The sequence below is a fragment of the Tetrao urogallus genome (genome assembly GCF_951394365.1).
Source record: "Tetrao urogallus genome assembly, chromosome: 6".
NCBI classification, from domain to species: Eukaryota; Metazoa; Chordata; class Aves; order Galliformes; family Phasianidae; genus Tetrao; species Tetrao urogallus.
In genome coordinates, this window is record NC_136819.1 from 2,292,823 (window position 1) to 2,353,770 (window position 60,948).

Genomic DNA, 60,948 nt, shown 5'->3' on the forward strand with positions numbered 1-60,948 from the left:
TCAGCAGGGACTAGACTTCCTCATCTCTGGCCAGAGAAACCCAGCCTTCTGTTTCAGCACCATATCACATATTGTCCTAATGAATTCTTGTAACACACTGCAGCCCAGATAAATATGCTTATATTAATGGTTCTTGGCAGTCTGGGGCTTGGTACAGAATCGACACAAGTGTTTGGATTCTGCCTGAAGCAGACACTAGGAATTTACACAGCTCAGAAATATTAGTCTGTTGTTAGGTTGTTTGTCCTGTGTGCTGACCTTCAGCATTGCACGCTGCAGTTCACTCTCTCTGGACTGCCTTCATAAAGGGGAAGCGTGCAGCACGCCATGCTGACGCCCTGCAGCCCAGGGCAGAGGGAGAAAGCAGCTCTGTCACTAGGAAGTTTCACTCATCCCACAGCAGTACGAGCACTAATCTGAGATCCTATGTCTAGCAGCCCAGTGGACAATACTCACTGCAGGCAATTCGAATCCTGCTGCCACGTGGCCTTTCCTTTCTTTGACTCTGTTAATTCTTCCTGCCAGTAATAGAAAGAAAGCGAGGCAAGGAGCAGTGAGTGATTCACGGTGAACTTCTCTTCAGAGCATGAAGCACATTCTAGGCAACAAGCTCAGGGACAGTAGGATCTTGGCCATTAAAGAAGGCCCCGGGCGATACCAGAGACAAATAGCAACCAGATTTCAAAAGCTGTAATTCTCAGTAGCTACCCAGATCCACTCGGAGAAAGGCTGTGAAAGCAGTAACAGCACAGTGCTTGGGGTACTGACACACATTTTGAGTTGTGTTACATGATATTCTCCAGCTCGGCTTGCTGCTTTGCAAGCGCTGTAACTTTGTGTTGCAAGTTAGGAAATTCCATCAGCGGCAGTGGGTGGCTCAGCTGTGCGGTGCTCCCAGAAATGTAGCTGTCCTGTAAACAGGGAAACCTTCCATGCTGAGCCACCTAGTGTCTGAAAACGAAAAAGCTTCCAAGTGCTTTGTCGGGCTGGATTTCTTAGCACGCAGCAGATAAAAACCTCTTTATTGGCATTTACGGTGTACCTTTGCTGTGGCATGAGGCCCATAGCTTAACCTAAAAAGCTCAGTGATGTAGCTAAAAATATCAGAGATCCTTCCAGGAGGGAACATTAAGCAGATGTGGCTACTTGTACATTAGTACTAGTAGAGCACATTCACAAGGACACACAGTTTCCCAAGAAACTCTGGGGCAGGATTTCTTCGCAGGCAGTGAAGTTATTCCTTCATTTATTTATTTATGAAGTTGTGTTTTTCAACATTTCACTGAAATGAATGGAGTTCTGGGATATGACTCAGAGACGAATGAGGCATAAAAAGAAACAGCCTGAAAATAAATACAGTTGTATTTCCCTCTTGCACCGCCACACGAAGGTGATTCAGTGCCCTGTGTGTTTTTTTTTAATCCTCTTGCACCAAAAGAGTTTTTTTGTAATGCTGGGGGAGGACGCCTCATTTTGTACAAGATCCATCTAGCCAGTCAAGCCAGGATGATCAGACAGATCTTCCCATTTCTGTTCCGCTTATTTTTGCAGATTAAGATCTTGGCTCTGCAAGAGTTACCCAGAATATAAACAGCCTGTTTCACTTAAAAATAAAAACAAAGCAAAACAAGAAAACCCTGTGATGCTATTAAATAATATTTGCACCTCTGTGACACGCATTTTATTCATCAGGATTAAAGAAGCCTTGCCTGGGACTGTGCTTTTATCATTCAAGATGTTCAGTGCCTTTAAACCCATGCATTTGAACACCTTACGGATGGCCTGCAAACTGTTTGTGGCAGCATTTTCCTGAGCTCCTACAGTCCTTAGCCCAAGACCTGTCTGTGATATGTGCAACTTCCACAAGAATACCACCTTTCAGACCACCACTCAACACTCAGGGCCCTCTGAGGATTCAAAGCTGGCATTTCTGATTGGATTTCACACTCTATGGAAACCTGTACTAAAATTAACTGATGCTCTGGCTTATTTCCAGTGGCCAAGCTTGTCTTGGTTCCTTCACCACTGTATTTCAGAACCTCTTTGTGTTGGTGGAGCCACATCAGCTTGTCAGTGCAGAGATGGTTTGAGTTGGAAGGGACCTTAAAGATTATCTAGCTGATGGCCAAACCAAGCACTTAAAACCCGGCTTCATCACGCTGCTATCTGAAGCCACGGAAGTTCTGCCAGGATATTTTATGGGAATTGACACAGGCTGTGCTGGCAATGTCAACGTGAAAGTATGCAGCTTCGTACAAGCAGAGAAGAACATAATCTCTGTATATTTTGTCTTTGACTCATTTGAATCATATCCTAGCCAACCCTGTTGTTTCCTATATTACAAGTAGTCTCTCATGAAAACTAAAAAAAAAAGTTGTGCTTTTTTTCTTCCTTTTGGTGTCTCTGTATGAGCTCTGCACTGATAACTTACTACAAAACAAGCTGCTCAGGTAGGACCTCCTCAAAAATAAGCACTTTTAGCAAGTCTGCCAGGGCATCTCAGTAGGGAACCCAGAGGCAGCAGTCACAGCCGTTGCACCTGAGAGTGCACCCGTTGCTACCTGCCAGGCTCAACTCCCTCCCAGACCGCCTCCCATCATCCCTCATAGGGCACTGCAGACAGCCCTGGTGCATCTATCTCCCCACAACACCCATAGCCACCCCACTCCTCACTGGAGCTGGGCTTTGGAGCCCTCTCCAAGCTACTGGCCCACCGTGCCTGTCCTCTGAGTTATCTCAGCTCTACCCCCGGTTTTGTCACTGTATCCTTCAATCCTCTCTCTCCCCATAAAAGTGTCTAGCTGTCTCTTAAACTCACTTTACCATTTGCTTCTTTGACCTCACTTGGCAACTTATCCTTGTGTTTATTATTTGAGGTGGAATAGTTCTGGCTACATTCCTGGTTTTACTCTTAATTGTCTAATTTTTAGAATGGTGTCAGTGGGGTTGGGTTTGGGGTTTGTTTTGTTGTTTTTTTTTAACTCACCACTTTTGTGACCACATCTTCATTTTCAGTAGATTCCTTTGTGTCATCTGGACTTCCAGTAACTAAAAGGATCCTAATGAATCTTTTATTGGATCTTCCCAAATATTGCAGCTGGATCTTCTTGTCCATTAGTGCCATTCTGAACTGCATACATTGCCTTTAACGACATCTTTGTTAACTCAAGGAGGGAAGAGTTTCCTAAAGCGTGGAAGAGTTCCCCAGCTCAAACACTGAGTGATTCTCCCTGCCCATTCTTGCCCCACAGGGAGGTGGGGGCTCTAGCAGGACTGGGCAGCACAGCTCTGACCATCTTCTGGCAACCCATCTCTGCCAGCTGGCTGCCTTTGTGTACCCACCTCACTAGGTGCAGGCAGCTCCGAGATGCAGAGCTGCAGGTATCTTCTTGGAGGCCCTCACTCCACCCCAAAGCCTTGGACTGGTTTTACTGTCAGGTCACACTGATGACTGGAAAACACTGCATGTGATACAGTTTTCTCAGTGCCTGCCTGCAGGAGAGGGAGGAAGAAACACTGGTTTTAAGCACCCACCTGTGTCTTCAGGACTCGTTCTCAGTAGCCGTAAGGTTGGTTGGTGGAGCAGTTTAATAATCCTACTAACATCCTGAAACAGATAGGCCAAGTTGGATTGGTTTCTAAAATGAACAACTTGCCTAAATCACCACGGAAAGAGAAACAAAGAGCTCTTCTCTGCGAGTCCCTCGCTTCCCTCGATGGAATGCCTGAACAATAGGACTGCCTCTATGTTGTTTGCTTTACTGTAGCAAAGTAATGTCTTGGGACCTACTTTTTGGTCAGTACTCATAAAGAATACAACGTGCACCAAGAATATGATCAGGTGATATGATATGTGATATGATATGTTCATATCAAGATATGAAAAGGCCTATATCTAGGCATGTTAGGTCTTAAGTTTTCAGCAAGCAGAGAGTTGGACTTAGTTGGATGCATCTACCTTAAACGATCGGTGCAAGGGAATCCTTAATCTTGGCTGACAACATCAGAGAGAACTGACATTATGTTCCCTTTCCTATCCAACATGTGTTGTACCTCATAAAGTGACAAGAAAAAGCACAACACTGTGTCACTAACATTCTGTATTCTGGGGGGCGATGAAAGCTACAGAACAGAAAAAGTATGTCAGTCACAGTAGACATTTAACCATCAGCCAAAATAACACTGCTGACTAGTTCCAGTTCATGAACACAGATCAGAGGCTGTTAACTGTGAGATTGTAAATTTTCCAGAGAGCTAAAGATACTTGTAAGATAGAATAGCGTGCAGTCCCTCATCTTTCACATGGAGATCAAGCCCACAGAAACTCAGGCTGCTGAGCAATTTCTGCTTGCCACAAAATGAGGAATTGCATGCTGCAAGAAACAGCATCTGGGGGCTGCTTCTGAGAAATTCATGTAGTAAAGCACTTCAATAAAGGTGGCTTACCTTGCTGATAGAATCTTGGAAACAGGAAAAAGAGAGGGAGAGACACAAGAGGCCTCACGACAAAGACTCTGAGATGACTAGGAATAAAAATAACAAAGATCTTCCAAACGTCACCGCTGTCTTCACCGTGGTCGGAGTGTCGGAGGGCGTAATGAGCATCAGACAGCAGAGCTGCAGCAAGTGCTTTCATTGAAAAAGGGGCAACAGCAAAAGCGAAGGGACATACTCTGTCACTCATCACCCCACGCTTCATTTTTGGTTGCTGTCTACCATTATTATTATTTGGCGTGCAATGGACCAAGCAGAAAAGGTATGGATGCAGATATTTACAGGTCACTGGAAGCCTGGTCTGTGCTGCAGCGGAGTTTCGGTTATATTTCATAAAAGATAGTTTTATTTATGTTTGACTAATGCAGGCACAACTGGAGGCTGATTTTTCTTTCTTTGGCTTTCAGTATAAACACTTCTGGCAGCTCTCTATTTTGGGTGCAGGCTGAAGAACATTGTTTTGTAGTTGCAGAACACTGCTGGGTAAATCAGAGGACATTGTTATTACGACTGAACTTTTCTCTCGAGAAAGAAGGAGGAGTTGCTTTATTTTTTAATTCTGTGCAGTTTTATATACACCATTTACTCCAACTATTTGATGTTTGCCACACTTGTTATGAGTTTCTCCAGAGAGATGCTGTCTTTTGGCAGCAAAAGATAAAGTTGACTGATACAAATGAGTCACAGTACCCCAACAGTAATTAACAGTGATGCAATACCCCAGCGAAAAAGAGGACTTGAAGAATTAACTGTTGAGTTTTCTTGACGATGCAGCTGCACTTTAAGAGAGAAAGCTCAACCCATCATAGAACTCCATTGTGTACATTAGAGAAAAAAGCTTGGCAAGATACATTAAAGATTTTTGCTGAAGAGATACAAATATTTTGCAAGGTCAAAGGGCTCTCAGGCAGGCTGTACTTACTTCCAAAGAAAAGCAGGCAGTATGACAAAGAAACAATAATTTTTTTTTATCTCCATTTTCACACTTCATCATGTAAGAAGGACTGTCTTTTTCAACCTGCTGAACTGATTTAAGCCACCCCAACTCTAAGTTAACTTTCAAGTAAAAGTCACTGCACGGCATCCTAATCTTAGAAGTTATCTGTGCTCGTGGTTTCAGCACAGTTCTACAGAAGGCCAATACTGCTATTTATAAAGTGGATTTTACTGCTCTGTGAAGTTCCTATACAAATCTTACAGGTTTCAAGAAAAGGAATAGTTTTGTAAGAAGACGAACGATTGAAGCAACTGTTTTATAGCGCAATATGAAACTTGACACTGTTTTCTGCTGCCAGTATGATTCCCAAGTGAGATGGATAAATTGTGGTCAAGACCTGGACAGGTTAACTAGTGGTCATCAGTGCTGGTGGTACCTTTATATACAAAAAAAAAAAAAAAAAAAAAAAAAAAAAAGGATTCTATTGGACAGGGCATTTGAAATTTAATACCAGACATGAAACAAGACATCTGTTGGACTCTCATTTGTTTCTCTTTGAATGGGCTTTAATTGAAAGCTCAGTGAAAAATGCAGGTTACATTCTTAGTGTTATCAATAGTTTGTAACAGCAACAACATCAGAACAGTGATGCATCTAATATTTATACAGTTTCTAATTTCAGATGTCTAAGAGCAATACATTATCAGATATATATATATACACACAATTTCAAGCAATTAAAAGTAAATAATAAACCCCTCCTCCCAAAACCCTGAAACAATATATTTCCTTACACTAATAATGTCTTTTTCACATATACTTGACAAAGAGTCTTTTTAAGTTACTTATCTTAAGAGTAATCTGTTAATGGAGATCCTGGACCAGCCCCATTAAATGTTCAGTTTTAAGTTTATACAGCTTGCTAGCCACATAACCAGTGTGGCTTTACATTGTAAACAAATCCCAAATGTCTACAATGATTGGAATCACTTTTGTGTAAAGGAGATCTGCGCATCTCACGATGGAATAAATTTAAACAAATACATTAAAACAGAAAGAGAGAGAGAGAAATAGAGCTATTTGATGAGTAAAACAGTTTGGGGGGGATCGATTATGTGATTATTTAAAAAACAAGTTAACTTAATGGTAAGATTCTTATTTTCTATACAGAAGTTCTCGTTCATCTAGCACTAGCTGCTCCAGAAATAAGTTCTTATAAAAAAGGGTTGATTTGTGAAATTCAGAAGCATTGCCTCCAAGTTTAAAAGTTTGCCCTTTGGCAGCACAACTACAAAGTTTACAAAAAGTATCTCAGCTGATTGTTCTGCCTCATCTTGTGAGGATAGAGGTTCTAGCATTTGGAAACTTCAGCATGTGCTCAAAAGCAGTAAGCGTGAAGCTTACCTTCAACAGGCACTACTCGCCCTACCCACAGCGGGACTAAAAAGAGTACAGTAAAATGCACCTAGAACAGCTCAAGCAAAAATAAGAACAGGAAACTGGAAACACCTACAGAATGTAAGCATAGTTTAGAGTAATCTTGAAACTGCGGTAATCTTGCTCGTTTTTTAATGAAATTGCAAATAAAGTTTGAAGTTATTGAACAGGGAATTCTGAATGTCGAAATGGAAGCTGAGCAGAATCCTACTGTTTAGTTAACTTGTGTCAAATGGGATGCGAAGACAGCTGCAGCTCTCTGACAGAGGTGATCGAAGATGGCTGATAAAGTTTGCAGTAGCTCATAATGTCCCATCTGGTTTATTCACTTGTTTGAAATGCCTAAAGGGCCAACTGCAGTTTAGTCATGTTCCTCTGGTGCATGTTGTGATGACGGACTAATTCATCAGACCTGGCAAATTTTTTTTGACAGCTGGGCCATCGGCAACTGAAAGGCTTTTCACCTGTTAACAAAACACCCTGTTATTAACTGGGTAGAAGAGCTCGCCTGGGACATCACTGCTCCTTCTCTTTCTGTAGCGTTGTGAGAAGCTAGGCAGATCTCCACCAGGAAAGGTGTGCTGGGCCATCCTCAGAGGTTGTGGCCGTGCCCTCAATAACTGCTCACCTCAGCACCCAGTGCTTTCTTACAGATCACTCTGCTGATGTTTAGCCACAGCCTTTGCAGGCGAGGCACTGCATTCTGCAATGGATCATTCCTGAAGACAGGCCCTTACTGAACATCCTAGCATCACGTATACGTTACTCTCAATTCTTGGATGAACTGGTTTAAAAGTAACTCTGGCACCTACAGAAGTTTCGGTCACACCTTTGACTATCAGTCACTAGGAGAATTGTCAGTGATTATTTAGAGCTTGACCTCTAGTCAAGGAGAATTTTTCCTGCGAGCTCAGTAAGTTTTGCCCAAAGTTATTCTGTGATGGTGAGGGTGGTGAGGGTGAGTGGTCAGTCAATATGAAGTTGCTGAACCAGACTGAAAGTTTCCCACTACTGTCTAGATTCCTTCCTGCAGGAGATTTTAAAGGACCAGAATACCTAGTATTTTTATAACATTCCCACGAGTATAAATAATAGCCACTAAAAATGACCCCAAGCAAAGTGGTTGCAATTTTGACAAGAAATGCCATCACCTTTTTACAGTTTAATCTGCTGTCTCGATTTTCTACAACATTATGTGGAATTTCAGGCCTTGTGTCTGATGCTGCAGGAATGCTGCTGGAATGCTTTCATTAGCTCAGAGCAGTGCCCGGTGACTCCTGTTTCTTTTAGGCTTGCCTTTTCTTCCCCCCAGCTCAAGATAGATGCAGCATTTTATAGTAGGTTCAGCTCTGGGACAGGACTCTTCCATGCCATCTTACACACCTCGTACTCTCCATCTCAGGACACCTGGGCTAGGTAGTTCAAGCTCATCCAACCATCTTCTTCTCTTCTTTGCCTCACACTTTGTACATTTCACATACATCCAAATTCAGGCAAAAATCTGGGAATCTGGGAGTGGCACCAAAGTTGTGTATTTCTGTTTGCAAAATCCCATGCGATAGACAGATCACATAAAGCAGGGGAATCTACGTAAAATCTATTTTATCCACGTCACATATATGCTGGCAAAAGCATCAACCATCTCACGAGTGCATAAAACAGTATAGGACAAAGCTGCCAGAGCTACTGATAAAAATCACAGATTGTATCAGGTGGTCTTCTTTCATCTCAGCTGCATTTGCAATATCATCCTGCGACCTGATGTGAGCTGTGGAGATTTTCACCAAAGCACCACCACTAAAGCAGCATGCAGTTTTGCTGTTTCACAAGCAGTGTGACTGTCCACTCATGACAGGGACAACACCTATTAGTTCTGGGCTGGGCACAAACTACCTTACAGCTTCCCTGTACAGGTTCCAGAAGTCACTTTTTGATTGCTAAAAATGTATATGGATGTGTGGAGCTTTTGTTTTGGATTCTTCTGCTGCTTTTTTACAGCTAAGATTGCTTTTACAGTAAACTTGCTTGCGGAGACAAGAGAGCAAATAGTTTAAGAACTGACATACATTTAATCCCACAACAGATAAAAGTCACTTGCACTATGCTTCATCAAAATTTAACATGGAACAAGTTAACAAGTTAATTATTTTGCTGTAAGAGTTAGAGAACATGAAAAGAAAGGAATGAAGCTACAGGGCAAGATGGACATGAAGAATCGCCAGCCATCACTCATGCTTGTTCCTCTCAGGCTATGTGTGTTTTACAGTCAGAAGAGCACAACATCCAGCTGCCGATGGGAGCGTCATCACAGCAGGAGCAACTGGGCTGCAGAGCTCACGCAGAACCTCAGTGAGAGGGGCTATGAGGCCATCAGCACCCAAGGGCTGCTTTCAGCAACAAGGGAAGTGTGGGCTTGGATTGCATGGAGCAAGGAAGAACTAAAATGGGGAGATCAGTTTCACTAGAGAAAGTGATTCTTCACTGATTTAGCTGGCTTAGGCTAAAAAAATTACTGAAGTCAGGAAAGTATGGAGTCTTTCCCTGAATTAGCAGATCAGCTAGTGGTAAAATGTGAAGGGGAATGTAGTTTCTCCTAACTTGCTAACATGTGGCAACCACTTGCCATCTTGTCTCCATGAGAACGTTACCTCTTGATGATTAAGAAAGTATCTTTCTTCGTGCACATGCACCAAATCCAGGTCCTACAGTTCACCATGAGCTACAAAGCTTCTGCAAGTTGCAAATGCTGATATTGCCACTGCTTGATGCACTTATCCAGTTGGTGCCACAGAAAATGCCACTATTCTTAGATGAATTGCTTCCTTTATGAAAATTTCTCATGTATTTTTGAAAGTCTTTAATACGTGTTTTTATGATCATGAAGAGAAGAAAGAATCCTTAGCAGAGGAAAAAGGATTTTCAAGCTCCTTGTCATTCAGTAGAGAAACTGAATCTAAAAGGTTAAACTCAGTATGGCAAATACTGTGATGTCTAATGACATGACAAAATGCTTAGTAAACAACTACTTCATAAAAATACTGCCTATGTAATGGAAGGGAACAGAAAGTGTCAGTTCACAAGAATAATTCTAAAGCTTACAATACAGATGACATTGCAGTTGCTTCTTAATGGCGTTTATATTTACTTGAGGGCAAAGTAGACTAAAATGCCTGTTTTTGTTTTTTTCCATGTACTGCTATGAAATATAGTTTCTGCACAAAGGTCCTTGAATATCTGAGTAAGCTTTTACTTCAGTGTCTGTCCATATGAATTTGCAAGAGGCACTCCTTTCATCTTCTGGAGAGATTACAAAGCAGCAGCAGCAAGATCTTTGCCGTGCTACACTGCATTAGGCTCAAGTGACACTTAGGAGAAGCACAGGTAGGCATGAATGCTTTAGATTACAGACCTTCAGCTGGAGCTGGAATTAAAATTTCTTTCTTGTAGTTTTTTTCAGGGAACACAATAGATGGAGTTGACATTTGTGGGCTGAGGCCATGATGTTCATTTCACTATAGCTAACAGAATATATTTTACCAAGCTGAAATTTCATGAAAAACAAAGAAAGCATAGTTTCAAAAGTCACTTAAATCCCATTGCAAAAAGTGACCGTGATATTTAGGGAATATAGTCACACTGGCAAGCCAGCGCACTCTGAAATTATTTCTGATGTTTAGAATATTTAATACTTGTTAAGAAACTTTCTAATCATGTAATTTACAACAATATTATTTTAAACTTATAAAGAATAATGAAATATAAATGTGAAGAAAAGTTTACGCACTTGTTTTACCTGTATGAGTCCTGGTATGAGTCTTCAGGTGATCAGATCTGGAGAACTTTCTCTGACAGGTTTTACACTGGAAGGGTTTCACACCTGGAGAGAGGAAAAAAATCTATTTTTAGAACCCAACACCTTTTGGAAGGCAGAATGACATCAGCTATTTCTGAATTTGCAGAAGTCTGGATTTTTGTGGTCCTGCTCTGAAACTTCTCGTGTCCCACGCAGGGTGCACTCGTGTTTCAGCTCCCAGGCAGGGGGCCATGGTCATCACCATCTCCTTTTCTGAGATTTTAAGAAGAGCAGTTGTCTAGCCTGTTCATCTAGATCTCCAAGAATTCCAGAAGTGCTGAAATGGGCTGTCTTGATATTTCAAACAAATATCAAGCATAAAAAAATGTTGATGAATTTGGAATGAACTCACGAATAGTTTGGCTGTCTCAGAATATCAGTAAATGATAACCTAGTAAGTGATTCACCAAGAAGGGCTGCAGAATGTAGGCAGGGCTCAGTCCTGATCATGACTGTTACTGCCTTCTCCACTGGATGTTAACATCTGCTATACACTTTCCTGCTATTCTTAGTCAATTGCACTCCAGTATAATCCAACCAGCCAGATCTTCGACGTTTTTCTCCTTGCTACTCCTAGAACCCTTCTGGAAAGGCTGCAATCTAAGATTAGGTGTCTTGCTGAATTAGGTACTTTATTTGCTATGGTTTTTCCTTCTCCCTTCTGCTTTCCACATGGAAGCGCCCAGTAAATTCACCAGCCTTTCATGCTGCACATAGTGTCATTGCCACACAAACATCAAAACATCTACAGCAGCACTTATCTGGTTACTCACTGACAACTCTTCCTTGCAGAGCTCTCTGGCTTTAAAAAACAGTAGATGTATTACATCAGAATACTGTATAGCAAGCAGTTTCATTTAGAAATCTATTTCAAAAAGATGGTGATAGGATAAAAAGGGCACATATACAATCAAAGTAGTGCTTAAATGCCAACAACAAAAAAACGCAACACAGTCACAACCCCCTCCTAAAGTGAACTTTAATAATTTGTCACTACTGGCATTGTGCATTAGCAGATACATCAGAAGTCTAGAAGTACACTTTCTGAATTCCGATTTAAATAAAGATATGGACTCTTTTAAGCAGTACAGATGCACTGCCAGCATACCTGTGTGTCGTCTTTGGTGCCGTTTGAGTTGGTCTGAACGAGAAAATCTTCGTTCACAGTCCTTAAAATCACACTGATATGGTTTTTCACCTGCAAAGTACAAACAGTTTAGCTGAAAATGTGGCCAAACTGGGAAGCGTGTCAGGTAGAATCAGCAGATTATATGCACTACCATAAGAAATGTAGGCTTCCCCACTTCCTAAAGCAATTTAAAGGAAGGACAGCCTCAATTGCTATAGATCCATACAACTATGCTGGACCCAGTGGAGAAAGGCTGGCATAATTTACCACATTGTCACCATTCTTGAATCTGTTCACTCTAAAAAACGGTCCACACGATGAAAGCTATGAGAACTTTCAGGTTGTAAGATATTCTGTTTTCTGCTGAAAAAGAACAGAGTTTTTTTTTCTATATTTCTTTGGAATCCACAAGAAACCCTTGCCAATGGTCCCAGCTAAAAGTAATTTGTACAAGGGAACAACTGGCTGCTTGCTCTAAATCAATTTTCAAGCAAAAACTAAGTAAATTATGTGGTAATTTTCACCATACTAAATGAATTAAAGAAAGTGAGCAAAATTCAACTACAAAACCATACATTCTTCCTCAAAACTCAAATGATGTTTCTTCCACAAAGCAATTCTAAATAGAATTTTGCTGCACACCTCCTGCAGGCAAGGCTGTGAATTATTGCAAAGCTTCATGTCAACACAAACTCTTCCTCCAGCCTGTACAGTTCAGTAGAGACCTTCAGCATGCATTCTCCCTGGCACCAAAAGTAAGCTTCTGACTTAAAGTAAATAAATTAATGAATATTTTGAAATCCCAAGGCAGGCTAGTGTCATAAATGAACTCAGCTTTTAAAGGCAAAAGTTTTTTTTAAAGCAAGAAGACTCACCAAACACAAAAAGATGCAAGAAGAAATGAGCAATTGAGGAGCCTGAGGAAAGTGGGAAAGGTTGCTGGAATGTAGCATACCACAGAGTTGTGAGAATTCACTCAGCATAAAAAAACCCCTAATCTGTGTACTGTTACAGGAGGAGCTGCGTGACATTTCAGATCTCATTATCATCTAGTCTAAGGCCCCGTTGCACAACACTGCAATCCTGCAAGAGACTAAGATATAACTGCACTTCTACCTACATCAAATCTGTCTCCAGTGCCACAGCCCTGCAGAGAAGCCTCACTGAGCACAAAGGCTGAAGAAACACCTCACTGCAAAGCCGGCCGATCCCACGTTTTATCTGGAAGATGCACATCAGAACAGCTGGGATCTGCTCTGTCTACTGTAGAAAGTTGAGATACAAAACAAAGACACAGCATGAAGGACCTAGAGAACAAAAATCAGCTGAAGACACTGGAGCTGTGGTTTTGGTTACTATCTTAGTTTAAAGCAGAAGCCTTCTGATCTAGGTAAGAACATAAGCAGCAAATTAAGAAGAGCATTCCAAATTCATACCGATGTGGTCAGAATCAAGATTTCACAAAAGCAGCTAAATCTGCAAGAACAAGTTGACTTCCTGTGGCAGTCACCCAAAGGAGTTTACAGATTCTCAAACCTAGGTGCAGACAACTTCCACGTCTGCTGCGCTTAATTTATTAGCATCAAGGATTAAAGTTGCCACAGGTGTTTGAAATAGTTCCGCACACTTTGACCACAAGGGCTCCCAGGGGGGTGCCTGCTTTTCAGAAACCACTTACTTCCAAGGAATTCTGCCCTTTGGCAGATTTAAGAGGGGAAATGTCAGCAGTGCAGAATGCAGTGATAGGATGATTGTCTGCTAATTGCAGTGTAAATGCAGAAGATAGTTAAGGAGGTCTTTGAATAAAATAGTATAGCAGGTCTGCTAGCATTTGCATTAAAGAATTTCTTCAAGTACTTTGAAATATAAATGATTAAATTAAGGACAAATTTAAGCAATGTACTTTTTAAAGGAATCAATCCAATATGCTTACACAGAGATATGACTGACGCTGTAGAAAACAAACAGTAAATAAACAAGAGGCAACACAATATTTGGCCAGAAAGCCTAACTTCTCTTTCCTTCTACATCTTCCATGCCAACCAGTGTCAAGAAAGAAGCCTGCTGAAGCCAGCTGCCACATAGCAGTTAATTTCTGTCAGTTTCACAAAAACAGGATCACCGAGTCGTCCCATGTTAGAAACCTGCTGGTGCCCCATGAAGTCACTATGCAGAAAGGGGTTAGACCAGCATCTTGTTTCTCTCCACCTATCACAGCCCCTCCAGTAAAAGGCTCGAGCCTCTCGATGTACAAAAAATATCCCATAATACTGTCACCTTCCTATGTGACCATATACAATTTCAAAACAAAACAGGAGAAGATGGAGCTTCACCAGTCCTTTCACCTGTGACTCAAAGGATTCCACGATTACTTACATTTTATTACTGAAAGAGGGCAACAAAAAAGGCTAAGCTTTGTGTCTAATGAGAGGATGGATGGAACAGCAGCACTGGAATGCTATCCAGAAAAATATTTAGAGAAAAATAAGCTCAAAAATCACAGAACAAGTCTGAATCAGCCTTTGCATTCATTGCAATAAATACACTTAATAAAACAAACCTTTCTGCTCAAAGCAGGTTAACTCAACCTAGAGGAAGCATGCACATCCCTGCTGCAAATTAATTTGCACGGATACACAGGAAAACAGAAATTCCCACTGCTGCAGCAGTTGCACAAATATTCATAATCATTTCATTTCATTAAGGCACACAGCAAGAGCAGAAGCTTGTTGCTAACCAGAGAACATGGGGAGAGGAGGCCAATTTTGAAACAAAAGACAGCAAGTCTTTTTGTGCTTGATACTCAGCACAAACAGAGCAGATACTCTGAAAAGTTGAAAGCTGAAAGCTTGTCTATACTCACTTCACCAACTTCAGCTGCTTTTCTTCTACACCCAACTAATCAGACAAGCACAATGCCCATCTTCACAGCTTTAGCACACTGTGTTTTTGTTCAACACAGTTTGCTTTAGCAAACTCGGAAAACTTTTGTTTTGCTGTTCAGTACAGGTTATTTATAGGTAATGTTTCCTGTCATTTTCACACCAGAGCTCAGGTGTGAGACAATCTCATTACTTTTGCAAAAACAGATCTCAAATCTTAAACACATAAATAATCTTATTTCATTCCACTGAAAAAGGATTATTTCATTATTTCAAAGCAACATTGACAAAAAGTGCTATCCTATAAGTTACTGCACTGGATACTTCAGGGGTCTGTGCAGTTCCCAACTCAAGCACAACAGCACCCACTTATCTTCCGCTTACTCAGAAGATAGAGCTCTGTCTTTCAAAGGTACTGTAATGATGAACTGTGTTAACGACTGTAAGCATTTAGCAGCATGGTCACACATGCCATAAAGAAAATATATTATGTTAGTCAAAGCAAAGAAATTGTTCTGAGATGATTAGCAAGAAATTGGTTACTTATCTGCATTATTTGTGCTGCCCAGAGCCTCAGAAATTCACTTCCAATAGCGATCCCCTGCCACATAAAGTATTTACTTTCTTAATTACACACTGTCATACTTCATTGTACAAACTGATACCTGCACTTGAGCACATGTAGGCTGAAGAATATCCCCAGCAATAAGGCAGAGTACTTTCTGTACAAAAAATCCTGTTTAGTGGTAAAAACAGTTTAAAGAAACCAATTCTGTATGGCAGGGCCCTGTTTGATTTTGCAATACTGCAACCAGTGAATGGGAGATCTGATGAGCCAAGATCTCTGCAAATATTTATGACAGAAAACAAAAAGATAAGCAAAAGTGAACATTATTTCATAATGATATAATCTGTTTTTCTAATATCAGGTATGTGGAACAGCTTGTTTTCAAATTGTGTGTCGGTAATTAAAAAATTGACCTACCACTATACTAAGAAAGGTGGGAAGGGCTTCAAACCCGTGAGTGAATACAGGACCACCTTACAGAAGGATGAGTAAAATCCTGTGAGTAAATGAGTAAAATATGTAGGCTGTAAAGAGGGATCCCAAACAAACAATCCTCCACTTGAGCTACTATCTGACAGTTCTCTAACCTCAAAATGGCTTGTCAGGATTCCCCATTAGAACACCAGAGTGGAAGAAGATGTAGTATGTACTAGGCATTACTTTCACCAGCCTCTTTCCAGCTAAGTGAGTATGCTGATTCCAGCAAACCCAATCTCTATACTTTGCAGTGAACTCTAGAGCAGTGGGATGGAATGGAGTTCCTTGTGTTACAGGCAGGAAAGTGACATGAGAGCCTAAGAGACAGCTACGTAATTATCAACATATACCAGCAGCTTCATCTTAATTATAATTATCAACATATACCAGCAGCCTCATCTTAATCACACTGGTCACTTAAGATATCCCCTCACATAAACCAGAGATGTGGAGAATAGAAAGATGGTAAGTGTGAACTGTAGCAATCGTAACTGTTACCAACAAAACACACACATTCCTCATAGCAGTGACTGATCTGCTCTTGGAGACAACAGCTCTGTAGGAAGGGCACTTCTAGTATCACCAGGTCCAGCTGCCTGACCCTTTCAGTGCTAACCAATGGTTACAGCATGTCATTCAAATGCCCCTTGAACACTGACAGGCACGGGGCACCAAGCACCTTGCTAGGAAGTCTGTTCCAGTGTCTGACCACCCTCACGATAAGGAAACATTTCCTAATGTCCCGTTTGAATCTCTACTGGTGCAGCCTCGTGCCACTGCCGCATGTTCTTTCGACGATGAGGTTTTCCACAAGAAGGAGCCACAGATCAGGGTCAGGTAAAGAAAGACATGAAGTTACCTAGGAGGCTGGAAATGGCTCTGCACCACAAACCGTCAGTTCAGCTGCCCAGGATTACAGAAGAGCATGGCACTGGCAAGGACCACACGGACACCAAATCCACACCTTCCACTGTGCCACGCAGCCAAGAAGAGGTGTTAACTCAGAAGTGTTGGGTCTATCCACTCCACATGCTCCCACAAGTACAGTTCACAAAGCACTCATAAAAGCTAGGAATAACAGGCTACAAGAAGATATAAGAAATGAAGGGCATCATGTCTTACGTACCTGCAAGCAGCTCGGAAATTAGCAAGTGAAATTTCTAGATAATAGTTATAGGAAATGGTTAGTACTCATGCAACAAGCTGGAGGATGGAAACCTAACTGTCCTGCCAGTCTGACAAAGGGGCAAACTCCTTTCTGGTCCTAAACCTGAATGCCTCAGCCATACAATTTAACCAATTACATAAGCAACACTCACACCAGTAGTGCAATTTCCCCTTGCTTCCTCTCTGTAGCTTCAAGCAACCTTGAAAGTTCACACAGTCTTATCTATCGTGACATTTTTATCAGCAAAGCCAAACTCTGGGTGTCAAACTCACCACTTATAGAAAGCAACTTGCAAAGGTTCAATGGAGAAAAAACAAGTTTTATTGTCAACATAACACAATATAATGGCAGAAGGATCTGGGTACATCTGTAAAGAGATGTCTGAGGGGAAAAAAAAATGTTTTTCTCTCTTCTGTTCCACCAAAGGAGAAGGAAGGGCTGTTTATAACCTCAAATAGAAGGGAAGAAGTCTCTCTAGGGATGCTAGACTGTCACAGTCCTATTCTCTATCTTGTCTGGGGCTTTTGTGACTCCATACGGCTAGATTATATAATGCTTGATATCCTCTTTAGTTTAATAATAATAATAATAATAATAATAATAATAATAATAATAATAATAAACCATGTAAGCAGAAGTTCCTGTGGGGGCATCCAGAAATAATACTGTGAAAGCCAAGCAACTAACTGGAATAAAATACAGAAACAACGATTGTGATTGCTAAGGTAAAGAGTAAATCCAGCTAGGAATGAAAGAAGCTGTGATTATGAGAAAGATTCAGGAATGTTTAGGAATACTAAAAAAAATACTGCCGTTAATGCACCCCAAAAGATCTCCAAATTATTTTCTGTTTCAAATTTATGTACAGAAAATATAATAGCACTTCTGTAGACCTTTGGCTCTAAAGACTAAATTCCAGTTGCAATCTAAATTATAACTGTAATTTTAGCAAAACTGAAGATCTCTGTCAGTGTATTTTATGACTTGCATATTCAGAAATAAAAAATGCTTTGTAATGTTCATTTCTTCCCTGTCATTGTTGTATGCAAGTAACTAATGTCAGCATATGATATCCAAAAGGAAAAGTGTGCAACCATTTTTAATGAAATATCTGTCAATCTGCTAAGTCTTAACAGTTGTCTGTTGTCTGTTTCATCCTTTAGACCTTCTGTCAGTGTTGACTGAACATCCATATTTACAGATTTTATTCACAGGTTTCTAATTAGGACAGAAAGCTGTCTAAATAGAAATGTGATGAGCAGCAAAAAATATGCATAAGGAGCATATCTAAAGCTATCATTATATATTTTCAACACAATAAATCTTCACATAGGGGAAATAGTCCCTTTTAATCATTTGCAGGGTACAGCAGGGCATTTTATTTCCACATTTTCAGATGCAAACTGGATGGCCTGAATTCAGAGAGAACTCAGATCTTACCATACAAATTACTGGCTTCTAGCTCAGTTCTTCATGGGATGATCCCACAGCAAATACGCTCCTTTGCCAATCCCTGCGTCCGACCCCAATCAGACAAGGTTTATACAGGGGGATGAGATTATAGCAAATGTCTCACTTGCTCTTGCAGAAGAAACTTCTTCATAGTTAATGACAGTTAAATATTGGAGCAAGCTTTGATGCTTCTAAATTTAAAAAATAAAAATAAAAATCACAGCCCCGAATGCTGCCCTGTAACAGTAAGAGAGGGAGGGAGGTGATTGACTTGCTCTCAGCACTACTCTGTGTTTGACTTCAATAGACTCACAGTCTTCTGCATCCGAAAGAGGGGCTGCTCAGATGACAGAGCACGCACACCCCTCAACCAATAGAGTCTCCCTGCCCCTGAGCTGGTAGAACATCTCTTGCACCTCATGCTGTTTCAAAATCCCCTGCCCACCGGAACACGATGCATGCCATTCGATGCCATCACTTACCAGTGTGCTTCCTGCTGTGCATCTGTAAATGGGACAGCTTGAAGTATCGCTTGTTACAGCCGGGGTATGCGCACATGAAGGGACGTTTCTCATTTGTCTCGCTTGCTGATCGCACGATGGTCGGAGCCACGCCTGGCACTCGTCGCACGTCCTGCAATGCCACACACTTGCTAATGTGATGTGAATGTTCACAAGCTCGTGCTCAGCAATCGAAAGGCAAACAGTCAGAGGCACTTCTCCGTGACAAGAAATGCTTAAATACATCACACCGCAAACAGTAACTTATATTTCAATGAAAGACAACGTCAGTGTATCTTAATCTGTTATTTCCAGAGCATTAACATTATATGAAGGTGAAACAGTGAACTCAAAATTATCTCATTAATATTTATATGCAGGATTAAATATTCTGACCTCAGATACGGAAGTAAGACTGACTGGCATAAGAAATAGTTTTAAGTACATACTGCCATACAGATAAGAGCATTAGCCAAACTAACATTGTATAACATCAAATATCCATATGAAATTAAGGTGCAGGCAAATAAATGTATTGGGTTAATACAGATCGTTAAAAAATCAAATAAGAAAAACTGGTGGAGCTGGTGAACAGATTGGCTTCAGTGAGTTTTGGCCATCATGCACCAAATCTGCCACCAAAGACCATCTTCTCCTCCTGACACAGTGAGCTTCCATAGCATGTCAGCTGCTTACTTTTATTTACTGGGCAAAAAGCTGGCTCAGAGAGTTTGCTACTGAATAGTGACTTGTGAAACCAATACAGACCAGAAAAAGGAGAAAAAAATGCCATCTGAAAACTTCCATCTACGCTGATTACACAGAAAGAGCGACACATAGGAGGCAAATGTTACGTGACGACTTTTCCATCGGTTTTAAGAAGCTGTATCTTTTACAGTGGTGTTTATAGATGATATAACTGTGCCAGAAAAAGGGGAAATTCACTTCCATGAATGAAAAATTCCTTCCAAATATTTTCTCTAATCATTAGGAAACAATCGCTTCTTATATTATTTTTGCTCTAAGGAAACGTGTTCGAATTAGTAAAGCTTTGGAATGCTTAAAAGCAAAATGTCATCTAGTACCTTCTTACAGTTATCAGACTTAGTCCGTTGTAGCACAAGCTCCACATGGCAAAGTGGCTGGAGCTAGAAGTTGCAAGCTGAATCTATTTTGGACCATCTGGAGCAGCTGGTAAGAAATACTGCCTCGCAAGTATCTTTTAGAAATAATCCCAAATGACTGAGTCAGAAAGAAATCTTACATTTTACTTCAATGTTTTCAGTGAAGTCACAACGCTTAATGTCAACCATTTCTCAGTGCCACAGGGAAACTCAAATCAAAGCTGAATTCATAAATACTAGTAAGGTAGTAAACAAACATTACAAACTGGCAGCAGTGTTACTTCCCTGTGAATAATGCCCTACTATACTCACTTGTATGCCTCTAAAAACTCCATGGGTGTGTATTCTGTATTGGGCCCCACAGCTGTATAACATGGGAGCACTGTGGTTCTCATTTTCATATCCTGTCGTATGGCTGCAAATAAAGAAAGGAATAACGGAGAAATGAAATATTTTTCAGTACTTTGCTCCATGTGAGAGGTTTAATTTCTTAACTTGGTGCTAACATATGTAGAGTTTGCTTTCAAAGGCAGGATATCCAAGCTCAAGAGGAATTTGCCGAGGGAAGCCTGCTCCACCTTCACGTGGACCTGCTCCCTTATAGCACAGTGCACAGACTCCATGCACACAACTGTCAGCATTCTTTAAGACTGTCCAGAAAAAAAAAGAAGAAAAAAAAGACGAAGGAAAAAGAAAAAACACTTCATGATTTGAACTCTGATGTGCTTCCACAAGGATTCTAGGTAAGGGGGAAAAATCCACATAGCAGCATAACTGTGTCATGTGCACATGTACACATTATTTATCAGCTAAATGTGGGGCTGACTATTGCTAATATCTTTTGGAATGAGCAAAATGCTTCAAGTTTCACATTAAGTGCAGTGGATTTTTGTCAGCACTTCATGAGTCAGATATTACCAGATACTACCAAGCAAGTGATGACATTTATAAGAACAGCAGTCATGTACTCATAAACAGAGATTACAAATCAGTGTCCAAACTATTTATCCCACGTATCAGCTTGCAGGATGCATTACAAATTAACCCTTTATTTAAAAAAAAAAAAAAAAAGCCTACATTGTTGGGATTCCTTATGCAGCAACATGACAATCTAAAAAATAACTTATGCTATGTTTTCAGGGTGAATCAGCCACATACTTATCTATTTATGTTTATTTTTCAAAATCTTACACTCTTCTGTCTAGAACATTAGGAATATTGCAGGTTGGTGGGTTTTTTTTTTCCTGCTCGTGGCTTTCTTAATGCTGAAATAATATAAATACACTTTAAAAGAGTATGTTAGATTAGTGTGGACATTGCTACATGTATTAATGGACACCAGCAACAGTAAATGTTCATATTTCACACTGCACTAGAAATTAGAAAGCCCAGAACAAAGCCCAAGGGCACAGAGCTAGGGACAAAGATGGATACATAGGATGTTATCCCAGTCTTTGCCAAATGCTTGCAATAGCAATTTTAAGGGGTCCCTGAGGCCCAGGCTCTCGTTTCACTGTGCCTTCCTTTCTCTTCACTCAAAGTTCATGTGCAGAGTAGAATTACAAGGAAGTTTTAAACCTCTTAAGTGATTTGCAGAACAGCCAGTGGAACTGGAATGCGGGAGATGTTTCAACAGTTTGTGAACTTTGCTAAAGAGGAAGGGAGCACTACTTGTGAACTGCTGTTACTCCAGCACTGGGTCACATTCCTCGGTATTCCTCCACTTAGCGGCCTGCAGGCTGCCACCTGGCACATGTGTTCCTCTAGTTCAAGTCCTCTGCTGCTTCAAATACTAGATTCAAATCCTGGCTTCACCTGGCTGCTCAAAACAAAGGCTGCACTTTCTAGGAAAGCACATTCTGTTTGTTTCAATTTTAGGTGCCAACCAGGTGATTTAATGAAATAAGCCTTTGGGTGCTGGCGATGAAGTATCTTTGATCTGCAATATTACCTTTAATAATAAGAGAAAGAAATATACTGTGAGCTGATTTAGATGCATTAAACACTTCTCTAGACACATACCATTTCTAACTAAACAGGTTCTCCTCTCTGCTCAGGGTCCAGATGTGGCCTTTTGTTCCATAATACAAATAACATTTGCACAACTCGCATTTCCCACCAGCACTGAATTCTCTCCATTTACAGAATCACAGAATGGCCAGGGTTGGAAGGGACTTAAGGATCACGAATCTCCAACCCCCTGCCACACACAGGGCCACCAACCTCCCCATTTCATAGCAGCCCAGGCTGCCCAGGGCCCCATCCAACCTGGCCTTGAACACCTCCAGGGGTGGATGAGGCATCCACAGCCTCTCTGGGCAGCTGCTCCAGCACCTCACCACTCTCACAGTATAGAACTTCCCCCTGACATCCAACCTCAATCTCCTCTCCCTCAACTTCAAACCATTTCCCCTCGTCCTGCTTTATCCACCCTTTCAAAAAGCAGCAAAACCCATAGTTGATAAAAAATAAGTTGAAAGGAACCAAGCCCATCATGATACTCATGTTAATTACAAATTAACACAGAAATTTGATGACATTGCATATCAGTAAGGAGGAATTCCTGCAGTTGAAACCATCTCTGATCTGTAATGTATCAACAAATAAAGGCTAAATATGAACTCCAGCTCTAGTTACCCCGAGTAGCTGTGTGTGTTATCACTCCATTCCTGTGCTACCAACTGAGACACCAACTCAGATAAGAAGAATTTGCAGGGCTGAAACTTTAAAGGAGAAACAGTAACGTACAGTAAAATGGCACCAAACACAACCTAACTTACCCTCCAAATTCACATTTTCCAACTTCCAGTGTTGAATGCTTCTGCAAAAAGCATTTGGTTCTGAAGTAACTCCTCCCAAGAATAAGAAACAGAACAGAGAGCCTGCCAGTGCCCTCAAGAGTCACTCATAGTTATCCACCTCAGTTTTCATTGCATGTTTGGGATGGCTTCCTCAACATTCAGCCTTTTTTGTATTTCCCCCCATTATTTCTAATTATACTTCATTATAGCTTTACACAAAACTGCTACGCTTAGAAGATAAAAACTTTTCAGAGCTTCTTGACACATGGAACACTAAGAGGTGAAGAGGCATCTATTTAAACAGCTCTCTTTGAGAAATGTTCTAGCAAGCAGGAATCACGGTTCCCATCTCATCAGTGCTGGCTGGTTGGTCATAAGATGATAACTGCAGAACAGTGAGATTTTGTGCTTAAGGTGATATTTATTCACTATGGAATAATCCATTCTTTGTGGAGATAGAAATTAACAGGTGACTGCTCCTCCTGACGAATGGAGAAACGTGAATGCTGAAGGGGGGGTTTCAAAACCAGCCCCCCCTACTGCTTTCTTGAACTTCACCTTCCATCAGTAGTAACCTTACTGTGAAATAGGATTTTTTGGCTCTGTGTACCCATGATGTATGCCACAAAACACATGCTATGCTTCACACAGCAGGCTTGCTTTATAATGCTTGTAGCTTATACACTAAAATAAAAGCTCCAGCAGCAAACATAAATCTCCTGAATACATTGCTGGAACTCAAACATCTACTGCCTACAAAAGATAATGACTGCATGCGAATGATGCAAGTAACTGATGGATATATGTCTCCAGTACATCGAGTAAATGAGAATCTTCAGAGGGTAGGAGATCCCTCAGCTTTTAACTTTTCGTGTCAGGCATTCCGTGTTTAAACAAACAGAAAATACTTCATGCACATAGGTCATGAGATCTATACAAGTAATAACAAAAAACTGTCCCAGTGCACTCTCCAGACCAGGTAACATTCCGCACCTTCAGCAAAGCACTACGATGGCTGCACTGTACATCTCAGATCCTCTAACAGCATCTGCACTGTGAATTAAAAAGATGGCACATTACAGATGATGCCATGCTGTTCAGATGGGCAGAGAGAGTTCAGGGCAGGTAAACATTGACACCTCAAGAGAGAGAGAGGCTTCTCCAGCAGGCCCACACGTTCCCTCCCGCAGGTGGGCTGCTCGGGCAATGCCCCCCACACCCAGGGTTGTGCCCCTGAGCACAGCTGGTAGCATGGCCAAAGCTCCGGGGGCTGAGCAGCCCCAGGAGAAATTCAGCTGAGGCCGGGGGGTAACCAGGGCACGGGCAGTGGAAGGAAAAGGAAAAAAAGCCTAGTAAGGCTTAGCTGTAATTGGGAGAAACACTAGACCAGTCCCTCCACAAGTCCTAAAAGGACTCAAGAGCTAAGTAAGGCTGGATGCAGCCAAACTGGCCTGTCAGGATCTAGCAGGAATTTCTGTTTGAGTAAAGACTGAAGGACTTGGCTTCACAGTTTGTTTCTGCCTCTGCTTGTAAATGCACAATTCCCTTTAACTTCAATGGGAACAGGACACGGGCAGAACTGGACTACGAATATTTGCAATTCATCACGTTAGCTGGTGAAACAACAACTCGATATTTTGTCCTCTGGTCCTAGGCAGCCAGAAACAGACCTGGAAACATATGCACACAATGCAACTCCAGATAACTGGGCAACAAAGACTGATACTTGCAAGGAGAAATGCTAAGCAAGCAACAGTGTTGCAGAGTCCTTAGAAGGGCCTGCATTTCCCCTTAGCCCAGCGCATCCCCAGCACCCGGAGAGTAGCTCTTTTAAATGATTAATCTCAAAGTTGTACACATCGTACAAAGATTAATAAAAATGAAGGTTTTACTGATGAGAATGTGTGATGAAAAACAGAGCAGCTTTAGAGAGTTATATCAATCTAAGTGGTTATAAAAAAAACTCATAAAAGATGACATTCTAATCTGAATATTTAAAAAAAAATAATCAAGCTGCAATTTCTCTCTCACACCATTTTTACTTTGTTAACCTGAAATTGTCTGTCTAATGTATAAACCAGTTACAGCTTAATCTGTAGAGTTAAGCTTTTTATTATTATTTCATGAACCAAAAAAGGGAAGCTTTAGGGCACACTGAGAAGAGTTAGAAAATTTCAGATGAAAACACGAATACAAATTGATTCATGAGATTCAGACTTGGAAGAATAAAAAAAGCCAGAAAGCAAGATTACATAAAACAGGCACCACATTAAGCCTCGATTTAATTGTGTTTCAATGCAAGAACAGGAATTTTAGGGTTTAGAAACAGAGCCAAAAATGAGGCGAAGTGAGGGTGTGGGCTAGTCCCGTTGATAACAGAACATAAAGGAAGAGAAGTAGAGTTAATTCCCTCTGCTAAAATATTTACCATCCTAACACCCTGGGAAAAATACGTAGGGAGACAGCAAAAAGATTCTGATTAGCTATACAGAAGATCATGTGTCTGCCTGTTTTGTGTCTAACACCATCACAGAGTGTGGACTTAAAGCTGCATTTTTATCTTACTTTCCAAGGCAATGAACATCACAAAAATGTTATTTCACTATGCTGCAGCCACTCTGCCATCTGCAATGAGAAAACCAGCTGGAGAGGAAGGCACTGGACTTCAGGGCACCCTATTCTCATTGACTTCAACAGTTCAGGGTTGGTTTTTTTTTACTTTGACTGCAGTAGAATCAGGATTTCACCCAACGCTTCCCTTCAAAATGAGACCCTCAGCTATCAGGGGGAAGGGAAAACGGAGTACCACAGACAATGGGTCACTGTCCATCTCAAATTCATGTTGACTGCAGAACTGGCCCTGAGCAGGAAGTTTTACACCTCCATATTTTACTAGTAATACCGTTATAGGAAACAGAAAAACCTTTACAATTCACTCCTAGACAAAACAAGTTTTCCCTGTCTTGTTTTAGATGCAGTTTTAAAGATCATCACTTATTTTCTTTCCAGTGGACATGAGCAAGCAGAATGTGTACAAATGTCCTTCAAACACACTGATCATTTAAAACACAAGCAGAAGCTAAAGGTTAAAAAAAGCCACTGCATTTGCCTGGCTTTATATATGACTTCAGGTTAATGTCAGAAATATGGCTTACAGCTCTCATTCAAGCAGCTGAAGATAAAACCATGCAACATTTCTGCAAAGCCTTGTCATTGGGTATGTGCCTATCGTTGCCTATCACGCCATATCATTTCCTGCTCGGTATAAATTATTTCTATGTCCCTTTTATACAGAACATGTCACAATATCAGAGGATTTTAAAGTTGTGAGGACTGCCTTTGCAATACTATTATGAAGGGCAATAGGATTTTCCACGTTGTACAAATAAAAAAGTAATACAAGGGCAGAAGCTGATGGAAAAAGTGTCTGCAGATTTATGACATCCACTCTGAGACATCTGGGATCTGAGGACCCACAGCTTTCTTGCAGCAGTATCAACCAGGTCCCAGCCTCCCAACCAAGTACCACAGAATACCATCAGCAAACAGTGACGCTCACTGCATTAACCTTGAAGCTTTCCCTTCAGATCCCTCAAGTTTGCCCATTTATGTGGCAACTCCTGCAGAGAAGACGACAGCCCTCTCTTCTGCTCAGAGACCAAGAATGGCAGAGGAGTCTCTGGATGGGAAAAACTAAAATGTTAGCTCACGAGTTAGTCCATGTGGACTCTTCTTCCCTCACTTGAGGACTTCACATGATTTACAAGCACAACTTGAACTCAACCCTATGGCATTCCAAACCTAGAATTCGAGTCACTTGGACTATACAGCAGCAGCAGGGGGTTGCCATCTTCTCGAGGAACAGCTCCTTGAATAGATGCTTATTTAGGGCCATCAGGCCTCATTTTGGCCTACCAACAGGCAGACATGTCTAGAATTCAACACTCAGGACCCAACTCCGTATTCTGGAGCGGCCTGACCGCAACATTTCTGTCCATTTCCCTGCGTGCATCTCTTCCTTTCACTTGCCACCCTTTCACATCGCTGTGCTGTCAGAAGACAACTCCTCTGTTCACCTCGTGTTTCTCTCTCCACCAGTTAGCAGTACCAGGATGGCACTCTGCTCCATCCCCTCCATCAGGCCGTGCCTTCTGCCATTCCTTAGCACACTGAAGGCACCAGAGACTACAACACACAGAAATGAATAAGCTTCCTGTCCTCACAGCTCAACAGGAACGACTGTCATGATGAGTGGAACGGACACAGCTTTGACCACCTGACAGCATTCATGGCCAAATTGCAAACTTTTAATTTGAAGTGAGATTTCACAGCTGATTGATCAGAAGCTAGCAAGAAATGCAAACAGCTGAAACCAGAAAGCTTCCAGAAAAACTGCATCACGAGTTAAGGACAGAAGCTGGTAACTATCTCTGCATAAACTACACGGCAACCACTTCACTCCAGGTATTAATAAACTCACCCTGAAAACAACCTACTGAACTAGTCTACTGTCACGTATACCTGAGTTTCAGATGATCACAGAACTCTCTAACTACTTGCAGAACTGACTGGTAATGTTTTCTTCCTGATTACAACGCACACAAGCCTTAGCTGAGCCAGGAAGAAGTGCTGGGAAGAACCCAAGGCAAGGAGCTAAACAAGGACTGTCATCATTGGACAGAATCTAGAAGCTCTGTATTTCAACAGAAAGACTGATTCCAAAATTCTTCAATTACAAGATTGAGAAAAGCATCTGAAATACTAAGCGCCTGGGAATCGCTTATGAACAGTTCATATATTTTGGAGATGTAAATCTTGGGAAGAATACCTTATGTTCATGGCAACTGAGCTTGGAGGTGCTGTGTATTGTAACTCTCGGCCAGAAAAGACAGATAACTATTTTGGCTCATATTACCAGAGATGAGGCTATGTCTAGCACTGATTTTCCACAGATTCTACAACCTTGGCCTACACCAAAACTTTCAGCTTTGTTTTACCATAGATCATTCATCATGATTTCTCCTTCTCTTTTCTCTTCTTTTCTCTTATTTCCTTTTCCTTTCCTTTTTTCCTTCCCTTCCCTTTTCCTTTCCTTTTTTCCTTCCCTTCCCTTTTCTTTTCCTTTTCCTTCCCTTTCCTTCCCTTTCCCTCTTTCATGCATTCTAGGTCACATACTTTACACTGCTAACAATCTGACTCCCAGACAAGTAAAAAGCCATTTATTTTGCTCAGTACTCCTTCAATATTTCTATTGTGTCTTTTTTTTTTTTTCTTTGCTGAGTTCCCCAAAGAATAACCTCTTCCTTGCTTTAATAACTTGGACCTCAGTCAAGGTTGATGCGTTACTCCATTTTGCAGGATATTTTCTTCAGAAGAGACAAAACAGTGTCTAATATTGCAATGACTGATCTTTGAAGTGCTCAGATTAAAGAGGAAATCACTAAGAGTCATGGAAAATAAATGTAGGAAATAAGCTTTAAGAAGAAAGAATCGGCAGCAAAGGCACTGAACTGTGCACAATCTGGGGATCTTCTTAAAGACAAGAGATGTCCTTGGCAGATCCCCTCAGCCTCAGCTCAGGTCACTCCAATACACACGGGTTACCATGCTATTATCTGTCCCCGCAGCCTTCCAGCACCCTTTGTGAGTGAGCCAGCAGCAGCTCCAGGATGTTGTTTCCTTCATGCTGCAGCACTGCTCTGTATGGACTAAGCCGGTACCAACCAAGGCTTCAGCACTCGTGGACAACTACGTGAAAGCACAGATGTACGTGGTATTTTCTAGATTCCCCTCGCTGCTCAAGCGAGACTATCCGCACGCGCTTAGGCACCGGGAACGTCTCCAAGCACGTCGGCGATACCAACCTTCAGGAGGGAAGTTTCCGCTACTCGGGGTGCAGCAGGCAGCCTTTGGCTCTGCCTCGACTAGGATCCAAAGGCGGCTCTTTCGCTCACCGGCCGAGCGGCCCCCCCCTCCCCTTCCCTCCCCCCGCCCGAAGCTCCCTGGGGATACGGCCGGCCCACGGGAGCGCCGCCGGGGCACCGGGCACGGACCGCAGAGCTGTGCCGCCCCGCGGGGCCCCGCGGCGCCTTGGGGCCTTCCTGCTCGGCCGGCGGCAGGAAGCCCCGCGGGGGAGGCGGGCCGGAGCCTCTTCCCCGCAGGTGGGAGGGCGACAATGGCCGGGAGGAAGGAAGCCGGGAGGCGGCGGGCCGGGACACAGGACGCAGGGCCCGGCGAAGGGAGGGAAAGGGAAGAGGGGCGGTAGGAAGGGGCGGCCGGGGCGGCCCCTCGGGGGGGCGGCCCCTCGGGAGGGCGGCGGGCGGCCCCGGGGAGCTCGGCTCGAGGGGTGCCGGCAGCCTGCGGCCGCTGCTCGTGCCGGGCACCGGAGTCCGGCCGTAATATCAAACGGGACGTCGGCTGCCTAACGCGACCGGTTCGGGCGAAAGGTTAGACGAGAGCGCAGCGCCTTACCCCTTCAGCGTGGATCCCAAGTTCATCTGGTTCCACGTCATGCATTCCAGCTGTGATGTCATTTGGTATAAATTGTCACTGCGGTGGAAATAGCCAGAATTAGAACCAAACGCGCTGCCATCGGTTTAGCACCGACTCGTCTAAATAGCAACATTTCGTTATCGTCTTTAGATCTAAAAACAGTAACACTTACTTATGTAAGTGTCTTATCGATGTAAGCATTTGTTCCTCGGGAAGGGAAGGGAAGGGAAGGGAAAGGAAGGGAAGGGAAGGGAAGGGAAGGGAAGGGAAGGGAGTCCCTTGTAACCTACAAGCCTGTAAGTCAGTGCCTGGCTGGAAGCTGAGACACCAAGCTTTTTCCCTTGCACAAAAGTCACATCCGATATCGGCACATTTAAATTAATGGAAAGAATAGAGACCCGCGGGCTAACAAAGCAGATTATTTGTTTTAAAAAGGCAAATCTGTTAACTGTTTTAACCGGGAGTGTAAAAGATCACGTGCTTAATGGAGTGAAACAGCTATCGTGACTCGTGATGGATGGCACAACATCTAGGGACTTGACAGGCAGAAGAAAAATGGAGTGGCTGAGCGATAAACTAAGCTCGCCACGGGAACGCGCTGGGACGTCTGATGTCTGCCCGCTCGCTGCGGCGCGCTGGGAACCGGCAGCGACGGCGGCACCCGCGGCTCCTTCGGAGCGGACACGGCTCGGCTCCCGGCGCGGTGCGGGGCTGAGCGGGGCCGGCGGGAGGCGGAGCCGAGCCCGAGGATCCCGGGGCTGCGGGAGGGAGCGGCTGCTCCGCCGGGCGCCGCGATGGACGGCGGGTGGGGAACGGGCGTTCGCAATAAGGCGCGTCGGGGCTGATTAATCGCGCCGGGATTCGCCGCGCTCAGGCAGCGAGTTTCTCTCGTCCTGTTACTAAAGAGGGCTTTCTTTCTTCTTCTTCTTTTTTTTTTTTTTTTTTTTTTTTTTCCGCGTGGCAGGTAGAAGCGACCTAAAAAAGTCAGATTCCAGTGGGAAGCTTTTGCATATAAAAACAAATTAAGTGACTTCAATCTCGAAGTATGCGCGGTACCATTTGTCAGTATCACCGGACGCTATTATTCATTAGTGTGTCTGAACTGCTATTATGCTACTACAATGTCCCGCATATCAGCTCGGGGATTGTTAAACTCTCCTGCAGTTTCCCCATTTGCAATAGCAGCTCGTGCTGGTCTGTGCCAACTACGTTTTGCAATTCCACGAATTCTTCCTGTAATGCTGCCGTAATTAATTCCTCCAAGACCCTGATTTTTATTAGAAGTGCCCGCCCGATGCATTTACAGCAGGAGATTTCCCTTTAACTTTCTTTCCCTTGACAGTTCATTTATAAGAGCCTCCCCCACGATATCCACTTTTTCCCCTCCTTTGCTTTTTCATAAAGCAATACACTTATTCATCTTGTCACTCGCCAGCAGCCACCGTGCCGCACGCCGCCGTCGGGTGACAGCGTCCAAACCCAGAGCCCCGGACCGAGCCGCAGCCCGCCGTTCTGCCCCCAGCCGCCCTTCGGCCCGGTTCCCGGTTCCCGGCCGCGCTCCGCTCCCCGCCTCGCAGCCCCGACGGCAGCCCGGCGGGACGGGCTTCGGGAGCTGAGGGGCGAGGAGCCGCCCGGTAGTTGGTGCCGGACCCGGACGGCCCCGAGGGGGCAGGCGGAGAGCTGGGGCCGTGGCCGCGCCGGCCTTCGGGCACGCCCTGGGCTGCAGGGGGACACCGGGAACATCGCCGAAGGATGGAGCACGTCGCATCCGACGCGTGACGGAGTGCGGGACGTCCCTCGGCCCCGTTCGCGCGTCGGCGCGGCTCGTTATTGACGGGACCGGGAGATGAGCTCGTGGAGATAGCGGCCCTCGGCAACATCTCTGCTTCGAATGAAGCTTGGGTTGGGAGAAGGGAAGCGGGTCCCTGGGGATGTGCCTGCATTGACTCCGGTCGGAATCGTTGGCCCTCCAAACGGCCACAAAGGAGACGCTAAATATAACTTATTTTCATTAGGAGACGCTTTTAAAGAGAAAGGAGAGGAAGGGGGGAACGTTTCTACAACGGGATTAATGTAAGTTGGAGTGGAATAAAAGGAAGTCCATGCGGAGCAAAAAGGGAACTTAAAAGGAAACCAGTAGTAGATCATATAGAGTTTGTTTTGGCCTGCACCACGGTATTACCGAGTTCTTGACCTCTGCACAGAGAGAGCTATAATCTGAACCGAGACTCCTCCACTTTTAAAGTCTTTGTAAGTGTGACTCACTGTAAATTTTCAACATCGGGCATGTTTACTACATCGAGCAGTGCGAGGTAGAAAAGTTCACATCCCCACGTCACCGCCCCGTGCCCGGCTGCGTCCCGGGCAAAAGCCGCCCCGCGGTCACCCGCCCGCTCGGACGGAGCCCGACGGGAGCCGGCGGGACGGCGTAGGGCCGAGCAGAGCCGAAGGCTCGGCCGGGGCGGGGGTCGGCGTGCCCTCCGCGGCAGGCTCGGCAGCCCCTCCGCAGCTCGCCTCGTGCCGCGCACCACGGGCGGTGAGGGGCGAACGATGCAGGGAAAGCGGCGGTGTCCCCCTACGCCGGGCTCCCGCCCTCGGCACGCCGCCCCGTTTCCGCGGATAAAGGCGGCCGGCAGCGCCCGCTCTACGGGCACGGGCTCCGCAAGGAGCGCCGGCACCGCGGGGCTGAGCCTGAAGCCGCGCAGACGGGCACGAGGTGAAAACAGGCTTACAGACGGTAACACAGGTTCCGTCAAATCAGCGTCGGGCAAAAAGAGGGCGGTTGGTTTTCAGGCAGCTGGAAACGCGGCCAGCGAAGCCAGGCTCATCTCTGCACGGTAGTTGGCCACCCGCTTGCCGCGGCGGCACCTCCTAGCAAAACTCCTGAGTGGAAGGAAAGTCCTTTTTCTCCGGACGCCTCTGAGCCCGTGGGAGTAAAGACAAGGGCTGCTCGGCCTCAGCCACCTGTTCTGGCCGCGATGTGAAGCAGGACGCGTGCTGTGGGGCTGCCCCCCGGCACGGTGTCCCGACCCACGGGCTGCCCCACGCATCCCTGCTGGCTGCCGCTCGGCACAAGTGGCCATTCCTGCCGAGCTCACACGTCCCGCGATCGGGCTCACCCCACTACACGGACGAAAGACCACTTCGGTGGAACAAGAGAAAAAGAACCCTTCGGATCGTGCTTGGCAGACCCTTCGGAAGAACCAGAGCTGCTCGCTAAGGAAACGGCAGGAGTCGGGCAGGTTTCTCCCCGGCTCTCCCGAGGGTCCCCACTCAAGGGAAGAGCTGCAGCCTTCACTGAGCTCGGAGCCTGTGGCCAAAGCGCAGAGCAGAGCGGCGGAGCAGCCGTCCCGCCGAGGGCAGAGAAACCCCGCAAAGGGGCTCGCAAAGCCTATTTATAGACGGCCCCGCCAGGGCAGCCGCTTTGGTCGCCTCGGCCAGGAGCTTTCCCCGCCGGTTATTCCGCACGCTAATCTCTCTGGATAGGCTTCTTTCCTTCCTTCATTACCTCATTCCCTCCTTCCCTTGACGTCAACTCACGTTCGTTAGCGAAGCGGCTTCTGGAAGTGACAGAATTGTGTTGTCCCGCTTCCAGTGCTGATTAATCAGAGGCGATAGAGCCGGCCTATGAGAGGAGCCGCTGCGGCTTCCTTCGCTCAGGGATATTGTTTTGTGTGCCGCAGTTACTTAGCAACTCCGAGATACGGGACCGGCTCCAAGTTCACAAAAAGTTGAAGAATAAATTTTGGGGAACTTCTCACTAAACACGTTGTAAAACTGCGAGAGGCACGCCCAGCCCCCACGCCACACCAGAAAGAAGGGAAGCCGCGATTGCAGCAGGCCTTCTGTTCGCGGGAGCAAAACTCCACATATGCTTTTCTCCCAGCAAGGAAATCCGAGGCTTTGCCCTCATATTGCCCCATTCTCGAAAAATCGCCTCTCTGTAGTCCGGTCCCCTCCTCTCCAGGGAGTGGAGCCGAAACCTTTCAGGGAACTGTCGTACAACCGCCCGATCCCGCACACGCTCTGCACGCACCCGCACTGCCGTGCCCGGTGCCGGCCGTGCCGAGCGCAGGCTGCGCTGTGGGACCGGAGCGAGGCCGCCGAGCGGGGGGCTGCAGGCACCGGGCTCGGCCTCGGGCAGAGAGGGATGTTCTGGGGCGCGCTTGGACCGGGCTCGGCCGGCGGGGAGCCCCCATGGCTCGGGAACGGCACCTGCCAGGTGCCCGGCTCGGCCAGGGAAAAGCCCGAGACGCCGCGGGTCTGGGGTGCGGGGCCAGTGCCAGTTTTTGTTCTTTCTTAAACTCGTGCATCCTATTTTCCTTTTTGTTGATGCCGTTGTTTTGGTTTTGTTTGTTTGTTTGTTTCAAGAGGAAGGCAGACACGACCTTCTTTCCCCGCTGATACAGAAAGCCGTCGGCACAACACTCCAGCGCTGGAGCTGCCCGAGCAGCAGCCGGCACGAACCGAGGGGAGGGGGAACGGGGCGAGGCGGAGGTACCTGTTGTAGGGGGTCCGCAGGAGCAGGGCCTGGCTGCCCGTGCAGCTGTCCGTGGGGGTGTGACAGCCGTACACCGGAGGGGGCACCGAGTACTGCTGGTCCCCTGCGGAGAAAGCGGGACAGGTTAGCCCGTGCCGCGGCCGCCGCCCAGCCCCGCGTCGCTCCGGTCGGCACCCATTACCTAGAGATGGCTGCTGGCTCATGGGGTCCTCGTGTTTGAAAGAGTGGTTCGTAAACTGCGCGGCGTGGTGAGACGGCGTGTGGCCGTAACTCGGAGTCCCGTCGAAGGCCACGGTGCCGTAACCTGCGGGAGAGAGCACCGCGGGTTCAGGGGCCGCCCGGCCCGCACCCGCTCCCCGCACTGCGGCTCCATGCGGCCGTCGGGTGAGAGACGTCCCCGGGGCAGCCCCAGCGCCCGGGCACCGCGGGGAGAGGCGCGGCCGGGGGGCCTCCCGGCCTCCGCTCCCCCGGCGCAGCCGTGTGACCCGCGGGGTGCGGGGCCGTCGGGGTGCGGGGGGCGGCCCTGCGGGAGGGCCGAGGCGAGCAGCCCGCTCCGGAGGGCGGAAAGTCGGAAGTCTCGTTCACGTTTCAAGAGAACAGATCGGCTTCGGTAATAAAAAGGATGTTTTCATTAATTGTTGCTCATACTAAAGAGGAAGATTCCCATCTGCTCTGTATACTCCTCTGCCGTTTCCAATTTAGAAGTTACCCTTTAATCTCTCTCTCTCTTTTTTTTTTTTTTTTTTTTTTTTTTTTTTTTTTTAAGAGCAGCTTTCTGAGGAGTCTGCGATGAAAAACGTTACACGCAAAACTAAAACTCCTCCTTTCAGCGAAAATTGCTCTCCAAAATAACAAACAGCCGATTTGGTTTCCTACGCCGAGCAGATTCAGATGGAACGCGAGCACCTCTGCTGACCCCGGGCCGCCGCGAGCCCGTAAATCAGGTGCTCGGACACCGACTTTCATTAATGACTTGGAGCTGGCTAAACAACTTTGGCTAAGAAAGTAATTACAAAGTAATATTATCTCGGCGGCTTCTCGGCTCGTCAGCAGTTACCCCCAGAACCAAGCTGCTCCGAAGTCACTCTTCCAACAAAACAAAACAGAAAGCCCGGCGCGGGCTGGGAAAATGAACGAGGCCGGCCCGAGCGGCCGCTCTCGCACCCTGCCGCGTCTCAGCCCCCTCCCTCCGCTCGGGCACCCAGCGGGATCCTCTGCCTTGCGGCGCGGGTGCCCGGCTGATAACCACAGGCGCTTTTCCGAGCTGTTCCCATAGGGGTAACGCAGGGACCCGCGTGCCGCTTCCGCAGATGATTGTCTCTGCAGACAATAAATTGGACCCGGCCGTAATACGGGATTTGATCAACCTGCAGAACCGCGCAGGAGAAATTAAGGGAGTGATGGAGAGGGGGAAAAATCCGAGGGCTTTATAGCCCTCACCTTCGCGACGGGTTTGAGCCGACACCGGCCCGGCGGGGCTCACTCGCCCCGGCCCGTCGTCTCCCCACGCCCGGAGCCGCTCACGGCGGTGCGAGCGGCGCTGACAGCGCGGTACCGTGCGGGCTGCCGGCCCGCAGCTGCTTCTCGCTCCTTATCTCCTCCCTTGGCTCTCGGGGCAGAGGCTCAGCCTTCAACTCCCTTTCCCCTCTGCCTCTTTTTTTTTTTTTTTTTTTTTTCTTTCAGAAAACACTAACACTTTCTACATTACTTTTGGCCCGGCGCAGACTTTTGGTGACCTTCACAATGCAGCTCGGAGCAGAACGATGTTTTGGCCGCATTTTCCGGTGCTGCCTGACCCAAAGCTTCAGGAATGTGATAAGAAAGCCGAGTTCTGAACCGAGCTGCCGATAGCGAGGTCTCTTTAATTAGGGCGTTATCAGAGCCGGGCCCGATTAAAAGGTGCTGAAAATAATTGCAAGCCATACAGCTGCTGCAGCACGGGGCCCGACCGAGGACTCTGGCTGTGGAGGAGCCCAGCCGGGTGAAAGAGACGGGCGGCCCAGAAAGGGAAAGCTGGGCAGAGCTTCCAAAGCCTCACTCCCTACCCCCACGCCCCGGCCCGGACTCGGCTGAAGTGTCATCGCAGAGCCAAGGTAACGTCTTTCCCACGGTCGGAAGAACAGGCTATAAGCCCGGGAGTTCAACCTTGAGGAGAACGAAAACAAGAACGTTTTATCCGTCGCCGAAAATAAATCAATCAGCGAATAGAAAAACGAGCAGCCTTCGCCGAATTCCTCCTCGCCGAGGGAAGGAGCGCTACCCGGCCGGGCCGGAGCGGGAGGGAGGAGCCGCGCTGCCCGAGCTCTGCCCCCCGCAGCAGGGCACGGCCACGCACACACCTGCTCACCGAGTGCGGGAGCTGCCGCCCGCTGCCTTGGGGGGAGCAGCGGTGTGCCCGAGAGCTGCGGAGCCCTGCCGGGCCTAAGGCCGCAGACAGGATGGGTGCCGCGCTTCTGAGCATTAAAGGCTCCCCTCGCTTTTAGGGGCTCAGCAATTAGAGGACAACCGCTCACCCACCCGCTTAGGCCGAGGCTCATTCCCTCTCCCTTCTCGTATGACTTCTGCTCGGCCATTAAAACCATCTCAGCTATCTGGAATACTTTCAGGTGTCCGAACAACGCCAGAGGCTCCGTGCAGCGACGGCCGCCTCCGGGGATGCTGTGTAGCTTCCCCAGCCTTGCCGGGTCCCGCGCACCGCTCCCAGTTTTTCGACACAGCAGACCGGCAATGTCCGGGCCTCCTCTCCCTTCCCCCGGCCCGCCTCCTTTCGCTGCCCGTCCGGGAGCAAAGGCACCCCGAAACGGCAGAACGCCGGCGGACCCTCCACCCGCAGCACCACGCCCGCGGCCCCAGGCTATCTGTCGGGCCGCGGCAGGGCAGAACGCCCGCCGGCAGCGCGGAGCCGGCCCCGAGCCTCTCTGGTGAAGCCGGCTGCGAGAGCGCAGCTCCGGCCCCGCTCCTCCGGCCGCCCCGCCGCACCCGGGCAGCTTCCCCCGGGCCGGGCAGCGCGGGGACGGAGCGCGGCGGGAGGCGCAGCCCGGGGATCCCCAGCGAGAGCTCCGCGCTCTCCCTCCTTGCTCGCTTTAGCGCCGGCAGATGTTTACATTGCGGCCGCTGGAAGAAAAACCATTAGGCGATAACCCCGTTCCGTAGGCGGGGGCTGACCGATCGTCAGCCGCGCACCCACGCGAATTTCTCGGGGCAGAGCGAACCGCGGGGCCGCTGTGCTCGCAGCCCGCCGCGGAGCCGCCGGGAGGGAACCAGAAGCCGCCTGGTGCGCGCCCGGCCCGGGGAGCCGGCGCTCCCGAGGTGGGTTTGACGAGCGCCTGGAGAGCAGCACCGCGTCCGGGTCGAGGGGCTGCCCACAGAGGTAAACAACCCTACCCCCACCCCTCCATCTCCCTGTCGGGACCGTCCGCAGTCCGAATACGACCCCGAGAAGAGAGGAGGCTGCTCTGGCCAGGGTCCCGCTGTGCCCGCGGAGAGCCGACCGGAGGGACGAGGCGGCGGCAGGGGCCGGCCCGACGAACCCCGCACGATGGCTGCGGGCTCCGTGCATGGGGCGAACGCAGCCCGGCGAGGCTCCGGCGGTGCCCGCGGGGCCGAGCCCGAGTGGTTGGCACGCCGCCCTTACCCTGGTTGCGGATGGCTTGCTGGCTCTCCAGGCAGTTGGGCAGGTAGGGCCCGTTGGGGAACATCCTGGCCTGGCCGGAGGGCGGCTGGCTGGGCGGCGGGGCGCCGAAGGGCCCGTAGCGGCAGGCCCCAGCCGTGCCCGTGAACTGCCCAGAGAAGTGGACGGTGAAAGCGCTCAGATACTGCTCCTCATGCGGGTCCGACCCGTTCCAGCTGGGTTCCTGCTTGATGAAGGAGTGCGGCCCCAGCGAGCCGTAGGAGGCCCCCGGGGGGAAGTCCAGGACGGGAGCCCACTGTGCAGCGCTGCTCACCGGCATGGCGCAGTTGCTGTTGCCCGGTAGGGAGGGCACGGAGGGCAGCAGCGCGTTCAGGTCCCGGACGTCTGACCCCATCTGTTCGCAGACCTTCTGCCTGCCGCCGGGCAGCCAGTCTCCTCCCGGGCCGCACTTATTCCAGGACACCTGGCCTCTGCCCGCCAGGCCGGAGGCCGGCTCCGGCTGCAGGCACCAGGCCGGAGAGCTCAGCCCCTTGGGGGAGGTTTGCTCCGCGACGCAGCTCCCCGGGTCCAGCCCGGCGGGAGCAGGCAGCAGCGACAGGGAAAGGTTGTTCTCCAGGATCGCCTCCGGGGCCGCGCCCGCTCGCAGCGCAGGGCGGGGTGCGCGCGTGTCCGTGCGGCCGCGGCCGTGTCCGTGTGTCTGTCCGTGTGTCTGTCCGTCTGTCCGTGTGTGCCGGGGGGTTGGGGGGGGCACGGCCGCCTCGCACGCCTCACCTCGGCTGCCTGCTCGCCCTCAACTTTGCAAAGCTCAAATAGAGGCGCTCGCAGGGGAGGAGGAGTCAGCCGCGACGATCCTCCATTCACACAACCTTCGTCGAGGGGCTGCCCACAGCCCGCTCTGCTGAACCGACCCGGGCCAGCCGGGGGAGGGGGACGAGGGGGGGGGGGGCGCGGGGACGGAGGGGGAGAGGTTAGTGTGGGAGAATATATCTTCCCTACGCATCCCTCCCACCCTTCCTCCGGTGCAAGCGCCACTAAATCTCACCCTAACATCCCTTCGCTTTGGGAGACGTGGCGAGAACGCCAGAGGGATGCGGGCGGCCCCGTAAGTACGTGCTGCGCCGCTTCCCGCAGCCCCGCGCACTTCCCGCGGGAGCCCCGAGGGCGGCGGGGTCGCAGTCCCGGGCACCGAGCGGAGAAGCCGCCGCCCCTGCAGGACTGAGGGAAGTGACCCGGCCCGGGGCGAGCCGACCCGGCGAGGGAAAGTGTCTTTCCAGGTGCTCTCCCCGCGCGGGAGACGTCCGCGTCCCCCTGAGCAGCCCGCGCCTAGAAGGGAGGAGGCGGCTGGGCTGCTGCGGGAGGACCGGGCACAACGAGCGCCCGCTTCGGGGATTCACCCGGCACGGCTCCGGGGAAGACCCGCACCCTCCCTTCCCTACCCAACCCGGACGGCGGCTCCGAAGCACGAACCCGGCGGCACCTCACGCATTATCTCGGGCGGCCCTCCCGGGCAACTCGGCGGGCAGGGGGCCGTTCCCGGCAGCCAGGGGGCCGCCACCTTTTCCCCGCCCCTACCGGCCGGACGGCGAGGCCCCCGGGACGCGGCCGTGCCTGCCGCGGCCAGGCGCACCCCGGCATCCCGCAGATAGAGCCCGCCGCCTCCCCCGATAGAGGCTCACCGAGCGCGGGATCCCGCCCCCTCCTCCCGAAGCACTCGACCGGGCCGTTGGAAGGCTTAGCCCCTAGGGCACGCGAGTCACAGCTCCGCGGGGCCGCGTGTGGCTGCGCTCCCGTTGCACTCCGCGCCCGGCCGACCGCGCTCTCAGCCCCGCGCCGCGGCCCCGGTGAGAAGTCGCTCCCCCAAGCTGCGGTGCTAAAAGCGCCGCGAGGAGCGGTTACCTGCCGCTGCGACGGTGGGCCCCGATGTCCTGCGGTGGCAACTCGCGCTGCGGCGTTCCCATTCCCCGCGGCGTTAAAGGTTACCGCGAAGCACAGCCGACCTCCAAACGATGTTTAGAGAGCGTAAATGCTGCAACAAAATAAATCGAAACGGCCCGTTACTGGCGAAACCGAGTGTGATTTCACGTTGTCCTTACACAGATTAATAACACCCGTAGGGTTCTGCTACTAGTGAAATTTTCACAGGCTGTCTTCAGACAAATCGCTTTTAAATCGCCCTCTTTGATGTGTACATAAACGCGTTTGTTACAGAAATCTGCGCGTACGATAAGAGCGAAAGGTTTCTCTGCCAATACTAAAGGCTGCGTAAGTCTGAAGGAGCTGCTGCTCTCTGTGAGGACACACAAAACGAATTCGGCCTCGGGAGACGAGCGAGCACAGCCCGCTCCCGCGGAGCGAGGAGACCGCTCCCGTCTGCTCCCTCTGTTCCCCTCTGCTCCCCCCCATCCTCCCCGCCGTGTGCCCGCAGCCCGCAGCTCCTGCACCCGGGGGATCCCAGGCCGTGGAAGGGTGCAGGAAGGTCGGGGCTGCTGCTGGACACGGTCTTTTCTGCGATGGATCAACATGTGGAGTTGGTCCCGTTAACCGCCGGCTCCAAAATCTACAACGTACGTACTTAAATATAAATGCTTGTGTAACTTAAACAGAGCATTTTATTTCCCATGAAAACTAGACCTCTCTTGGTACAAACAGAAAGCCTTCCTGTAACGGAACGTTTCTCTAGTTTGCACGTTTTTTCCCTTTTTTTTTCCTTTTTTTTTTCCTTCTTTTTTAATAGCCTAACTTGAGAAATATTCTGGAAAGGGAGCAACGTTTTCTCGATCTCTTAGGTTCTGCGTTATTCCGCCTGGGAAGAATACCGAAACCCTTTCAAATCTTCGCCTCCCGCATTTCCAGCAGACACGGCCGGGAGCCGAAGCAAGGGAGCCCTCGGCCATCAGCGCATCTCCCTCCCGGTGGCCCCCGGCTCGGCCCGCAGGGACGCTGCGGAAGGCACCGCGCCCGGCACCTGCACCTCGCGGCACGAGGCAGCCCGCCGGGACACCGGGCGGTGCCGGCACGGAACGGGCGGATGCTCCTCGGAGTCGAGCCGGGACGCGGCTTCAGCCGACCGGGGCGGCCCGAGAAGAGGGGCGGTCTGGAAACTTCAGGGAAACAGCTGGAGTCAAATCGGCTCCCGCAGCCGTTTCCTTACAGTCGGCACAAGCGAGAGGTAAAGGCTCCCGCCCCCGCTGCAGGGTCGAAAGCGGCCCGGGGCAGCACGTCCCCTTCCAAGCGTTGCGGGCGCACCGCTCGCGCCCTGCCCGGGGTCCCGCACCCCGCACCAGGGCCCCGCCGGCGAGATCACGCCGCGCCCCGCAGCCCAGAGGTCGCATCCCGGCCTCGGCGCGGTTCAGAACGCACAGCCGGCGGCGCCGGGCGCGGCGGCCGTTCTGCCGGGGTACCGACCCACACGGCCGGGACCTTCCCATTCTCTGCCCTCAAATTCGGTCCGATCCAAATCTCGGGCGGGCAGAAAGATGGCCGAACGGCTTTGATCGATAATTCCCGGCAAACGATCCACGTCCGATCCTGCTCCCGGGCTAACGCCACGAAACCAACCGGCGGGTATTTCTGGGACGGGGTCGTTGTACCGGGAAGAAGGGGCTCACGGAGATGCTCCCGAGCCCTGAAGCGCCTCCCAGGCGGCGTTCCGCTATGCGCCGCCGTGCCCAGCAGTTAACGGCCCGGCCATTCTACCACGCTTTACTAAGCTTCATAAACGATCCCCGCGCGGCTCGAAGCGGGGGGAGACCGGCTTAAACAGAGATAAATCCCCGGCGCTGTCGGAGCCGCTCACGGCACGCAGGGGGATCTGTCTCCTTTCACTCGGGGAGCCGATCAGACTTTGATTACTTAAGCGCCAAGAGCAGCAGAAGCAGAGCTGCGAGCCGCCCTCCAGGAGCGCGGAGAGGCGGAGAGGGGCGGCAGGATCTCACGGCGCGGCTCGACCCGGCGCTCCTCGCGGGAGCGGATTCGGGCCGGGGAAGCCCCGCGCCGCTCGCAGCGCCCCCCGGGGGCGGCGGCTGCGCTCGGCCCGAGGCCTCGGTGCCGGTCTCGGCCGGACGCCGGAACTCGGGCCGCTCTTCCACCGTAAATCTTGGCGACGCTGGAACTAATTACGGAGGGACGCGTCTCAATTTGTTCCGCATTAGCGCCGAGCCGGACCGCGGGCACCGAGCGCGGGAAATTGATGAGCCGAGCCGCGGGCGGCCCGCCGGCACTGACCCCGCGCTCAACCCGGAGAGCGGCGCGGGGCGGGCCGGGATCCCGCTCCGCCTCCCGCACCTGCGGGGCCCCGCGGCCGCACGGCGCTGCCATCGGCGCCCGGATCGCCGCGCCGCAGCGCCGAGGGCACGGGGCGTGCTGCTGGGAGCCGGCTGGGAGCCCGTCGGTGCGGCTCCGAGATGCCGGGGAATGGAAAGCCGGCAATCGGCAACGCCGTTCGGATCCGGTATGTGCGGTGTATTGAAAGTCTTAGTGCTGCAAGGAAATACTCGTGGAGCAGCTAAAACGATGAAATAGAATTCTTACAGGTTTTCGGTACTTAGAAAAGAAAATGAAGGAAAGAAAAAAAAAAAAAAGCCCTTAGATATATAGATAGACAGAAATACCCAGGTCTTTGCATGATCCCCAATGGTTCGAAGTCACTAAAATGACTATCTTTGGAGGGGAAAAAAATCAACCAAAACTACAGTAGAACGCAGCACATCGTACAAATGGGTACATGGAAACCGAGAGCTAAGGAATTCCTATTTCCCCCCTGTAAAATGCAGATTTCACCCCATAGGTTTACTTCACTCTCAATGTAATACTACAGAAGGAAATCACGAACGGTCCTGTTACGTACACAGATCCTCAGAGTTCTTTGAGCTCCCTGGAACGTTGCCTTTGAGCACAGATACACATCTGAGATGTACAAGAAACACTTACAGATTCAGAAGTGATAGGAAACATCCAACCATTGTAAAGCTGCTGTGCTCACTGCCACACTGCCGTCCTTGTGGTCACCGGTGGGTAAGCAGCGACTGCAGCTGACACCAGCAGCAGCCTCAGGCCCGGTGCCTGCAGGGCGCTGCAGAAAGGGCACGAACATGAACCGCTCCGTCCTGGATTCTCCTGCAGATCTGACACAACCGTGTTCTTAATACCAGCTGTGCCTGCTTTCATGTCACAACAGTGTCACCGTGGAAAAAGCACACTGCAACGGCACAAGCAAAGTCTGTATCTCACTCTGTTCTTTCAAAGCCCCTTTTAGCAGCGACCCTGCACAAAGATACTCCTTCCACCAGCCCTTCTCAGGGGGAGCAAACGGTGCTCTGGGGAGGTTGCTCTGACTTGAGCTGAGATATCAGCACTATTCCCAGGATTCTGTTCTATTTCCACAGACTTCAGAGGAATGCGTGCACAAAAGCACCTGACTGAGGGTGCTTCAGGGTACGAGCAGTCACTGAAATCAGTGCTGGAGGACTTCAGTCCATCGGGCTGTAACACCTTTGCACAAGGGGAAAGCAGGCATGGTCTCTGACTACAGATGGCCAGGACACAGGGTGCAGCCCTGCAGCTTCACTAGGAACTGAGCGCCCCTGCTCCTGCACTTACTGGCAGTCACATGAAGGCACACCTCTCTTCTCTCTCTGGACTGTATGCATTGATATGTCTAGATTGCAGCAGTACACAAAAAGCAAATAAGCTCATTTTTCTCTCTCCTCCAGTCAGCTAGAAGCAACAGTCAGCAAAAGTGTAGCTCCGATCAAAATGGAAACTTTGCCAGTTCTTTACTCTGAAGCTTCTTGATGTATTTTTTGTTTGAGGCCAAAGATTTACAGCCAGGCCCTCTCTTAAGTGCTATCACTGCTGTGTGTGATACCCGGCCCAGCAGTTCCATGACATCAGTGCCTCTGCCTGAGAGAGATCTGCTGCAAGCAGTGGCAGAAAGTCTGGTGCTGTCCTTAGGGTTCAGTACGACTCACTGGACTGTGCACATGCCAGCATGGCTCTCAGCAGCATGTCACTGCAGGACTTGGCTGTTCTCACATTTGTGACTGTTGCCATTCAGCAGCAGCCTCTGCTGCCCTCCCTGTGACCAACAGATTTGTCTTGCCAAACTCCTTCTGAGACTCATGCACAGACAGCTGGAGATGAAGCTTGTGGGGAGAAGTGTAGGAAGAAAGGAGAGAGAGGGAGCCCATGTGTTGAACTTGCCTTAAAAGTCAAATTTATTTGTTATGAGACACAAGGGACTCCTTTCCCTTCAGATCTGAACGATGCTTGATTCCCTTACACTCACGTGAGTACTGTTATGACAGAAGAGCTAAAAGCACCAAGATCTTGCTGTGGCCACGGAGTCACAGACTCTTGCACTGTTCGTCCTGACAACTTCCTTGTTTCTCCCTCTTACATCGTAGCAGGGTTCAGTGAATTACAGACCAGAACTAAGACTCGCTTTTGTGATGGCTCAACGAACCTCTCTTGGAGTGCTTTACATGTTAGTTGAAATGAAAGAGGCGAAACAAGGAAAAAAAGAAGCCTTGCCAACTTGTCATATACATACATATGTTTAAATGAAACAATGAAAGGAACAGCTCAATAAGTGTGACTCCTTTCTAGGGATCATGCGACCTCAGATTAATTGCTCCAAGAACAGATTTGCAAGTAGCACCATAATACTAATCAGGATGTTTTAAAAGTTTATGAGCAGTTGCTTAGGAAAAACAAGATAAAGCCTATGGAAATCTGATACTGGTCAACAGTGCGTTTATTCAAAACATAATACTGACATCAAGTCTCCATAAATCCTTTGCAAACGAAACTTCCATTGTGATCACTGTTCCAGATCTCAATGATTTATTTATTTTTTCTCTGGTAGACATTGGGTATATCTCAGAATGCACAAGTTATGCACCCACTGACACAGAGTTCATCATGCCCCCACGAGGTAATACTTTTTAAATTCAAATAAGATAATTGAAACAAAGAAGTATTCCTATAATGAGGTTTTATTACAATTATTAATTAGTGGATTAACGAATCCACTAACTTAACTTTTTTCTGATTTGCTTCAAAACTCTGGGCTTCCACATTGCCAACCAGTCAGCTCTTGGGAGAAGAGCAGATGTTCCATTGCACACCATTTCAAAACAGAGTTCTTAGCCATTTTTCTCCCACTGCTTCATCCTGAACAGCAGCATCCTTAGCAACCTGTGTATGCATTTGAGGAGACGAGGAGATTCTACTGCTTTGAGCAACTGCTAACATCTAAGGCAGACAGTGAAAGGCCAACCAAAGAGCTGCACCAGGAGGACAGACCATCAGCACGTTTTTCTGACTGACTGAGCAGAACTTCCCAATTCGTAGAAGCCAGACGGTCTTCACTAGTCTGGGTTTCTTGGTTTTCACATGCTGGTCTCTTAACTGCTCTAATCAAAATGGACCCTCGGTTATCAATTTACTGCAAGCACTCTGAGCAGAAGTCAAAATAAGTTCAGCAGATTGGTTGGATGTCAGCTAAAAACACGCTTAATTTTTCATCAAACAAACTTCTCTCAGAGGAACTTCTGGAGTCAGCCTTAGCCAAGGCACCATGAAATAATTCTATGTATGGGTGACAGGAACACCCTTTGACAGCTACGTATTCTTTATCAGGGAATGTGAACTCTTGAGTGAGCTGAGTAAACTCTCGAATAATTTTCCTTACATGATTAGTCTCTGTTGAAACATCAGCAATTCTCCAGTCAAATAAGAGCTCCAGAACATTTCACACTTCCAATACGCTCCACTCCAATGCCATGTATCAAGGACATAAATCAATACACTTAGTGTTAAAGGAATGGGATCGTTCCCACAGCCTCAGCACACGCGTTGGAGCTCACAGTCTCACAGGAGGTAGGTTTTCTTCAAGAGCGGTAGTATTACTTAGTAATCCCAACCAGAAGGGTGGCCTGAGGCCAGCCAGCACACGGGGGACGAGAGCTGCCCGACAAACGCAAGGAAGCCAAGGAACCTCAACACAGTCAGAAATGGGAAGCACTATCCAGCCCTCCATGCCAAGCCATGAGGTGACTACGGAGCTATGCTTTGTGGAGCGCTGTGAGGCTCCGAATACTCTTGTATAACATTTCCCAAATCACAGAAGTCCCCTGGGAAATGTCAGTAATCAAACAAAATCTCGTGGTCAGGAAGCTTTTCTTCATTCAGCCAATTTTATTTCCCCTTCATCATTCCATCTATTACTCATTACATCCTCCTGCCAAACACGACATAATTCTCTCTCTCTCTCTCTCATGCTCACGTGTTTCAGTTCCATGTAGACCACGATGCCCTTTCATCCCAGCTTTTCCTACTCGTTAGTCAGGCTGCACATATTTAGTCCTTTTCATTTTTCCTGCTGTCCTCCTCCGAGCTCCATGCAACAGCATCTCTCCAGAATAGAAGCACTCCACGTCAAATCAAGTATTCTGCACATAACTAGATCTGGCAGTCTCCAGACGTAGAGCCGCAAAAACCAATGACTAAATCACCTTAAAGAACTGAGAATCCAAAGCCATAAAATTGTCAAATCAGGGTAGGAAACTCTGGACGACACTGCAAGATCAGCTCTGCAGGAAGCCCTTAACTAACAGCATCTTCAGAAATTTCCCTGGTCTGTTTTATGGTTCTTGTCTCAAGGAATGTGTCACAAAGTACGTATCTGTGGTGATTTTTATGTTCAAAATATTTTATAAGCATTCTCTCACAGTGACTTTATTGAGATAACAGTAACTACATATCATAGTTATACTCTTAGAGGAGATTGTTGAGACAAAAGTTCTGAAACAGTGAAGCTCGTGTAGAGACAACTTCACGCTCAAATAAATCACTTATTTTTAGCAGCTCATGCTCAAAACATCAGAACATCTGTATCACTGTTACACAATACTTTCCTTCTATTATCGTATACTACTTTGAAGCAGCAGCTTCCACAGCCTTTCCCTGCTAAAAATGTGTGCTTCTTATCCACGAAGAATGCAATGTCATTCCACGAAGCAAACCATATTAAAAATTATACCTTATCTATGTAATCTAAAATTTCATAAGCCGAGAGGTTGAAAGACTTCAACTTCAGTCATCCGAAGACGGTGAACACGCTAATTCATCTAATCAAACCCCGAGAACACTGTACATGTGAAACTGGGTTTACACCTGGCTAAGAAAGGCAGTTATCTAGATACTTTCTAGTAGATTCTCCCAGTTTTGCTCTGACTGGACATGAACAGTGGTGTCTGTATGGGTGCATTATCATTGCCTGAAGTCAACGTTTGATTTTCCTTTCACAGTGGAAGGGAGAGATGAGAAGACTGGAACTTCAGCAGATGCATCAGCCCTGAGAAAAGAGATGACAGAGAAGTCCTGGTACTGCTGCATGCAGCGTAGTGTGTTCAGTGCCCTGTGTGCAGTACACACTGATAAGATGTAACTTCTTTTTTAAGCGACGTCAGGTTCAGGTTGAGAGTGAGTCTTGGTGCTTTCTGGGACCTTGCCTAAAGAATATGCCAGAGGAGCACTGACCGTTTGGGGTCAGAGAAACTTCCATCTGCGAAAAGCACGATGGCTTCAGAGTTAAGGCCACTGCCACGTACTGGGGAACTCTGCATGCCTGAGCAAGACATACCTGGGTAACATTCAAAATGGAAAGGATATCTCAAGAAATTGGCAGGTTTAAAGGACCGTAAGCGTTTGATAGGAAGGAAATAGATGATCAAGTGAAGCACCTGTGCGTTGCTGCTAACTTGCACCTCCGTGCATGTCCCCAAGCCAAGACCAATTATGTTAGAACTGCATGACTAGAGGATGGTTTCTGTCTTTCCATAATGCCATTCTTTCCCTTTTACTCCAACTTCTTTGTTTGCTCTCTCCTCAGTTTGTTCTTGTTATAAAAGAGAAGGTTACATTCCTTTTCAGCCTTTCCTGGGTAACCAGAAAATGCTACACAATAGCACATTTGCAGATAACCTTCATGCCAAGGCCCCAAAGTTGCTTTGATTACCCAGCAGGCATTTACAAGCAGAGTGGAAGTGAAGGGAGCCTCATCGTGTCTGCCCTCTCTCACGCCTTGAATGCTGGCTGGTGCAGCAATCTGGCTCTGCCTCACCAGATGTGGCCCTCAGCTGTTCTGGGCTGTGAGCTAGCCGTGTTCTTTCTTGATTAAGGACCAAAAAAAAGTGGCGCAAGGTATGCAAGGCATCGGGCCATTGACCACTGACAAGCCTTTAATTGCCATTTGGGTTAGGTTGGAAGCGTATTCCTAGAGATCCCGTTCCTGTTTATAAAGCCTTTTGGGGTGAACATTGCTCAATGGAAAAGCAGCACAGAAATTTAACAAAAGCCATGCTGCAAAATGTAAAAACAAAAAAGTAATTCTCCCACAGGAACTGAAAGGCATTTCATACATGTCCAATGAGACATTAAAAATAATTATGTGGAAGAGTAATAGCTCCCTTGGTTGTTTTAATATATTTTTGTCTACAAACAAGAAACGTTCTCTAACTGCTGCCTTGGCTTGTCTTGAAAGGTCCCTCAAACAAAAGCCCTTCAAGTGACCCTTAGATTATTAAAGCTCAGTAACAATGAATGCAGATCTTAGTTAAATCAGAGGCTGTAAAAATAAGAAGACAGCAGGTTCAGTTCTGGAAATGAATGTGCCTCAATGGAAACATGCAGAATGCAGTTCTGACCCGTGGTCATATCTTCTCTGAACGAAACAAAAAACTTTTGCCTGAAGTATCTGGCATTTGATTTTTCTCCATTAATAACTGCAAATAGCCCCATGTCTAGCACAAATAGAACATACTGGATCTTGTATCTTAATGCAGTTCCCCTGTCACGGACACAGATTGATCTAGATAACTCCATGACAACATCACAGAGTTCATTCAAAGAGTAATTCACATCACCGAGGTTATTTTGGATTCTACTCTTAACAATTTCTCTTCCAAAACTTGCAAAGTCTCACTACCATCATCGTAACACTCGTGGTGAAAAAAAAATGCCAGCAATGCCAAATTACAAGGCTTAAGCAATCTGATCTGCGTTTCCCCTGAGAGCAATACAAATGTTGAGATGTTCAATGACAGGCACTGATGTCAGATGCCAAAGCAGAAAAAGCAAACATGGGAGTGGGGAGAGATATATAGGCCCCGTAGAACACTTTGTTTTGAAAGTCATATGTCATTTAAATGGCCTTTATAACTCAAAAAAGTTCTTTAAGAATACGTTTTGTGTGGTTTGAAGGCAGAACATGCACTGCCACCAGGTGATAGGGTCGGTTTTGCATTTGGGAACTGGGTGCACAGCTCTTTGGTATCTGCTTCATTGGCGTGAGCAACAACAGCTGTGCACAGTGCTCCCTTAAGCAGAGGCCCAAAGGGATGCTGTCAGGGAAGTGGCCCATCCAAAACATCAAAACGACCCATTTCCTCCACCTCCTTCGTGTCTACCAGAGTCACACTTGCAGCCAGCTGAGGAACTAGAGAAACAGAGACTGCCACTGTGGCAGGCAGGAGCAAAAGGCTTCCCTAAAGGTCCTGTGTTCTTCCCAGCCAGCTCAGCTGCCTCTCAGCAGTTGCTCTGGATTTCTTTGTGTGCTCTGGGGCTTCTCTTCTCTTCCACTCTCCCTCCATCAGGAGAAGCACCCGAGCTCGCCCAGCCCTGCCAACCATCGCATTTGTGTCATCGGCTCCATTCAAGACTAACAACATAGTGGCATTCAGCCTTTTATCAGGAGGGCTAGAGCATGACACACAACAAATTGGCCGGTGTTTCCACCAGGGGAGTTCACCACCGCTGGCAGTACTGGCAGTACTGAACAGGTGGATAAATCGAGGCTGGATTTGATTACTTACTTATCTACCTCTTTCTCTCTCTTGTTTTTTGAGGCATTTATATTCTCCCTTAGGTTTAGTGAGCATCTCTTTCCTGCCTTAACAATTCTCTCTTCAGCATCCACGTTGCGAACAGTACCGCGCTAAAGCTCACCTGTAGCACAGAACGATCACGCAGAATTCAAGGCAAACACAGCTTCTCTTTGCACGAGTGCACAACAGAATCCTGATCTTTGTTCAAAGAAATGGCAAACTAGGACAAGGCACTTCAAAAGGTTTATTAAAGGTTTACTAACGCTCAAGGGGTACTTAGGCATTTTTCTCATGATTTTTGAGCTAGCTACCTTGCACCTGAACAGCTGAAACCACACTAATAGGAGGAGAAATACATTTTTGGACTAATTCTGTAAACTTTCAAGAAGTCAACGAAGTTTCAAAGATATTGTACATTTCTCCCACTAAGACAGCAACACAGACTGTCAAATGCAGGGGGAAAGAAGAAGGACATCAAAGGAAGAGTATCACGATAGTAAAAACGCGGTGAAGTCAATGCAAACTAGGCAAGACTAGATGAGCCATGCTCAACTTGTAAATCGGTAAAAAAGAATTAATCAACTCCTACTCTTAAAAAACAAAACATACATATTGTCAGAAAGGTACTAGCATGCTTGAAATATCACTTCATATGTGTATTTGCTTGGTTTTATGCAAGCACTTAAGTTTTGGAAAACAAAACAGAAGTATTTTATCTTTGCTCAAGCGAAGCATTTGAAGGCGTTCGCATTAGGTAACTCCACTTGTGTGGTTGCACTGCCAGTGCATCTGTCTCAGATAACTCCTCCTGTTTCAGATGAAGTCTGCAGAGACATGACACTGCCAGTAACGCTAAGTGAGCACAAGCTTCAGGAATACTGGCAGCTCAGCAGAAACAAAAGGACTTAAATTAGTGCCCCCACTGAAAGATGAACTGCAAAATGAACACAGCAGTTATTTGTACTGCTTGGCTCCTCCCGGCCCAACTCAACTCAGAGCTAACTGCACTGTGTGCTGCCATTGCCCAGTTACTGTCTGGGGAGCAGTAAGGGAAGTGAAGGCAGTGGGAGGGGAGGCAGTCATGGGGGACACGGAGGGAGCAGGGGTTAGAGGGGTGGGCAAAGAGCTCCCAGGCAAGGACTCAAATCCAGGAAGCTAGGATTCATTAGTTCCACTGTCACAAGCATAATTTGTTTCTCAGTTTTTCAGTTCAGCCAGGAAACTAGAGAAATGAGCTATTTGCACAGCTCAGTTGATACTGGGCTTGCAAAACCCAATATCAGCCAAATTTGCTGGCATTTCAGGACTAACCATGAAGACTTGTGCAGGGAGAAGATGTGATCTATCTCAGCAAGAGATTGCTCTGCTCGAGGTAGGAAAAGAGCAAAATGACATCAGTCTAGAAATGCAGTAAACATCAGGTTGTTGTAAATGCTCCAGAGAAGAGCCTGTACCCTTCCAAACGGATATTGTCTGCTTCTTTTCATCTGCACCATTGTCTCCTATAAACCAGTCTTTTATCTGCTTGGGAACAGTAGAACGCGTGAGTAAAGAGAGAGTTTACAAAATACTGAATTGGTCGAGGTTGACTTAACCATCTAGGCTTTTACTTGTGCTGAGTTTTGAAGAAGTTGTTTGAGGTCATTTCTTCTAAGTGGGATATAAACCAATTCTCTTCCATTTCCTGTAAAGGACTCCATAAAAAGCTGTGCTGTGACATACTCAAAATATTCTCTGATTCTGTGAAAGCCAGTGTCTTGCTATCTAAGGAGTGCGACTAGTAGCACTTAGGGCTGAACCTCCTTGTCAATGAAGTTCACATCCCAGTGATTGTGTCTAAACTTTCTGTACTTGCCACACTTTGTCCAGAAAACCCGGTTATTTACATGGCTTCCACCGGGCCTCTGCACTTACATTTCTTCACTGCAGCCATGACAGGGGGAGGAGGATAAAGAAAGTGACTGGTTATGCACACCCATGCCTCATTTGAAAATAAATGGCCAAAGCATGCTGCAGAGAGGGAAATCGTCTTGATCCTTCAGTTCAGACTTAATGTGTGATACCTTTATAGAAAAAGCAGCAGCAGGATGTGTCCACAGAGTAGTTTTAATTGGTGGTTTCATTAGTTGGATAGATACAGTAAGATTTGGGAGCCTTAAAGAGCCATGTAAACTTGCTAGCAGAACAGACCTGGGTGTCTCTCAGTACAGTCCTTGCTGAAGATACAGCAGAATTATTTCAGGAGCATGGAGTGGGGCAAAAAAGGCTTGGGACAAAGTTAAAGAAGGTTGTTTGAGATGTCTGCATATTCTGTTTTGTCACCATCTCCAGTCAGGGTATGTCAGGTGTATTTCTTCGCTGCTTCCTAGGTGCCCTCTAACAGGATGTGTAACAAAAAAGATTAAAAATAAAGTGGTGATAGGGAGTGAGATTTCACACCAGAAGATCCACTTTTGCTTTTTTTGATGAGTTAAAGCTGGATGGAATTCTTTCCCATCACTGCCCTTTCACCTTGACAGACACATTAACAGAGCTGGAACTTGTACCTCTGAGAGCTGTATGCCCATGAAAGCCCATACAGTTTTCCATTGGCTATATTCAGCTGTCATTTTTTGCTTTTTAATTTCTCATTGTCCAGACAAGTTCTCTGACAGGGCTAAACACCTCCACAGCCAGCAATTACATCTAGAGCATATTGCTGTCTGATCTAATACACCGACTTCCCATATTTTCAAAATAAATCCAAGAAGAGACACCAGAACTACAAGAACAGTCCAAATAAATTAAAGAATTCTTTGCTTAAAAAGCAAATGGGATTACACAGCCATCTGCTTTAGCTGCAGACCTGTCCCTAGGGCATACATACAAGGGAAAGAAAAGTGAGGATTACAAGGCAGGAGAACATTCATTTGAAAGATTACCCCATTTCCTTTGAACCAGGCTTGCATGAACACTGCCGTGGCTCTCTGCACAACAGCAAGCAGAGGTTCTTGAGACTTGGTCCTGACATGGATCCTTCCGTGAGTCCGTCACTGAGCTTCAGCACCTTAGTTTTCCTGCTGATTCAAATCAGGATGAGAGTGACAGTGCTTAGGCTTGTGTAATCCAAGGACTAGCTCCGGATCATCCGTGGTAGCATCAAGTAACTTCTCCAGAAATTAAGCTTTAATTGAACTTGAGTGACTAATATGTACAAACCAGAAACTTTCCTGTGGGTTTTAAAAATTTAATTATATTCCATCCCCAAATTTTCTTTGTGATACTCACTGAAAATACACAGCTGCACTGGTGAAACTGTCAGTGAAAGGAAGCTAGAGGTTTTGGCAGCTGCATGGAGGGGAAGAGGTGAGGCCCTGGACTCATGAGAAGGCATTGGAGACTTAAGGTTTGGAGATCTCTGGATGTCTGCTGGAATTTTTGGCAGTCTGAGGACACTTCATTTAATCCCACCCTTCTGTGAATAAGGGAGAGCCAACTAGGTTACAAGGCAGTAGGTCCTAGTCTTGGCTCTTCTTGGGATTCACTGTATGACTAGAGTCACACAGAACCTGGTTTCTACCTCCATCTGTGAACAGAAAGATATGTTCTTTGTTAGATGAACATCAACATCTGGGACAGGATCAGGGAGTGTTCTTAGTTCTATGAAATGGATGTTTGAACCCAAAAGAGCTTAAGGCATGCACTGATGTCCCCAGCTCGGATTCTGGCTGAGGAGCACTGCGCACACATTTTTGAGCTGGAGGACCTTCTCAGGAAATACTTGTTGATCACACCCGTCACTCTGCTACTGAATGCTTGCTCAAAAGCTACAACAGCCTTCCTGGTACCTACTTTTCTCTACGTGCCACAGAAATATTTTCCTTTCTCTTTAAAGCAAGGACCACTAGTTTTTACATTTATACAGCACCTACCACTGAGGAGGGAGCAACCACCACGTCTCTAAGCCACTGCGACAGAACAAAACAGTAACAGAACCAATAATGACAAGATCTTGTTCTGGGGAATTTATTTTCAAGCTTATATTTTAGTCATTTTAAATGTAACAGAGAGAATGATCTCCCTCCTCTAAGACATACCAATAACCTCTAAATAAATTCCAGGGATTGTGAAATACTGTAGGAAAAAAAGTCACCAGCAGATTGTCTTAATAAAATGATACTTTCCTGTGCAAGAGAGGCCATTTCACTCCAGAGGATGAGAAGTGCTATACAAGAAATGAGTAATCACTCTTTTAAGTATTTTTCTAACTGCGAATTCTTACTGCTGCTGTTTGAACTGCCTACACAATACATCAGAAAAACATCTCCTTCCCAACCATACAATGCAGGAGGAAACTTTTGACACAGAAAAGGCAGTTTTCAAAGCACGTCTTTACCACAGGAGGTTCAATAACAAGATCACACAGCAGTATACTGACACCGGCTTTATTTATTAGCCTTGCAGAGCACCACAGTTGATATGACTATTTTATTCTTGAACTCTGCTCACTTTTGAAATATGTGAACAATGCATGCAGAGAGTTTCCCATAATCAGAGCTCCTCTCCCACCGCTGCCTAGGAGGATGTTCTGCATTTCACACTGCAACACAGAATAATACCAGCGTTACAAGATAGCGCGTGATCCAAATGAAATAGAGAGGGTACATAAGGGCAATTATTGGGGGGAAGGGGTTCAGGGCACCCCCAAGAGATAGCAACGGCTAAAACAGGAGCAGCTCTCCCAAAGGAGTGCTTTCTGCAAGTGAGAAGGATCTTTCTGCGCACACTCTCCAGAGGCAGGAAAGGTCCACATCCCGCAGGGCCGGACTGCCAAGTGCTCGGCAGCACAGGGTGACCATGTACAACACAGGCCCACCTAGGAAAAAGTATTTCCTGTAAGGGCTCACCGCTCCCCCGTACAGCTTCTGCAACAGGAAAATGCCCGTTGTGAAACACTGCCTTCCACACACTGTGCAGGTGTAGATGAACTGATGATATCTAAGGTGCTGCTAATTGAGACCTGCTGTTCCAGCAGATAGTGAAGAAAAACAGTGCATGTGCTCTCACTGACACTGTGAAATCCCTTCTTTCCTGCTCTGGAGAACTGGCCCATCAAGCTCTCCTTGATGTGGTAATGTAATAGTGGTCTGAAAAGAAATGTGCAGCTTTCAGCAGTGTACATCAATGAGGGAAATAAAACAGGTTTATCAAAGAAAAATGTGACTCTGACCCATCCTTGGAAACAAATCAAAGAGTATCTAATGGCAGCTATAGGCTTCCAAGAAGAAAACAAAGCCAAACAAATTTAAAATAGATCCAAACAAGAATACATATCTTTTGTGTGTGTGTGGTGTTGTTTTTTTTTGTTGTGGTCACTGCCAGCCAGACTATGATTGCTTACAAATGTTAAGGGCCCGAGAGCTGCTGGAGCCTTTAATCCATCAAATTGGCCATCCCTATGTGCCAAGCAATGACCTCAGTCAAAAGCCATAAATTACTGCTCGTTTAAAGCATGAAGCCTACAAGCTCCCCAAATACTGCTTCGCTCAGCACTTGTCCAGGACTTTGGGTTAGCTGTTTTACAGGGACGAAAGAGCTCTCAACTCAGTACCAGATTTTGTGTGAACAGAATCTAGCACGGGGCGTATGAATAAAAATGTCAGCGTTGCTCTGCATGTGTGTAAGACCTGAAAGATTCTCTTCCTTATAGTGTGCACCCAGTAAACGATTTAAAGCAGCGTGTAAGAAGTTAAAGGTAACTCTCTTGCTGCCAATCCTCCTGAGGGCGTCATAAGACGAGTATCTAAGTCCTCTGCAAGTTCCCAGAGAAAACTCACTGTCCATTCAGAAGGAATCACTAGTTATATTCTATTCAGCATCAAGATGAAGATGATGGAGCCTTATTTTCTCAGTATTATACTTACTTCATCTATAATTATTTCAATAAAGCAGGAGTTCACCTACAAAGCCTTTTTAGGCATGAATAATGAAAATTACCTCGAAAAACTGCCATAAAGATTTTGAGGAATTAGGAAATTGTAAAAACACTGGAGAATAAAAGTGCTCAGATTTCCAACAGTTGGCACTCTACAGCAAACTGTGCTGCCTGGGGTAGGACAGGTTTCACAAAGCCTTCCACTATCTCTTTCTATTCCAGCGACCGCTAGCCTCGTTTCCCAAACATTGCTCTGTGGGTGTACACAGATAGATAAACAGATACGGATATTTAAATGACACGAAGCAACAGAATTATAAATAACAGTAGAAATACACAGGAGAGCAGAAGTTCATTTATCACTCATGCACTTCCTAATCTGCTAGTCTTGCACCTCTTTAGCAAAGGCTCAGCTGAAAACTTTGCTTCTGGCACGCCCCTGTGAAAACTCCTGGGAACCATCTGGAAGCTCCCTGCAGCTAAGGCCAATGCTCCATTTGTATCTACAAGCTGGCTGGCAGAGGCAAATTCAAGTATTTCAAACCACATCTATAGTAGTGACCCTTAGAATTATGCCTCAATGGCACCCTTTAAACAAACGCTTTTAGGGGATCCAAGTGATCTCCAAAGTTATCCTTGTACAGGGAACAGGCTGCTGGCTAATGACTGGCAACACTAACTTCAACTCATTTTTGGAATGAGAACACTTTTCTCTTTAAGAAGAATAAAATCACCGCGGTGCTGTACAGCTGGATACGGATATTTCCAAGGTGCTTTGGGGCAGAAGACTCTATCTGCATCCGTAATAACTGGCAGAAAGTCATAATCTTGCAAGCTCTTCTGCACAATGCAAATTAGACCTCGTAGCCCCTGAAGGGGCCAGTCATATTAACTCACTCATTCAAAGGTAAATATACAACTTATAGAAGCAGGCAGCATTTTGCTAACGAATACTTACCTCTCGTAGTTCAAAGCACGATCTTAAATGATAATTCATCAGAATGAAAAGCGCTGGCAAAGCATTCTGGCGTTTTGCAGTTTGCTTACAATTTTATTATTACACACTTTTGGCAGTGAACATCTTCATTTTAAAAGTTCTGTTATATTTATGTCACAAATGTTTGCTTTCGCGGGCTCTAAACGTTTTACAGTCATTCAAAGAAAAGGAAAAGCGCAAGAAGTGGAACACATGCAGCATCAATACAAACATGTAAAACTGCTGCCTGCCACGGCACGTCCCATTTCTTAATCTCAGTAAACACAGCTTTCTGAGGTGCAGCTCCAACATACTGAGATATGCTGCTTCACTTGGATACGATGATTGATAATGACAGTTATACATGCTACAAGTGCTTCATGTCGTTCAAGATTCCCTGGTGTCATCCTTTGCAGCAGCTCTGCAGGCTGAACCACGCCGCCTCTGGCAGGGACATTCAGCACTGCGGTCCCTTCCTTGTCACACGTTGGTTCTACTTCCCATTCGCCCCACCTCACCTCCGGCTCCATGACAGATGGCAAAGCACAGCACTCAACTGTACGTGGCCCAGTGACAGTGGCCGGCCATGCCTTGCTGAGAAGCTCAACATAAAGGGCGCTTTTAAATATACAACTGCCAATACAACATGGTGTCTTTTTTTTTTTTTTTTTTTGGCAGAGAAGGTAAAAATAGCAAAGAAAAAAACATCTCTGTTCTTTTTATGAAAGCCTGGCAGTTTTCCAGCAGAGACTTAAGTACTTTTTGTACTTTGGGGGAAAAATGATGGGATGTGGTCCAAGACTGGTCATACGAACCTGAGAAATATGGAATAAGAGGCTGGGCTGAAGCAGCCAAAGTGGTACCACCAGCTGCAGCCCCATTAATTAGTGCTCTGCGGTATGTAGCCGTAAGAATGACCCTGATACTTGCTGAATACAAGCAGATAACTTTCACAGAGCAGCTATGCTTTTCTTACTGAGGTATATTTATCCAAGAAGTACCTTGCACGTTTTCCCCTGTCTCACAGGGCAGTAAATTAGTTCTAATTGCAGAGGTATGTAGTAAAAGCTCTGCTCAGTCTTCTGCAGCATTTGAAGATTTATTTTACAGTTTTAGGTTTTTTTCTGAATGTCTAAAATTGAGGGCAGAGGAACATGAGAGAAAATGCAGGTTTTATAGGCCTATAAAATTACCTTACTCTAGATAAATATGTGTTTCTTTGCAACTTAAACAATGTAACTGAAAACTACAATTCTGTGGCTGACAGTGCACCGCACTAGAATATAGATTTCCTTCTCCGTTTGCAGTTATTCTTCTAATTTGAAAAGAATGACAATTTTTATCTGCAAAGAAGGGAAAATACGACAGGTACAATAAACTATTTTAACGTACTCTAACTCCAGTTTTTATGAATCATATCTAAAAGAGCACTGATAGAAGATACAAAGGTAAATTTTACAGCTCCATTGACAACACCGACCTGTGCGCACAGTAGCAGGGCCCTCACTGGGTACAACTCTACATCTGAAAGACCCCCAGGATTTTGGGTCCTCGCCCTGTGCCAGATATTATCGGCTGGATGCAGCCTCCCATCACAGCGTGGTGTTCAGTCACAGCCCGACTCACCTTACAAATACCAAGTGTCACTGTCTGTTTGGTCTGCTGTCCCTCGCTGACCCCTGCCTCAGCACTGGCATCAAGCACTGAACACCAGCTAGCCTCTGCTGTCACAGTGAGATGGCTCTGGTGTTGTACACTGGACAGCCTGTCTGGGGATTTACTACTGAGTCAGCTGCTGTGTGCTCCAAGAAAACAGTGTGGATGCCAGAATCAGCAGAATACGAGCTACAGCTACAATGTACCAGGCAGATGGCTGACACTGAACTCAACATGTATTTCACTTGGCATGGAGCTAGCTACCTGTTTCTGTTGTGTAATCCAACATACAGAGGAAATGCTGTTTTCTTGTCTGACACTAAATGCCAGAAAAGAATCACTTCCTCTGACCAAAAACCAGTGCATACACACAGGACTACAGACAGGTGTTTTGTGATAAACATGAGATGGTCTTGCAAATGAGATAAAGAAACAAATGAAACATAGTCACCTAACCCAAGGCCAAACAAAAGAAGAAAAGACAGTAGAGGACTGTCGAACTGGCTGGCTCTTCTGGGTATGCAGCTGTGCATTCCAGCACGCTCCAAGAATGTGGGTTTTTCCATTTACATTCATCACAAGCTTTGCTAAAATTGGCACAAAAGCATTTGTCTCCATGTATATGGCTCAACCATAGAGTAATACTACTTGATATGAAAGAATGGAAATAAAAAGTTCTTTAGAAGTCTTCTAGCAACGTAGGGCAGAAAAATAAAACGGGTTGTTGTCAGGAACACGTTTTTTTTTTTCCTGTATTTCCAAGCCTGAACACACTAGGCTTAGGTGGCACACAGGTTGATCCCATCTCGAGAGCTCTTCAGTTCCTATCAGTGTCAGATAACTGTGATAACAGCGCCTGGTAAATTCCTTCTATCAAGCAATGGACATTATCATACACAGATGCATTTCTTGCAGTTATGGAATCATAGGATCACAGGCTGGAAAAGCCCAACCATCACCTGTCACTACCCAGCCCAGCTCTGCTGGTTTCTTCAGTAAATCGATCATTATGAAAATGCCCACTCTGTCACCCATCTCCAGTGGGATTCGGCACACACGTATTAGACATCCTTTCTAGCAATGTTCAAATGTGGCAGCAGGCAGAAATTGCAACAAACAGTTGCAGTGCCAGAAGCATCCCTTCCTGCTGTCTGTTTAAAGCTCTGCCTCCACTCGGGCTCAGCACCTACCTGCTGCACCAGCAGATGGCTCCTAACTCTCCTCAGCAAGACACGCTTGAAAGTTAGAGCTCTGTCACTTCTCCAATGACAGATCATTTCATGCTTTTTAAGGCCTACAAAAAGCACTTGGGACTTGGTCTGGTTCTCATTAATTTCAAGGGGAGCTGGAAAAAGCACTAGAAAAGCTTTAAGAAATGAAAAGCACTGAGAAAGAATAGAATGTAAAAATAAAATTTCTTGCCTTTAAATCTGCCCCACTCTTTTTTACCTTTCAATAATGGTTACATGTGTCTTCTAAACATTTATGCATCAGAAAAACATATAAACAATTTTTATTGCATACAGGAAAAAAAAAATCTATGTATTTCAGCTTAGACCTGCAAGAATCCGTATAAATTTTAGAACCAGAATGAGAAAACAAAGACAGTCAGCTTTATTCCACGCACAGCAATCACTTCAGCTGTCAGCACGAGTCACTCTTAGCACTCAAATAAAAGAGTGAAGTATTGAGTAGATCCCCCCAGAACAATACAAGTTCATGTAAAAAGATCATGCCTTCTGTTCTGTAGTCTCTTGGTGCTGCTAGGTGCAAGTAATAGCAAGTTACCACACAATAAAAAGGAACAAAAAAGCCAGTCGTCCAAGGGAAAAATCAAATTATTTCCTTTGCATGACGGAGAACCAAAGCACCAGGTTTCAAAAACACTTGCAGACCTTCTGCCACTTTCCTGCGCTTTGCTGTACAGAGTGAAATCCTGCTGCTAGGGAAGCCTACAGGCATTTTGCTATCAGTTTCAGTGGAAGCCAGAATTGTACCCTGATCTCAATAATACGGTGTAAGCTCAGCCCTTTGTGATTTGTTTTTAACAGCACACAGAGGTATTCAGCGCTTGCTCTGAGCTGATGGCTTTTTCTCCTACTGTTAATGCGAGATGCTATGATCTCAGTCAGGAGGGAACGCATATTTCTGGAAATGCTGCACTTTAGGTAATTCATCAGTATAAAAATGGGAACATTAATTTAATCCTGTCCTGACAACTCCGAAAGTTTCATTTTCTTTAAAACAAAACACAAAGATAAAATCTAAAATCAAAGCCTAAAGTGGATGGTGAAAGGTTTTAATAAAAACCCTCTTCTGGACTGTGCTGCAGGTCACATTGATGTAAATCCTGTATGTTTCCACGGCTTTGCCTCAGCTTTCTCAGCATTTACACAGGAAAGAGAATAAATCCCAGAACTGCAATACAAAATGTATCTGAAGAGTTTAATTAGCACTTCTTGCTGCAGAAATAGAGATTGTGCACGTCATGTACAAAAACAGATTACAAAAAGGAAACAAAGCAAACTTCTAATTAAATTGTATGTTCTCCATGGCCAGGATGAGTACTTCTAGCTCACCTACCATAGAAGCCACTGCACATGAAATGGGGTAATGTATAAACAAAGTGCTTTATCTGGGGTATGACTGGAAGCTCCAAGATTGTAACGTCCTTTAAGATAACATTCCAAACCTATCCTTTTAAGTTTTCAGCCAAGAATTTGTTTTTATAATTTCTTTGCTCTTGGCAAAAGGAAACTATACTCCAGGCTAAGCGCTCTCTCTCCTTCACTGCTGCTACCACTCCCACATTTTTTGCCAAAATTGATACAAATGTTTTGAAAACCAAAACTACAGGGAACTGGTTATAGCCGCTCTCTGTCGCCGTTTCTCTCCTTATCATATTTACTACAAGGTATCATAAAAAAGCTCATTAAAAAACATGAATAATCGCATTGTTTTATCTGCAACTGCATCTCATCCTGCAGTTCTCACCAGGTAACCCCAGCCACTGAGCTGACCTGAGAAGGCAAGTCTTGTGCTGAAAGACCTGGTTCCTACCTTAGGGA

General features: G+C 46.7%; 1 protein-coding gene across 4 annotated transcripts; it reads right to left on the reverse strand.

The window, feature by feature from the left end:
* Positions 1-5,841: 5,841 nt before the first annotated feature.
* Positions 5,842-37,840, reverse strand: WT1 (WT1 transcription factor; the record flags this gene model as incomplete). Of its 4 annotated transcripts, none has more annotated exons than XM_079537091.1 (9): positions 5,842-5,867; positions 10,653-10,745; positions 11,830-11,919; positions 18,880-19,030; positions 20,334-20,436; positions 29,294-29,371; positions 33,816-33,918; positions 33,997-34,119; positions 37,450-37,840. In XM_079537091.1, 9 exons carry the CDS (start codon positions 37,838-37,840, stop codon positions 5,842-5,844), a joined length of 1,158 nt encoding a protein of 385 aa, XP_079393217.1. The 4 variants fall into 4 exon arrangements, with proteins under 4 accessions (XP_079393217.1, XP_079393215.1, XP_079393214.1 ...); XM_079537089.1 differs by lacking the exon at positions 5,842-5,867 and adding an exon at positions 7,211-7,332 and having other exon boundaries at positions 10,662-10,745; XM_079537088.1 differs by lacking the exon at positions 5,842-5,867 and adding an exon at positions 7,211-7,332.
* Between the last annotated feature and the right edge of the window lie 23,108 nt (positions 37,841-60,948).